Source organism: Protopterus annectens, chromosome 2.part0 (genome assembly GCF_019279795.1).
Source record: "Protopterus annectens isolate FY-2018-M chromosome 2.part0, PAN1.0, whole genome shotgun sequence".
Lineage (NCBI taxonomy): Eukaryota > Metazoa > Chordata > Ceratodontiformes > Protopteridae > Protopterus > Protopterus annectens.
In genome coordinates, this window is record NC_056728.1 from 1,493,813,271 (window position 1) to 1,493,885,359 (window position 72,089).

Below are 72,089 nucleotides of genomic sequence, written 5' to 3' on the forward strand. Positions count from 1 at the left end.
ATACTATTCCCTATTCAGTCTTAAAGACAATGGAACTGTCAGTGTCAAAAAATTTAGAAGTGTTAAATTTTATTTTCCTTATGAATTCACTTCACTTTGTATAATACTGCCTTTTGCTACTTACATTCTGTTATTTTTTTTCTGCTTCTTCATTATAAAGCATTTATATCAACTGCCGACATTGGTTGCATTTTATGTGACACAAGCCATGGTATATGAGACAATTGTTTCTGTTTCTATTTCCTTTCCTTTTTTTTTTTTTGTTGTTTTACTTTTATTTATTTTCTAAGGTTTTCTTTTCTACATTAATTTGATTAAAGAAACTGAATTGCCGGCAAGGAGTATTCATTTCCCCACTGGTGTTCTACCTCAGGAGTTTAATAAATGTGCAGAGCTCTGCATCAAGTAAGTATCAATTCATTTACAATGTGTCAACATCAGAGATACGTTTCACCCACCTCCATATGCATGTGAATTAAACATTAGTATATTTCCTACATCAGCCCCTTTCATTCACCTCTTTGCTTGTAACTGAAAATTTGAGTTTCACTGCAGTCATAAGTTTTTCTTACAGAATTCAATTATTAACTCTGTATCTCTTGCTGCTAAAACACCATTCTTTGGCTGGATTCATCTAATTTCTGTGCTGCTAACATGTGCACACAGCAGCACGATAAACAGACTATAGTGAGCCACTTTGTAATCATCAAATGGCTCTACAGATCATGTACAGCTGCCAAACAAAGGTAAACAGCAGACTATGCTAATGAAAGAATAATCTTCTGAATTACATGTTAATGAACCAATCCAATATGTGTAGAGATGGTGTTGTAACCCTTTGCCATAAACATCTAAACCAATTAGAATACAGCCACCATCACACTTAGGAAAAAGAAAAAAAAGAAATGTTAGTGGCTGCTGATCTCTTGCATGTGTATGTGCGTGCAACAGGCTCAAATCTATTCTGGTGTTACTGCTACTAGACCTCATCCAAGGAGATGAAGGGTGTTCAGAACCCATGTAAATAATAGTGAGATACAGGGTTGATAGGGAAACATTACAAAAACACTACAGGCACTCTGCAACCTCTGCCACCCCACTTCAGACCAAGGGGAAATCGAGGAGAACCTATACCAGTGGAAACTAAGAATATTAGCTACTGGTACGTTCTAGAGACCCACAGGGGATATACTAGAGGTGTCACAGACCTCAGCCTCCAGAATATATCACCAGTGTCTCAATCTTGTACGAGAACACCCAAGGGAGTATATTTATTTTCCATACACTCCTGAGGAGAGAGGAAGAACAATGCAGGAATCTTATACTGTACCACACTTTCCTGATGTCTTAGGGGGTGCAGTGTGCACTCACATAGAAATAAAAGCACCACCTTATGAACAGGAAAGGACATACATCAACAGGAAGGGGTTCCATTCAGTCAACTGCCAGATTGCCTGTAATGCCTGAAGGATCATCCTTAATGTCTGTCCAGGCAACCCAGGCAGTTACCATGGCTCACACAAGTGGCACACCTCACAGCTTTACACAAGGTTTGCAAGGAGTGATGTTCGATAAGGCCATCTATTGGGTGATGCAACCTTATGCACTGGAATCTTGGTTCATGACAGCCATCAGAAATGTGCGCACACACACACACACACACACACACACACACACACACACACACACACACACACACACACACACACACACACATACACACACACACATTTTGTTGTCTAGACACATCAGGGAGTGCCCTGCAGTACAGCTCAGGCACTTGCACAAACATTCTCACAGTCTGCCAAGTTGCACAATAGCTTCTTGAGGAAGCAGGTACAACAGGGATAGCGAGGGACAGGCCCACACATTCTTTAACCACAGGCAGGACCAGCACCTCCAGCACATACAGACAAGGATTCTGAGGGAGAATCTCCAGCTACAGAGGTAGCCAGCAGATCTAGGCATGCACAATATGCCCTGGCCCTGACTAAGTGGTAAAGGATAGCAAACACACTCAGCAAATAAGAGGCAAATGATAGTACACATTCCCACCAGCAAAGAAATACACAACAACCTAAGCAGACAAATATTAAAAGTGATGGCATCTGATGTCCACAAACTTTATTTACCCATGTAATGACAATGTTTGGATAGCATCAGACAGATACAGCCCCAAAGCACATGACTCGTAACCTTAGGAATGTCAAGCTAAGTGTGGAACTTGTATTATAAGAACAAATGTGTAAGAAGATAAACTATCTGAATACTGTCAGTCATAAATGTACTCAGTCAGAACTTATGTGAGGTGTTCACCAATGGCATTCTAGGCTTATAGGACAGATATCTGCATTGCACACATATGCATTATACACAATAACTGGCATCAGGGTGATCATTTACATAGTATATACAAAACAGTCAGTTGGACAATTATATCAACAATTTCATAATTAGAACATTAAGGAGGGATAGCATATCACTTGTTTAAATGCATGAATTGCAATACAAATGACAAAAAAAATCCTTCCAAAATAAGTATTTACAGAAGCATCCACAATCCTGTTATGTACTTGATATGCATATAATCAGCATACTGAGAAAAACTCTCTTAGCTACCCACTCTGTGCATCAGACATATATGCAACCAAAATAAGCAAAGGGCATGGGACAGTGATCATCACTTACACATGGTGGGTGTTGAGGACAGTTGGCCAAGGCTGACACCAAAGTAGGAGTGTATGTGAATAAGAAACACAGAACATTCAGTAAAGTAGAAAATATATCAGGGCCATTAAAAGGAGATGTATCCCAATCAACATTAAGGTTTTCTTAGCTTGCAAGTGTCTGGTCAGTATGGGTAGTTTTGTGAAATGTGTATGTGTCTGCATGAATACAATCAAGCTCTGTACTAGCACTATGTCCTTCCATGTCAGACAGCTCTGAGCCATGTATGATAGATTTGTCATTTCAGTGTCATTGCTTCTGACCACATGAACTACCTCTGCCAGGAGTTGCAGTGCCACTTCCTCATCCCTCGTTCAAAGTGGGAACGCTACCTGAATGTGAGGGATGTCTGCTGTATGAGTTCTATTCATGATTACATCTATGGCCACAACACTGTGTCCTACCAACTCTGGGTGTGGACACCACAATCACTTATGGTTCAGTGGAAGTAGTGCCACTGCAAGAGCAGGATCTATCAAGGCCATGTCAGATAACACCAGAAGACGATGCAGCTCTATGGACATGTGGAAGCCAACCTCCCAATCAGACATTACATCACAGTGACTGCCTGATACAGTATTTCAGTCAATCCTATCCAATGAGTCACCCTCATGGTTGAGGCAGTTATACACTTCAGAAAGCACCACATTTAGGACTCATGCAATCACTTCTAAGGCCCTTGTGGAATGTGTATGTGCCTCCATGATGGCCCTATGCATATGTCTGGTGGTTCATGGTAACACAACAGCATCAGGACAAGGGTGGATAGTAAACCTCCTCAGAGTACCTCTAGTAACCCTCCTGTGTGGTGCAACACCCTCATGTTGACTACGGGCAGACTCAACCAGCTCTGCAGCTGGAGTAATCACAATATCCCGATCAACTGTGTCATCTTCAACCGGTCCAATATATGAGGCCTGAGTGGATTGGATATGCATTGGCATATTAACAACAGACTAATGCTTTGCCTATCTTCCCCTTAAGAAATATCTCCAAATCAGTCAGGTTCACCAGCCCCCCAACATAATTTCTGTTGGACTCCTCCATATATGGGTCCCCTTCAGTTGATCGAACTTATTTTCGAAGAGCATATGGCCGAGACCATATGATCGAATTTTTAAAAGTTTGAACATTCTGAATGGAGATCCCCGTACAGTGCTGAATGGGAAGATTTGCCTTTTCCGCAATGTAGTGCAATCTCAGAGTTGGAATATTTAAGTAGCAGGGGGTGGGAGGGTGCAGGGTGGCTTGCCCCCTGCAACAAATGTTTAGGTTTTTTTACTTTTAAACGTTTGATGTTATGGTCTTGGTCATATGCTCTTTGAACATTTAAAAGTTCGATCAACTGAAGTAGATCCATAGAGAGAGAGAGCATACCTGGGATTTCTTCTTGGGGCCTGCTTGGCCTGTTGTCTACAACAGCACCAATATTAATGTGTCTATGTGAATCTTCTGTTGAGCTGTCTGGATCTCTTACAGTGGATAGGAAATGTTCATTTTTGTAAGTGGTGGATCTGTAGCAGAAACCCACCCCCATCATAGCCATCTGTATTCATGCTACCACAGCTGCCCTCCTGTGTGTGGCTGTAATCATATTAGTGGCACAGTAATGCACCTGATTAAATTTTCTGACATGTCCACCCAATGAATTTGTTAGCGAGCATCTGCTGCCATTAGTTGTTTCTGGCTGGAATAACAGTAAGGCTTCAATGATGACCTCATTCTCTGCACCACTGAATGGTACCTTTGTGGAAGAGATGGTATCTGTGCCATGTATAACATGGAAAAAAAAACGTGTAGCACCTACAAACAGCATTCTTCTCAAATCAAATCAGAGCACCCCTCCTCAACACAAGGCAATTAAACACACAATGCTAATTTCAGTCTACACACAAGCTAAGGGAGCCCCCCATAAATAAGAAACATTACTTCATTAGCATTGCATCCATTCTGTTAGCATATCTGTAATGATTTCAGCAGTTGTGTTGCCTGCTTGATGGCAGTATTATCAATAACTAGGCAAAAATTCAAAATCCCATTGTCCAGAAAATTTCCATTGGTCTCTCCACTGTTGTGGAGGTCACCAGGGTCTGTCTGAAAAGCCTAACACCTCCATTAGCTACACATGCACATCCCCTTGAAGTTGATGATAAACACAATGCAGTTGTCTGTAGTATTTGGTGAAATTCCAATAGCTCAGACTTCTGTGATGGCACTTTCATGTTGATAGGTATGGTATTCTAATCTCACAGCAGTCATCTTGTGTGTATCCGTGTGTGTGTGTATGGAGTTGTGTAAATATTACCTTAACTACTAGTGGCATCAATAAATTTGTACCCTAGAATTACTTTTACCTGCAGGAAGAGTCTTCATCAATGGCAGAACCTTCTGCCAAAATTATCTTCTCTTCAGCACCACACTGATGTCATCATCTATAAAGTGCACTGTCACACTATAAAAGTCAGACTTCTGAAGTAGTGCTTGCATTAAATACTCTGTCTTCTAGATTCTATAGGTAGGGGGATATATTCTCACAGAATGTAATGTATGTGTGTGTATGTGTGTATAGAGGTGTGTAAATATAACCTCAACTACTGGCGTCTTACATAATGTAGCAGCCTGGAAGTGCGTTTGCAATTTAGGGTGAGACCACAACAGTATCAGACCCTTCTGCATCATCTTTTCCATGAAAAAAAAAACACTGATGTCATTATCTATATAGTGCACTGTCATACTTGTAAAACTCTGACTTCTGCAGTGGTGCTTGCATTAAGTACACTGTTTTCTAGATCACATAACTAAATAAGTGGGGGTTATGACCTCACAGCAGTCAACGCGCGCGCGCGTGTGTGTGTGTGTGTGTGTGTGTGTGTGTGTGTGTGTGTGTGTGTGTGTGTGTGTGTGTGTGGAGTTATATAAATACCTTAACTACTTGTGGACTCAGTAAAGAAGTAGCCTATACATGTTTTTACATTGTGGGGTGAGTCCACATCAGTGTGAGACCCTTCTGCTAAAATCATCTTCTCTGTGACACCACACTGATATCATCCTCTATAAAGTGCACTGTACCAGTATTTTTTATAGTGGAAGGTGAGTCCACATCAGTATCAGACCTTTCTCCCAACATCATCTTCTCAGCAACATAACACTGATGTCATCCTCTATAAAATGATTTATTACACTATTAAACTTCAGACTCCTGCAGTGTGTCCTCTAGATCCCATAAGTATGGGGTTCTAATGTTATGGCAGCCAACTTGGGTGTGTATGGAGTTGTATAAATATGACATTAACTACTGATCACCTTAATAAAGCACTAGCCAGGAGTAAATTTTATGCTGCATAGTGAGTCACACATCAATTTCAGACTCTTCTGATGACATTGTCTTCTCAGTAACAGAATGCTTATGTCATTCTCTATAAAGTGCACTCCCACACTGTTGAAGTTAGACTTCTGTGATGGCACTTGTGCTAAATTCTGTGTACTTCCTATAGCATAGCTAGATAGGGGTTCTAAGCTCACAATAAATGACTTTTTTGTGATAATGGGGCCATTGCATCACTCGAGGATTATTTCAACTGGTGTGCTCATTTGACTTTCACTCATAAGAAATGTTTACATGGTCCGATCAATCCCATATCCCCTTTTCACTCTGTCCACAAATGCATACTGTCTTCAACACACTCATGAAATCATTTCAATAATGCACTCTCACAGCCCTAAAGTCAGACCTCTCATCTGATGTGTGCATATAACACACTTGTGTGCAGATTGTTTTAATCAATAAGAAGGAAGTTTGAATGCAGCAGTGAGACTCTCCTGATTATGTGTTTATGTGAATGTAAATCGATGCAGGAGTGTATTGCACCTCTTACTATTTACAACATTTAGAAGTCCATTTAGCTGTGCAAGTCATTTCTGGCCATGCATCTCCTTTGTGTGACACAGCTCATGTCATTCTTTTAAAGATGCTGTGTGTCTCACATGCACTCAGATTTCTCCTGTGTCAAGTGCATATAATACACTGGTGTGTAGATTCTGACAGTTGATAGGTTGGCAGTTTAAATACAGGAAGGCCATGAGTTTGACACCAGGTATCCGTCTCAGTGAAACCCATCTGGAGGGTGTCTGTATCAGTCGGACAATCAATTATGGCCCTTAGTTTGCAGTTATCTGTGAACTTGGTCAGCCATAGTCTTCCTATGCTTGCCTGTACCTCGGAGAAGTATATACCAAACAGGATGGGTCCTAGGACTAAGCCCTGGGAGATGCCACTTGTAACTGGTTTAGTGTTGGACATAGAGACTACAACTCTCACCATGTGGGTTCTGTCCATGAGCCAGATGGCAACCCATCTCGCGACGTAGGGGTTTATGTTCAAGCTGGTGAGCCTGTCTATTATACTAGAATGGGGAATGGTGTTGAAAGCCTTTGTGAGGTCTAGGTAGGGTGTGTGGACCTCCTTTCCCTTGTCTAATGCCTTGGTAACCATCTCAAAGAATTTCACCAGGTTTAGGAGGCATGATCTGCCCTTAACAAAGCCAAACTGGGTAGGGTCCAAGGTTTGGAGGTTCCCAATGTCTCTGTTAATGAATTCCATGATGATGCATTCCATAGCCTTGCAGACCAGGCTAGTCAGGCTTATAGGGCGATAGTTCCCGGGGTCCATTGTGGCTCCACCTTTGTGGAGTGGGATAACTGTTGCTGTGCGCCACTCTGTGGGTAGGTAGCCTGTAGAGAGGCTGAGTTTGAACAGTGTGTTTAGATGAAGGGTTAGTTCATTTTGGAGCTCTTGTAAGACACAGCCTGGGACACCATCCGGTCCCATTGAAGCTGTGTTTTTGGCTTTGGATAGGGCTGTTTTAACCTGTGTGTCAGTGATTGATGGGGCCCTACATTCTCCTGGTATGGTTATGGGCCCTTTAGCGGGTGAGAGGGGGGTGAAGTTTGCACTAAACCTGTCTGCCAGAATGTTGGCAATATCAGTCGGTTCAGTGTATTTTGTGCCATTCTGCACTAACTCAAAGCAGATCTGAGAGTTTCCACTTAGGTTCTTGGCATAGCTAAAGAATGCTTTCTGGTTATCTTTGGAGTCATTGGCAATTTTTCTTTCGAAACTAGCCTTGGATGATTTAATGAGGGATCGTAATTTCTTGCTGATACTGATCAGCGATGTCTTTCCTTCTTGGGATTTTACTCTTTTCTGTACTAGTTTCCTCCTTCTGTTGTATAGCTTGTTTATGGCAGGGGTCCACCAGACTGGTTTCCTTTTCTTGGAGGAGTGAGTCTTGGTTTTACTTGGGATAGCACGATCCATGCATTCCTGCAGATGCTCATAAGGTGCCTTTGTAAAGGTTTCAGCAGCTTGGACAGCATTGTCCTTTAGCATGGGGGCTGTGAACCTTTCCACCTTGGTCTTAAGTAATGTGAAGTTTGCTTTTGAAAAGTTTTTCATGGTGGTTTCCTTGATTTGGGGTGGGGGCGGAATGTGGATATCCAGAGTGATTAGTCTATGGTCTGATCTAACCAGTGAGGGCTTGACCTCCGGTGTGGAACACCGGTCGCCCATGTTGGTGATGACCAGGTCCAATATGTTGCTCCCTCTGGTTGGGGTTCTGACCAGTTGATCCAGGGCGTTCAAGTTTATAAATTCTAGGAAGCGTTGGACAAGGGAGTTAGTACTTGAGTAGTTCTCCGAGTTTATGTTTGGGTAATTGAAATCACCCAGTATTAGGGTGTTTGGTAGGACCTTCATATTTCCCAGTGTCTCCAGAAATGCAGAATGGGGGTCCTGGGCCATGGTGGGTGATCTGTAGCAAGCTACAATTTTGATTGCAGTTTTGCCCATTGTTAGTTGCACATGGATGATCTCTGATGCATTGTGCTACGCCACTAACCTAGAGGTGTGGGTATCCTTGATGAATATGGATAGACCCCTGCCTTTTGTGTTTCGGTCCTGGTTCTGTGGCCGAAAGGTATGGTATGAGTTATAGCCTAGTAGTACTGGGTTGCTCGCAGGAGCCTTAAACCAGGTTTCTGTTACTGCACAGATGTCAATGTTTTCCATACTGAGGAGTGCCTTGAGTGCATGCATTTTGAGGTTTAGACTTCTGACATTGAGTAGCATTACCTTCAGTTTTTGGTTATTTGTGCTATTTATGGTGGTGGGTTTGTCTTTTGAGCCTTGCCTAAAAAAGGCACTATGGGGGCGGCAAGAGCCTTGGCCAGTATTCAAAAGTCTAAGGGTAACAGGTGCAAGCCATCTCTTGTGAAGCAACATGGCTTTGTTGAGCATGTCATCCCAGGTGGACAGATACTGGATCCCCTTTGAATGACTCCATAAACTTAGCCAATTGTTGAAATTGATCATTTTTTTCTTTATACTGTGGCATCATTCTTGGTGAGGGCAGGATGCTACTCAGTGTCAGGGTCATACCGGCCTGGGCTACATGATCAGAGAGCTCTTTCATGTCTCTTTTCATGTAGTCCAGTGAGGTACGTCTCAGGTCATTCACACCAACATGGACAATGACAGAGTTGTATTTGTACTTGTTCTGGAGTGACCTCAGTGCTTGTGTTATGTGGCGGATCCTGGCATCTGACAGGCAGCTAACTGTAACCTTCTCCTTGTCCAGCCTAGTTAGTGGGACATCAGTGTGCCTGACTATAGAGTCACCTATTACTATTGTGTTGGGTATGTTATTTTGCGTTAAGGGCTGTGATTGCCTTGCACACTGATTATGTGAAGTATGTGTTTCATGGTTGATGATGGGGTGTGAAGGTTACTTGGATGTCTGCTTTGGAGGTCTATGTTGCTTTTGCAGATTTTTATTTAGAGCCTCCGAGTATGTTTTCATGTATTCATGTGTGTTATTTGCCGGTGTTGGTTTATTAGGTCTATGTGAGACTGGTGGTGTGTTGCAAGTATTACCCTTCTCCTCTTGACTGTCAGTTCCAGTCTTGGGGTGAGAGAGCTTTGCCTCCAGTTTGGCTGTATAATTGCATCTCTCACATATATTAGTGCTTGGTGGTAGGATGAGAGGGTTGTCTGTGTACATGAGGCAGTCTTAACATTGCCTCAAAATGCCCAGATTCACCAGATGGACTGGAGAGTACACCGGAATTTGCCCTTTGGACATGCCTGAATAGGTAGAGTAAGCTGTTTTTCTGAATGGCTGGTGGGGACGAATAGAGAGTCTTGTTCTTCTGGACAGTATAGGGGGGTTTAGTGCTAGGGTTAATTAGTGCTTGCTATGAGTTTTAAGTAAGTGCTTGACTGTGAAATGAATGGTTTGAGTGCTAAAGTTGAACGTTTGTCTACTTCCAAGGGAAAAATTAAAGAGTAGACTTTGTGGAGCCGAGAATAGTTTAACAGTAGCTAAACTGCGCTGCCAGGTGCACAAAACCACACAAATGCGATTTTTATAGCAGGAAAGTGAAAGAGATAGAAATTAGCCCAAAATGGCCGATAAACTACTAACTTCTGGGCTGAAACCATTCCTCCAGGGACAGATAGGCTGCTCAAAGCTCCCCTCTCTCACAGGTGAACAGAGAAACTTCCTTCATTCCAAGTAAGGTATGGGCAACAAAGAAACTTGTAACACAGCCCTGGATTCAGCAATAACCTGAAAACTGGACTATACTAGTTCAGAAAGGCGTGAAAAAGTATATTTTTTTGTTTTTTTTGTTTTTGTTTTTTGTTTTTCAGAAAATAGAGCAGATACAATCAAAATTAGCCCAAAATGGCCAACAAACTACTAACTTCTGGGCTGAAACCACTCCTCCAGGGACAGATAGGCTGCTCAAAGCTCCCCTCTCTCACAGATGAACAGAGAAACTTCATTCTATCCAAGTAAGGTATGGGCAACACAGAAACTTGTAACTCAGCCCTGGATTCAGCAATAACCTGAAAACTGGACTATACTAGTTCAGAAAGGTGGGTAACAAGTATATATATATATATTTTCAGAAAATAGAGTAGATACAATCAAAACAGCACTTTAAATGCACAGAAAAGGCTAGCACACTTTAGTTTGTAGCCTACAACAGTTAAACAGATTATTTAAACACAAAAATTACTTAACTCAAGTGCAGGCAGCAAATGAGTACAATATGTAGCAATAACACACTTTTTAAATCACAGATTCACTAAAAAAACTTGCATTTTGGGCGGAATTAGTTTAGACAGTAAGAAAAGCAGAAAAATGATACTTAATCACTCCAAAGTCACTCCTTTGTCTCTCTGCTGCTGTAGACTCTGCAGAACACCTGGAAGGCACTTGCTGAGCGGAATACAAGCGCAAAAATTGCGCAAATGCGTTTTTTATAGCAGGGAAGTGAAAAAGATAGAAATTAGCCCAAAATGGCCAATAAACTACTAACGTCTGGGCTGAAACCACTCCTCCAGGGATAGATAGGCTACTCAAAGCTCCCCTCTCTCACAGGTGAACAGAGAAACTTCCTAAAAGCCTAAAGTCCTAAAGTCTTATCCCTTGATATGCTGGATAGACACATGTGAATATATCTATTTTAATTATCCATACTACAATAGCTCAATGCATATAAAAGTCTGTTGACAACTAACGTTCCCGTATGCCTTTATTAATAAGGAGCATTATGTGAAGTTTGAGGATATTTGTGAGGTCTTAGGATAGTTTTTGATTTAACCTGATCCTAAAAAGACATGTAGTAGAGATGTCAGAGATTTGATAGATGTACTCATATAGTTAGTCATTATAATCCACCCGAGGGGTTATTGATTATCACCCCCTTTTTATAGATTTCTTACAGCTCATTTATGGAGTTTAGTCATGTATTTGGTTTTTGTCTTTAGAGGATGAGCTATATTTTAAATATATTCTAAATATAATATATTGTAAATATGTGTATAGGTTTCAGATAGGCTGACACATTACATTATAGTTTTCAGCCATTATTCTATAACTTATTTATTAGGCTGGTTTTGAGACATTCCCTAGGTTGTTCTTTAGATTGCCTTCTAATTTTAAATAATATACACCCCGAGCTATATTTTACACAGTGGGTGATGATTTTTCTCCAGATGGTGGCTGTGGCCTTCCGTATATTAGAGTTTTTTGCACACCAATGCTTCGCTCTTTGATGGTTGATAATGTGGACAAATTCGGGTTGACATATGGATGCTAGATGTTCAGACCCTTTGCAATAGGGGTTTGGAAGATGAATGTTTACTTGATTTTTTATTTTTTGTTTCACTGTGGTAATGACGTCTATGTAGTTGCGACATATGTTAGCGACTTTTTATGACATAGTTTGGTAGAGATGCTTAGTGTCTATAGATGGAAACATAATAACGAAGTGGTTTTCGCTTGGATGGCTGCATATTATACAATGTATGTACACTTTTAGACGCTTTATTTGATATTAGGTAGTGTAACACAACAGCATTTTATCAGTCAGAGGCGCCAGCAGTTGCATGAGTTGGTGATCCCGTGGAGTTGGAATAATGGTTAAGTTATGGCCGGAGGACATAGATGGCAATTATGGGAAACGATTGTATATGGTACACCGTTGTTAATAAACTTTAGAAGCTCTTGTGTATTGTCGGTGGAGTTCAGGATGCCACACATAAAGTTATGAGAGGTAGTTTAGTGAGGACCGAACATGATTTCAGCATGAACAGACTGGTTACTGTTGATATACCTAGTGATTCATACTTCAGGGTGTTAGATCTCTGGTATTATAGGATGTAGACTCTAATCATTCTGAGGGCATTATTGTGTACGCCGATGAGTAATTCATGGTTTTTTCTGTATATATGTATCGCTATTGCTTATATGCATTATGGTTGAGATGGTTATGCATTTGCCATTTTCGTTTTCATTTTCATTTTCATCCTTTTTTTTTGTTCTCTGTCTTTTTGCTGGCAGCATACACATGCTTATGATAATGCATGGGTCATATTGAAGCATTTGGTTTTTTATATGTGATGTGTTTTATACTGCATTTCATGAGATGTCTGTTTTTGTCAATGCATATTTTATGCTTGAGACAGCATCTCAAGCTGCATTTTAGGTAGATGTTGTTTTATACGTTTTATATATCTTTATTTGTTTTTTATATTTTGTTTTTTATATTTTGATAAGTATGTGTTAGTTAGAATATAAATGTTTAGACTGTGGAACAAAGTGCTAGAAGATTTGAGTACAGCAGAACAGATCGGTTAATTGACTGATTGTTTAATCAACTATTTATTTGTTAATTAGCTGCACACTATACTGAAGAGGTGTGTCTGTGTTAGAAAGTATATGTACTGCTTTTTGGAACTTAGTTTTGTTTAAGGATCTGAAGAAGCGTGTTGCACACGCAAAAGCGCTTGTCCGATTTTAGTTCAATTAAAGACTTGTGTTTCATCCATTTATTGTGGTGGTCTGTTCCAGTTTGTATTTAGTACGTTTGGGCTTGGCGTTTGAAGCAGACCTTTAGGCAACAGCGTCTTCTTGTTTGATATATACAGCTTTATAATTTGAGTCGCTGTAGCCACACGATGGAGAGTCAACCGGTGGAATTAGATTATGTACCGAAGAGGGTCGATTTGAATATGAGATGGGAGACATTAATGGACAAGAAAGGGAATCCATTCTTGTCTATGGATTTGGCCAACGCAGATGTGGAGAATAATCATACTAATGTGGAGAATATTCATGACTTCAATGTGAGTCTTAAAGAACTTGAAAACACGCTTTATAAGCTACAGAGACTTACATGGCAAAGAAGGCACTTTGAAGCGTGTTTACACTTCAAATTAGTGCCGAGAGGTATGAGGGTTCTCTGCATGCCTACCTATGGCAATAGCCATCCAGACTTATTGAAAAGGTGGCAGCAGATGAACCTTGAGTTAAGTTTTGGGTATTTGAAGTTACTCATAGAATATTTTACTCCTCAGGAAGAGGAGTTAAAGAATAAAGCCGAGACGCTTTATAAAGATGTCTCAGAAAATTTTAAAGGGGCTATGTTCGAGCAACGGATAGATTCCATACTTAATCAAACCTCTGCATATGGAGAGAGATTGCAACAGATCAAAATGCGCAAGCTACAGCGTGATCATTTTGATTTCACCAATAGCCAAGTTTTTGTTTGGCCCAGGAACAGGAGAGACAATGGCCAAACATCATACGCTAATCGTGATGTGAGTGTTACCAACAGTAATCAGATTGGGGTTCTCCCTTTAACTGAGGCAGCAGTGGGAACGGATGTTCCGGTTTCCTCCATGGAAGCTCCGTCTCCTTTTATGACAGAGACAGATAATACGCCACCGCCTAACCAGCTAGCACTTCAGCGTTCAAGTTCACATAATTCAGGGGCTAAACCGAAAATAGCCCAGACCAACATAGAACGTTTTTTACCGCTCCCAGTACAACAGCAGCATTTTGCGAGAGGCAGGTCCAACAGCAGGGGCAGAATGAAGAGGAAATACTCGGGAGAACAGCAGTTCCAGAGAGGGAGAGCAAGGAACTGAAGAACTTAACGGTTAATCTGTCTAAATATAGATTAACCGCTGTTGATGAAACTTTACTGAATCGTGGCTTGAATTATATTCCAGCTCAGGTGAGTAATCTGCCTGAATTGTTAACTGATCTGAGACTCTTCATACGGAGTTTGTCTCTGAAGCTGTTCTTTAATCAGCAGAGCAGTCCATCAGACTCAATAGATAATGGAAGTACTGACAAACCTAAATTTAAGAAAAAGAGCGTGTTTACACCTGCGCCTTCACCAGTAGCAGAATGCTTCTTGAAAAGCTGTGAGAATGACTTTTACAAGTACTTTTATAATCATAAGCACAGTGCTCCATTCTTTAATACTTGTACCAAAGAATGGGACAGTATATATGGGTTGAAACGTGAGAGGGAGTTGGTTGTGAAACCAGCGGATAAAGGAGGGGCTATTGTTTTGCTAGATACAGAAGTCTATATTAAGAGCATGCTAGAGCTTCTCAATGAAGCAGCCACTTACAAACCTATTTCTAATATGGAGTTTGAAAAGGTGGTATATGATATACATCAAGAATTGTATGAATATGTTATGTCCAGACAGATTGACTATGAGCTGTACCAATACTTTTTTGTTGAGAAGCCCAAGATACCTTATATCAAAGGGCTTCCCAAGATCCATAAGGGTATTTTTCCACCACCCATGAGACCCATAGTGGTTGGGCAGGGCTGGGCTACAGAGACTCTATCTGCATATTTAGAAAAAAGGTTGAGACCTTTAGTATCTGAAACTAGCTCTATTCTTAAGGATACTTATGATCTGTTAGACAGCTTTGATTCATATCCCATGGATGTAGATGGTATTCAGTTGTTTGTGACCCTGGATGTGAAAAACCTTTTTACCTCAATACCCAATGATTTTGGTCTGGAAGCATTGAGGGACATTATTCATACGAGCAAGAGGTTTAGTAGTAGTGATGAGATCTTGCTATGCGCCATTATGGAATTGGTTTTGACACATAATGTTTTTAAGTTTAGAGACCAGCTCTATTTACAGCAGTGGGGGGTTGCCATGGGCACCCCCTGCGCTAATACGTACGCGAATCTGGTTATGCTCCACTGGGAGCGCACCTTCCTGTTTAATAATGTTTGGTTTAAGAAGGTCAGTTTATATAAAAGGTTCGTGGATGACATACTGATGTTTTGGCATGGGAGTAATGCTGAACTCCTGACCTTTGTGGAATATATGGAATCCACGACAGGATTCCTGAGGTTCACAGTTAATTCATCCACTAACAGGGTTGATTATTTAGACCTTACTATATACAGAGGGATACAGGGGAACTTGGAAACTACTCTGTACAGGAAGGATTGTTGGAGGAATAGTTTGCTGCAATATGATAGTCTACATCCAAGATTCGTGTTCGATAGCATAGTGAAAAGTCAGTTTACCAGGGTCAGAAGGTTATGTAAGACAGAGTCTGAGCTACATAAACAAAGTCATTTCCTTTTAGAATGTTTTGAAGAGAGGGGCTATGATAAACGCAAAACAGAACTCATCAGAGATTCTGTATTGCTGGGCCAGAGCATGCAACAAAGCAATGCAAGAATATATGATGGTTCGAGAAGGAATAGGAGGAATTTTGACAATACTAAGGTGAGGTTAAATCTCAGATATACTAGCGACATCAAACACATCAGAGACATAATAAGTAAGAACTGGCATATTTTATTGACAGATCAACGTATTATGAAGTTAGTAGGCCCAGTACCCTCCTACACTTACTATAACAGCAAAAACCTTAAAAGATTACTATGTGTGGAACCCAGCCAGACAATTAGACCGAAGACATCCAGGGGAGATGCTCCTGGTACTTCCCCTTGTCAGAGATGCAACATCTGCAAATATATTACTTTGGAGCAGATATTCATACATCCGACTCTGCCCTATAGATTTGAACCACGATTTAAAGCTACATGTGAGGATAGAAATCTGATATATTTGGCTGATTGCATGATGTGCAGTGCTTTCTATGTAGGGATGACAACGAGATCGTTGAAAGAGAGGGTGCAAGAACATATTAATGATATCTTGAAGAGTGATATAAAGAATGCCCTTGCAAAACATATTACGACAAATAGGGGACACTCATTCAGATTTAGGGTTCTACAGAAGGTGACACCTAGTAAGAGGGAGGGGGACATATTTAATGACCTGGAACAAGTGGAATTGAGTTGGATTTTTAAACTTAAGGCTCAACATGAGCCAGGGTTGAATCAATATGTGAGCATTAGGGCCCCCTTAAAAGCACGCTCACTTAAATAAATGGTGGTTGAGGCACAGCCTTTCTTTTGTAAGTACATTCAGATACACACTTTTTGTTGTGGAACAAGAGTTTATAGGCTTCTATTTTAATTATCCATACTACAATAGCTCAATGCATATAAAAGTCTGTTGACAACTAACGTTCCCGTATGCCTTTATTAATAAGGAGCATTATGTGAAGTTTGAGGATATTTGTGAGGTCTTAGGATAGTTTTTGATTTAACCTGATCCTAAAAAGACATGTAGTAGAGATGTCAGAGATTTGATAGATGTACTCATATAGTTAGTCATTATAATCCACCCGAGGGGTTATTGATTATCACCCCCTTTTTATAGATTTCTTACAGCTCATTTATGGAGTTTAGTCATGTATTTGGTTTTTGTCTTTAGAGGATGAGCTATATTTTAAATATATTCTAAATATAATATATTGTAAATATGTGTATAGGTTTCAGATAGGCTGACACATTACATTATAGTTTTCAGCCATTATTCTATAACTTATTTATTAGGCTGGTTTTGAGACATTCCCTAGGTTGTTTTTTAGATTGCCTTCTAATTTTAAATAATATACACCCCGAGCTATATTTTACACAGTGGGTGATGATTTTTCTCCAGATGGTGGCTGTGGCCTTCCATATATTAGTGTTTTTTGCACACCAATGCTTCGCTCTTTGACGGTTGATAATGTGGACAAATTCGGGTTGACATATGGATGCTAGATGTTCAGACCCTTTGCAATAGGGGTTTGGAAGATGAATGTTTACTTGATTTTTATTTTTTGTTTTACTGTGGTAATGACGTCTATGTAGTTGCGACATATGTTAGCGACTTTTTATGACATAGTTTGGTAGAGATGCTTAGTGTCTATAGATGGAAACATAATAACGAAGTGGTTTTCGCTTGGATGGCTGCATATTATACAATGTATGTACACTTTTAGACGCTTTATTTGATATTAGGTAGTGTAACACAACAGCATTTTATCAGTCAGAGGCGCCAGCAGTTGCATGAGTTGGTGATCCCGTGGAGTTGGAATAATGGTTAAGTTATGGCCGGAGGACATAGATGGCAATTATGGGAAACGATTGTATATGGTACACCGTTGTTAATAAACTTTAGAAGCTCTTGTGTATTGTCGGTGGAGTTCAGGATGCCACACATAAAGTTATGAGAGGTAGTTTAGTGAGGACCGAACATGATTTCAGCATGAACAGACTGGTTACTGTTGATACACCTAGTGATTCATACTTCAGGGTGTTAGATCTCTGGTATTATAGGATGTAGACTCTAATCATTCTGAGGGCATTATTGTGTACGCCGATGAGTAATTCATGGTTTTTTCTGTATATATGTATCGCTATTGCTTATATGCATTATGGTTGAGATGGTTATGCATTTGCCATTTTCGTTTTCATTTTCATTTTCATCCTTTTTTGTTCTCTGTCTTTTTGCTGGCAGCATACACATGCTTATGATAATGCATGGGTCATATTGAAGCATTTGGTTTTTTATATGTGATGTGTTTTATACTGCATTTCATGAGATGTCTGTTTTTGTCAATGCATATTTTATGCTTGAGACAGCATCTCAAGCTGCATTTTAGGTAGATGTTGTTTTATACGTTTTATATATCTTTATTTGTTTTTTTATATTTTGATAAGTATGTGTTAGTTAGAATATAAATGTTTAGACTGTGGAACAAAGTGCTAGAAGATTTGAGTACAGCAGAACAGATCGGTTAATTGACTGATTGTTTAATCAACTATTTATTTGTTAATTAGCTGCACACTATACTGAAGAGGTGTGTCTGTGTTAGAAAGTATATGTACTGCTTTTTGGAACTTAGTTTTGTTTAAGGATCTGAAGAAGCGTGTTGCACACGCGAAAGCGCTTGTCCGATTTTAGTTCAATTAAAGACTTGTGTTTCATCCATTTATTGTGGTGGTCTGTTCCAGTTTGTATTTAGTACATGTGAATATAACTTTGGATTTCTTCGCAGTAGACTTTTTTTTTGCCAATGTCATGATGAGAGTTCTATTTTGGCACATGCATTGAGTCCTGTGGTATACACGGGTTCTTAGGTGATACGCGAACAGACATATAGAGAAACCTTCCTTGACCACAGAACATCGATATTGGACTGATCAGAATTGTGTGCACCTGAGCATACTTATTTAATTGCCAACAGTCTGACATGCTGTTATGACATACATACTCATGGATCCTTTCTTAATACACACATATTAATTTAATTTGTTTGTCACAATACCCATTGCTACCTTTTGCAGTAGATGCCTACAGTATACAGTTACAGAGAATACATTGCATGATAGTGTGTTTCCATTTCTTATCTTTTGGCACAATAAATGTGTGATGTAGGAGTGCCTACGCAAAAGTATTACATATGTCACACTCTGCTCCCACATTTAGAATGCATAACCATTACAATATTGAGGTGTATCCTTCTCGCACATGTGCTAGGCCTGTTTCTGCAGCATACACAGTTAATGCACAGGTCAGTGTTGACACTGATGGAATGGGTTCTATTCTTGCAAAATTAGATTATGGCTTCTGAGCCATTCCTATTTTCAAACACATTATATTGACGAATGCAGTCTGTACAAGTATCCCATAATGTATGTACAGTCTTTCTAAACTGTCATCTCAGCTTAGCATGTGAATGACATTTCATCTGTGATATAATTTCCGTCTGTCACAATGTGAAGTTGTGTAATTGTCACATCCTATAGTATTGTCTACATTTATGAACATTTGCTCAGAAAGTGTGCCCACCATTAATTATTCTGACATACGTATTGTGAAATTTTATTATTACAAATTTATCTTTGTGACATAAGCACCTTCATATCAATGATGTTAGTAGAATTAGAACATTACCATCCCCTCTTTTATATTTCTGTATATATCCCTTTGATTTCTGTACACATTGTCCTCAGTACACATTTCCTGTGTGGTACCCATGTGTTGTAGTTGTCATTGTTGTTTATTACTGTGTTCATGTGTTTCATTTATATGCACACTACACTCAGTACACTTTCCCTGCCTGTGTACAGCATGCATTATTTGCCTTATGTAGCTCATGCTGTCCTCGTGAGCATGCTTAACAGATTTGCTGATAGGTAAGCCTGTTATTCACTGTGTATGCTTGTGCAGTTCAACAAGACTTGCTGGCCACAAAAACTTGTTTGTATCTGTGTAAGCATGATGAGCAGAATGCATATGTGAGTAGTGCTGCTGCTCATCACGCTAATACGTAAATATCGGGTTGGCTTCGAGGAGGGCCTACATGATTGCTCATGAATCCCACAGTTTGTGTGCATGTGTTTTTAAGCTTGTTGCTGATTTTCTTCTTTAATAATCTTGTGTTGGCTAATTTTATTTTAACACACAATAAAAGAGAACGTCTCTTTCTGCTTTGGGTAGTTTTATTCCAAAAACAAGCTGATTCCACTATAATAGTAACTATTTTTTCTGGATAACTTGGAAGCTTATTTTCTATAGTCATTAAACCACAGTTTAGGTAATTACTATTTGCCTACATTGCTTATCATGGGGAGGAATAACTTTATCCAGTTTCTGCTCGTCACATTAAACTGAATAAGCTGATATAGATAATTATTACCTTAAAGTGGTACTAAAGCTTAATGTCACTTAAGTGATAATACCTGATGCTGTTATGTTGCAATATGCAGGGCATTAACTGCAAACAAATGAATAAACAACTAGTTCTTCTGCTTCTTTTCCATAGTCTTTTTCCTGAAATGTTCTTTTATTTACTATATGTTTTAAATGTGGAATATTATGCATGTGGAATTTTATTTTTTTAACTGTGTTCTTTCCTTTATTATTGGCCAGGTCTTGTTTTTATGTAAAATTCCTTGATGATAAACCAATTTTCTTCTTTTTTGACTGACTGACTAATTTAATTGTGACCTCCAATGTAAATTAAAAGTTTAGAGAGCTATATAAGAAGTGATCAATGAGACCCAAGTTTTTTTCTTTGAATGGTAATTGAAATTTCACACACATACACACACACACACACACACACACACACACACACACACACACACACACACACACACACACACACACACACACACACACACATATTTACACACACACAGCTATGAAATACGTATCCATGTGCCTCTTTTAGGCTGGTGATATTTTCTATTTTCACATGCATTTGTGAAAATATTAAAGAATTATTTAGGAGTTAAGAATGATTTATGAAAATATACCAAGGCAAGCAACATCCCCTAGGGAAAGAAAACTTTTAAAAAAAAATGTAATCAGAATATGAACATAGTGTAGGATCAATAAATATACTCAGAAGAATAACCAGTTAGAAATGATAGACTTTTGGTTTTGCACCTTTGAAAGCAGATGCTTTCAGACACATAGTCCAAATTAATCTGTAAAATATCTATCCATATGCTGTCCACATTTCCCAACATTTATCACACATATCTGTGAACATGTTAACGAGTTATTTTGAGTTGAGAAAGATTTATGTAAACATAACAAGACACACAGGCGCACAGCTTCCACTAGGGGAAAAAGTTTCGAAAAATGCAATTAAAAAATGAGCACAGCATTGAACTGATAATGAATGAGAGGGAGACCAGGTAGAAATGATAAACCTTTGGTTTAACACATACTGCAGATTAATCTGGAAAATTTGATAGACAATTTTTTTCATTGCCACAGAATAAAATTTATTGAAACTTGTTACAAGTTTAGCTTGCCTGGGAGGCTGGACAATATTCTGGATATAGCTGTCTGTGACTGTATTAGTAAAATGACTTTTTTCTCAGACTACATGGTTTGTATTCATGCAGCAAGAATTCCTTCTTGAGTCTGTGCAGTCAAATGTAAACAATCTTTCACCAGTTCAAATAACGCATATAATAATGCCACCTGACAAAAATCTAAGGGCAACTTTCATAGTCCTGCCCCTTTTTGGTGCATAGTGGCATTCCATGAATAATGGCACTGCAGGGATATGTAAATAGAGACAAAGTATGTCAGCCATACTAAATACAGAAACATGCAGGCATGTTGGTAAACATGCCTTTCTATGACAAAAACATAGCATGGTTAAGGGCTAAGCATTGAGGAGAACAGGTAGTATCAGGATAAAGGTCTTACACCTTGGCATATTACTTTAATTCATAAAGATAAATGTAAAATCACCTTATTTGCATACAAACCATGCAAAGGACCCTAAACTTACTTACTGCCACACAGCCTATCTAGATCTCGCCAAGGCTTTCGACACCATTCCCCCTATTTCACAAGATGGGTTGCCAACTGGCTCACTGACAGAACCCACACTGTGAAAGTAGCAGACTCTAAATCCAACTTCAGACCAGTGACAAGTGGAGTACCACAGGATTCAGTCCTACGTCCTCTCCTGTTTGGTATCTACTTCTCTGAAGTACAGGCTAACACAGAAGGTCTTTGGCTAACAAAGTTCACAGATGACTGCAAACTAGGAGCCATAATCAAAACTCCTAACAATGTGGACATCCTACAAAAGGGCCTCACTGAGACAGATGCCTGGTGTCATGGCCTCAAGCTCAATGCCAAAAAGTGCATTGTCATCCCTTTTGGTAAAAAATCTGTATCCATGAACTACCACATAGGTGGTAGTCTACTTAACACCGAAAGTGTGATAAGAGACCTTGGGACACAGGTGGACAATAATCTCTCCTTTGATAATCACATCGCCACAGTAGTCAGGAAATCCTTCTACATGTCACACCTCATCACAAAACGTTTCTCATCCAGGAAAAAAGAGGTCATTGTTCCCCTCTACTCATCACTCATTAGACCCATTATAGAGTACAACACCCCTTTTGGTATGTACCTCACAAGACATCTACAACAACTGGAAAGGCCACAGAAATACCTCACAAAGAGGATTATCAGCCTCAAACAGATGCCCTATGCAGACTGTCTAAAAAAACTCCAGCTTTACTGTGTCACATATCGCCTACTCAGAGGCGATCTCTGCCTAACATACAAAGCTATGTCAAACCCAGAGTTGTTGGACATGCTCCATGTAAAGAAATCCCATTCCCTCCAAGCTACATGCTCTAGGGACCTAAACCTTGTCACCACAATAAACAGAACATGCTGGAGGGATAGATTCCTGTCCCAGAGACTTCCCATACTATAGAGCAAACTACCTATCTATATCAAACAAAGCTCCTCATTAGCACTCTTCAAGAAAAATCTTGATGATTGGATGGGAGATAGGAAATTCACCCCGGGGATCACTTCTGTGGCTCTGCTTGACAGGGGCACAGGAAAATAATTTTCTTGGATAGCAAAAGCCAAGGTACCATTTGGCTAGGTTTATATATGCCCTAGGGCCAATAGCCTAGTACCTACCTATGAACCTAGGAATCTATGAGCAATATGTGACAGAATCATGGATAATTGGATTTGCAATTAGATGAAATGAGGTGAAGACACTACATTTTATTGATATTTTAGTGTTTTTGCATACATGTTCAATCTATTGAAGGAGACACTTTGGGAACTGTTTGATTTCATATTATTGAAGAGCTTATGCATATTTGGTCAAGCTACTAAAGAGGAGCTGGGGACATGGCACTGAGGCGATTGTGTATACTTGGAAATATTACTGAACGGATTCGTAGGGGAATTTTCAGTTTGGTATCATTGAAGTACTTGTGCAGAAATGGTTAAACTACTGAAGGGATCCCTGCGGTAATGTTATTGAAGTGCTTATGCATACTTGGTCAAATTACTGAAGGGATCCATGGGGAAATGTTTCATCTTGGTGTCAGTGAAGTGCTTGTGCATACATGGTCAAACTACTGAAGGGATCGCTGCGGGAAATTCTTCATTTCGTCATCACTGAAATGCTTGTGCATGCTTTGACAAGCTACTAAAGGGAGCGTTGAGGGAAATGATTCACTATAGTGTCATTTGAGTGCTCCTGCATGCATGGACAAATTACTGAAGTTATTGTTGAGGGAAAAGATTCATGTTGATGTAATTTTTACATACAGAAAGGGTCACTTAGGAAAATTATTAATTTTGCTGTCAGAGAAGTCCTTGTGCATACATGGGGAAACTAATGAAGGAATCAATGAAAGAAATTATCAATTTTGGTGTCTGCAAAGTGATGTTGCATTCATGGGTAAACTGTTGAAGGGGACTTTGCAGAAAAGTATTCATTTTGGTGTCATCTGAGGGCTTGTGCATACATGGTCAAACTAATGAAATGATCCCTGATGATAATTATTAATTTTGGTGTCAGTGAAGTGTTTATGCACACATGGACAAACTATTGAATATATCATTGATGGAAATTATTAATTTGAGTTTCAGTTAAGTGCTTGTGCATACTTGGAAAAACTACTAAAGGTATTGCTGTGGGAAATTATTAATTTGAGTTTCAGTGAAGTACTTGCACATACATGGACAAGCTACTGGAGGAATCGCTAGGTAAATTATTCACTTTGGTGATAGTCAAGTCCTTGTCCACACAAGATTAAACTACTGAAGGGATTGCTAGAGGAAATTATTAATTTGAGTTTAGTGATGTATTTGTGCATACTTAGAAAGGATCATGGGGGAAATTATTTACTTAGTTGTCATTTGGGTGCTTGTGCATACTTGTTTCATCTACTGAGTGGATCATTGGAGGAAATGATTCATATGAGTGTCAGTGTATTACTTGTGAAAACTTTGAGAAATTACTGAAGGGATCGCTGAAGGAATTATTCAATTTTGCTTAAGAAGTTTTCTCTAGAAGTATCAGAATCATTTGAACTACATATAGGATCTATGTATCTATATACGATGGAAATGTAAAATTTTGGTGTATGTGAAATGCTTGTGTATACTTGGGCAAAGGACTGAAGAGATTGCTGGGGGAAAGTATTTATTTGAGTATCAGTGAATTGCTTGTGCATACATGGGCAAAATACAGAAGGGATTGCTAGGGGGAAATTATTTATTTGGGTATCAATGAAGTGCTCGTGCATACTTGGACAAAGTGCTGAAGGAGTGTCATTCTAGTTCTTTTGCATGCATGGATAAACTAGTGAAGAGATTGCTGGGGGGAATTATTCATTTTTACGTCATTTAAATGGTTGTGCATACATGGTTAAACTACTGGAGGGATCATTGAGAAAATGGTGTCATTTTTAGTCCTTATGAATACATGGTTGAATTACTGAAGTGATTAGTGAGGAACTGATGTCATTTGATTGCATGCTCATTCATGGTGTCAATGGAAAAACTGCTGTTATATAATGCTTGTGCATGCATGGTTAAACTACTGAAGTAATTGATGAAAAATGGCGTCATTTAAGTGCTTGTGCATACATGATTAAACTACTGATGGGATCACTGGGAAAATTGTTGTCATACCGTTTTTATGCCTACACATTGTTATATTACTGAAGGGATTGTTGAGAATTTGTCATTTATGTGCTTGTTCTTACATGGTTAAACTACTGAAGGGATTGGTTGGGCAATGATGTCATTTTATTGCTTGCATGTACATGGTAAAACTATTGACGTGTTTGCTAGAGGAAAATTATTCATTCTGGTGTCATTCTAGCATTTGTACATGCCTGGAAAAACTAATGAAGAGATCACCGGAGGAAATTATTAATTTTAGTGCCAGTGAATTGCTTATGCATACATATGCAATCTACTCAAGGGACTGTTGGGTAAAATATTAATTTTGTTACTGTTTGAGTGCCTGTGCATGCATGGTTATAATACTGAAGGGATTGGTGGAGAAATTGCTATCATATATTTCTTGTGCCTACATGGTTAAACCACTGAAGGGATTGGTGGGGAAGTGGCAACACTTAGCTGGTTGTGTATATGCAGCTACACTATTGAAGGCATCAATGGAGAAATCATAACATTTTAGTGTTTGTGCATACACGGTTAAACTACTGAAGGGATCAGTAGGGAAATGGTGTCATTTAAATGCTTGTGCCTACATGCTTAAACTACTGAAGGAATTGGTGGGGAAATTGCTGCCATATAGTGGTTGTGCATACATGGACAGACTACTGAAAGGACTGATGGTGGAAATTATTCATTTGAGTGTCAGTGAGGGCTTGTCCATATATGGACAAATGACTGAAGGGATCACTGTGGGTGATTATTTATTTGAGTGTCTGTGAAGCACTTGTGCATAATTGGACAAACCTCTGAATGGACCGGTAGGGGAACTCTGTCAGGAGCTTGATATGAGTTCCCATACAAGGTGAAAGCACCAAAACCTCAGAGCTTTTGTGTCACTGACGTGTGCTCCTTCTGCAAGCTTTGTGGAAATGCTAGTCAAATATAGATTCAACAAAGCTAGGCAGATAGGACCAATGTTAGGGAAAAACTTTCCACAAATGTAATTTTCTGAGTAAGAGTTGTGATTTTTTTTTTCTGCCTGATATTGTTCCTTTTTGTTAGGAAGTTTTGAACTATCACTTCCTGTCAGCAATGCTTTTTTTCTGTATGCTTCTGTTAAAAAAAATTCTAAACTATTTTTTTTTTAATTTTCTTCCCACAGGTTTTTGTAGGATTTATTTGTTAGGGCAGGATTTTGTACCTGGGAGTCTGTCATTAATTGTCTTGCTGCAGAATCACCTTTTGTCTCTTTACTGACCATTTCAGGCTCTGTTACCCATCTTCCATCCTTTAATCTCATATGAACCTGTGCAGCAGTTACTGGTCTTCTTTATTCTTCATTCACCTGTACAAAAGAAAAAGCAAATAGCCAGGGAGTCTTTGGGTGTCAAACTGTCTCTGGTTGATCCTCATCCACTGATGGGTGACTCTGCTGATCCGCTGATGGGTGACTCTGCTGCTAGTTGTCAGACCACTAACCCTTTTCCCCAGTTTCTTTGGTGTAGCACCCTAGGGATATAGACAGGTCCTCTGCAGCTTTGGGTATGCCATCCATGGCTAAGGGAGAACCACTCATATCAATCATAACAGGCTAGTGAAACACCATATAGCCAGGAAAGGAAACCTGAGACTTGGGGTTGTTTTCAGAAGAAAAGTATAGTAAAAATGTGGTTTCTTCTATTTTTGTTTCTGTAGAAAGAAAGGAATTGCTGGAATTTGCTAGGGGATTCATTTCTGCCTTTACTGCTCCTAATTCCTCTTAAGGAAAAAAAAAGTTTCCCTCAGTTTCAGACTCTGAAATTCAGTATGAAGAGCAGGAATTGGAAAGTGAATGTTGTGTTTCAGGATATTTTACCAAACGTGAATATTCTAATTCTGGGGAAAATGTTGCTTCAGAATTTCTTCCAAAAGATCTTTCTTTTTTTGAAACACTAGCTAAAATGAAAATGTTTTTTTTTTCAGTAGGATAATAACAAAATTCCTTTTGCTTAGCAAATGTATTAAGATTTGTTACAGTTGGATATTCCTCAATCTGTAACTGTTCATCCTGTTTTGTCTATCTTAGAGAATGTTTTTCTCACAGGTTGCAGTTCACCTGACAGTTAACCACCTGACAAATGGTGTCAAGGAGCTTCCAAAAGGAAAGGGAAAGTCCCACTAAAACAAGTGCAATTAATTAAGTCAGAGTGACAATTAGTCTATACAGACGTCCTCCCCCATCCTCCCTGTGAACCTCTTCTTCTCCCTCTCTCTTTCTCTTTCCATGAGTCTTCCTCTTCTCTTGTGGCTTCATGTTGTTGCATGTAGTTAGATTCTGACAGTCATTCAACAGGGTAAACATGACAATGTAACTCCGACCCTCCATTCCAGGGAATTCCTCCCTACCCACTAATTGAAATATCACTGTTTTTTCTTCTTCTGGATCACAAGTTATCTCAGGGATTTATAGAACCAGTACCTGCAGATAAGAGGAAAAGAGGTTTTATTCAATGTTTTTCAGGCACCAAGGAAAGAAAGGGAATGTGTGAGATGGGGTGGTAAGCAGGTGAGGACTATGGTAAATGGTTAGTGCTGAGAACAGAACTAGAAAATGGAGGGAGAGAAATAGAGTTTTGAAAGAGATAGCCATGATTTAGTTTCAGGTCAGAAAGAATTAAAGGATAAAAAAGTTAGTAGAAGAAATCAGGATTAATTGAAGGAGTTTTATTAAGTGAGTAACTGAAAGAGTCAATAGCAGATAAGGCTCAGGATGGGAGGGGAGTGGGAGTTACAGTTAATAGTGAATGTGGGGTGGGGTATGTGTAGAGGAGTGGAGATGTTTACTGGCTAGTGAAAAGGCGGGACAAAGCAGGTTTAACTATAAAAGAAATTATGTAGGATAGGGTGGGAATGGTGGTAGGGTAGAGGACTGGAGTGAGCCCAAGTGCAGCAAGGGAAAATTAAGTGAGCTGTCTTTCAAAAAAACAATAAGGAAAACCAAGCTCAGTCAATGCCAGGTCATTATATCATGGTATCTTCCTAATAGCTAGAAATTTTGTGCTAGTAATCTAGTACAGTGTGGTGACGAGGATCACCACTTCTGTAGGGAAAACATTACATGTTTGGGCTGCAGGTACATAGGTAAACCTTCTCCAAGAGAAAGAAAGTAGTTTAAAGTAACTGGCCTAGAAGTACAATAGGAAGAAAAATGGGGGGGGGGGGGGCAGCAGTGTGCACATTTATAGTAAAAGGCTATAGCAAAAATGTCTTCAGTTTAGAGGACAGATTGAATACAACTCTAACATACACCAGTTTAGCTGAAAGATCTTTAGCATTCCACTGATGCAGGGTCGCATAGTACAGGGCAACCAGACAGCCTTTTGTGTATTGGAGGTAGGCCAGGACACAGATAAAACGTTTGCTGAGAGGAATGGAAAAAAAAGGAAAATTAGGTAAATATTATGTCTGAATTTTTAAAACACTCAGATTACCAAGTAACTAAGAAGATAGAGGATACTGGGGAGGGGCAGCATACACTGTAAAAACAGTACAATTCTTTGAGCAACACAAATGCAAGGAAAGCAGAGAAAAAAAAAAGATAACTGCAGTTGATACCAAGCTATCATAACATACACTACACTGTTATGTATTGTTATAAAGGGTATGAAAAGAAACATAACTACTAAGATGCTAAGCACAATTATGCATTCTCCACTAAATGTCAGAATGACAACAATGATATTATACAAAAACACAGAGTCACTTGTATCCCTCAGAGGTTACAGTAACTTATATTCTAATCGCCAAACAGGTTACTGATCTAAAAGTACAGACAGCAGGTGGCATTCACTTTAGTGAATAAAGTAGCGTTGTACCTGTTATTTAAAGTCACAATATAATATGATTATAATTCCATTCCAGCATAATAAAACGCTCATATGCAGGGCAAATAGAGTAATGCAAAAACAAAAATTCTTTGAAATATAGGTCCAGAATATAAGTGACCATATAGAGCTGTTACCAACAAAAATATGCATGAAAAAACAGATCGTGTGTGAAACTTCACAAAATAGCTAAAAGGATCGCAAACAAAAACAATGCCAGGTAGTATTTACATGAGCACACTACTGGGGATTCCTATGAAGCAAGGGCAGGAAAGCTAAGTCAAAGATTGTGCCTTTCTACACCAGGTTTTTGTTACCTCTGTAATGGAGCAGGAGTGGGAGGGAGGAGTGCAGTTTCAAGGTGGGGGAAGGGGATAGACACAAAGTAATACAAGCCAGAAAACTGGACCAGTCCGGTTTCCAAGAAAACAATCAGGAAAACCAAGTTCAGTCAATTCCAGGTCAGTGTATCCTGGTATCTTCCTAATAACTAGAAATTTTGCGCTACTAATCTAGTACAGTGTGGTGACAAGGATCACCACTTCTATAGGGAAAGCATTACAAGTATGGGCTGCAGGTACATAGGTAAACCTTCTCCAAGAGAAAGAAAGTAGTTTTAAGTAACTGACCTATGAGTACAATAGGAAGAGGAATGGGGGAGGGGGATCAGTTTTGTGCACACTAACAGTAAAAGCCTATAGCAAAAAGGTCTTCGGTTTAGAGGACAGATTAAATACAACTCTAACATACACTAGTTTAACTGAAAGCACTTTAGCATTCCACCAGCTCAGGGCTTCACAGTACAGGACAACCAGACTTCCTTTGGTGTATTGGAGGTAGGCCAGGACACAGATAAAACTTTTGCTGAGGGGAACTAGTTTAGCTGAAAGCAGTTTAGCATTCCACTGACACAAGCTCTCACAGTGCAGGACAACTGTACAGCCTTTGGAGAACTGGAAGTTGGCCAGAACACAGATAAAACATTTGCTGATGGGAACTAGGTTAGCTGAAAGCACTTTAACATTTCACAGATGAAGGGTCTCACAGTGCAGGGCAACAGGACAGTCTTTGGTGTATTGGAAGTTGGCCAGAACACAGATAAAACTTTTTGCAGAGGGAAAGTAGCTTACCTGAAAGCACTTTACAATTCCACCGACACAAGGTCTCACAGTGCCGGGATAACTGTACAGCCTTTGGAGAATTGGAGTTTGGCCAGAACACAGATAAATCCTTTGCTGATGGGAACTAGTTTAGCTGAAAGCACTTTAGCATTCCACCGAAGCAGAGTCTCACAGTGCAGGGCAACTGGACAGCATTTGGTGTATTGGAGGTTGACCAGGACACAAATAAAACTTTTGCTGAGAGGAATGCAAGTACACTACGATGGATTCCTATGAAGCAAGGGCAGGAAAACTAAGTCTGGCTACTACTTCAGCTGGAATAGCTCTGGGGGAGTGGCTGAAGTGCACATAACTTTCTAGGATATAACAATAATTGCCTAAAATGGACAAGATCAATATGACCTCTATTGACCAGTACTTTACTTTCTGTATGTAGATCTATTTAGGTCACCATAGGTCACATTGTACTAGCCTGACAATTCTAATTGGACTGCAGTCGACAGGACACCTAGACTTTTTTGCATGTTAAAAATTTCTGGTCTCCAAGCCTGAGTATTCTTGGGACATCAATGACATTATAGACTAAATGCTTAATCAAATGGGATGTCTATAAAGACCTTCTTTTGTGGGAATTTAAGTGGTGGATAAAAGGTTTATGTAATAGGTGCATAGCAGGATAAACACCTCTATGTCTATTATTTGTTGCAAAGAAATTACTGTATAAAAACAAAAGAGCAATTTCTTGGAAATGTTCAAGGCACAACTGAGGAGATACATGATGTAAGGGCTTTTGCAATAGTTGAAAACCTAAAACTTAATATCTATAATGCCACACCACAAATGATTAAGTGTCGGATGAGAGCAATGATTCATGAAATGACAAGTACATAAACAGCTAGTACATGTCTGTTATAGGAGAAAGTAGTTTCTGCTCCCTTGGAAACTCTATTGTTGGAAATGCATTTGTGAGGCAGATTGCATGCAGATGCAGGGCCAGGGATGTCATACTCTGAATCCAGAGCAGGCAGGATGGCTTAAAAATCATTTGTCAATGAGAAATTAGATAAGGCCCTAAGGTCTCTTAAAATTATAAAGACCTTGGCATTGATGTCTACTGTGGAACTTTGTAGGTATATGAAGAATAAAGTGAATATTAAACTGTTGGAGGCATTCAGTTTTTTTATGTCAGGGACTCAACTTCTTCTTCCCTTCCTCCTGGAAGTATTCACTGACTACCTTAATTCTTTCACCAGGTTAGAATCTGATGTCCTGTTTAAAGTATAGACTCCTGCTACTGCTGAGCATTGACTACAATTTGAAATGACTAGATGGGCAGCATCTATAACTTAGGCGATGACTTGCTTAGTCAGTTGACACCAGGTGATTTTACTCCTAGAAAGAAGGTGAAGGATACTGCATAATGGGCCTAACTTAAATTTGACACAGCAGCATTGACATTATCCCATCCTGATATTGAGGTTACCTCCAGCACGATGTTGCCTCTGGTTCTGGGAAGTTTCTATTCAAGGATCTAATCAGGCTTTATTTTCCAAGTAAACAAATTGATGTCAAAAACCTGAGTGAAGTTGAAAGTGTACTTGTCCTCAGATGTCCACTGTACATGATGGCATAAGATAGGGGTGCCCACTGATTCATGCACTACTTGCATTTATTACTGAGCCATTTATATCTATGGTGAGGTAGCCTTAAGGGCCATGAAACACAAAAATGATGTTCAGCCTCAATAAATTTAAATGTACCCGATAGGTTTTTGACTATGACTAGTCCATAAGGGCATCTGAAGTTCTTGGGAACATTTGGATATTTTAAAAATCCTAAAACAAATATTAGTAAATCGCCTGTGCTGTGCGTGATTCTTGTATCCTCTGTGGGGTTCTGGGTATGTCACAGCCAGCTGAGATGCTTAGAGATGTAGACGTTGTAAAATATATGGGTGCTGCTACCTTAAGAAATGATACTGAACTTTACGGAATATGGGGATTTGCCATTTCAAAGTTTAGGGTTTTGCTCATTAGAATGGCAGTAGTGGTGGTATTCTCATGTCGAAATGGACAGATTTCAACTAATAAATATAAAAAAATATATTTTATACATTCTTGGCATCTAATGAGAGCAGAAACTGCCAAGGTCCTTCTGGCCATCCTTTAGCCCTCACTGGATGTATAAAATGATAGATAACAGTAAGTGAGGGGAATCCATTTCACAGAACTTAGTGCTGAGTTTTTCAACTCACAAATTATTTTCCATGGCAAAATTAATAGACCTGGATTTTAATGTCACCAGAATATTTTGGAGGGGGCAAGATTGGAAATTGGGGCAGAAAACTGAGGTTAGACTACCCTTTTCTTTTTCCATAATTGGTAATCTTCCTCAGGATCAAAGTCTGGTTGAAAAACAGCATGTTGAAAGGCTTAGACTGACAAGCTTAGAAAATAGCTGACATAAGATGTGGAATTAGACTGTAAAGTTTTTCTGAAACTGATAGAAAAAGGGCACACTGTTGATTTAGGATGGAGACCTTTCAACCTTTTTTTGGCTAATTTACACTATAGTGTAGAGCAGGAGGTCAGGCATAGCTTTGTAGTGCTACAAAGTAAGCTGAAACATTGGTTGATAGATGTGAAGATGGAAGTCCTGAGAGGAGGTTGTATGGCCTCCTCAGTTATTAAAATGTTGTTTTCTTGACTCACAAGCTTTGTCTTTTTGAAAGCATTGTTGTCATTATTATATAGATGTATTCATGATTGGATATATCCCATCTCATCTTCTTTCTTTGATGAAGTAGAAAGTGCAGAGAACATCTTTTAACCGATGCTAACATTAAAGTTGACTGTAATCCGGTGACACTCAGGTTCAAGATAATAGTCAAACTGCTGCCAACCTAGCTTTCTGCTTACCAGAAAGGAACTCCACTTTTCTTCCTTTTGCATATGACTTTCAAAACAAAGCTATTCTGATAACTCCAAATGCATAGAGTCTGGCTGCTGGCAACTTTAATTTATTCAAATGATATATTGTCAGTGTTAGCCAGCCACACAACTTATAGCTGCATGCTGCTTGGCTGGGGAGTTCAAGGCTGTAGTATTTAATATAATGCAAGAAAATATGTAGATACAAATGGAATAAAAATGAAAAGAATGAAGGAAAGAGTGTATTCATAGGTTCATAGTGTCATAGGTGTTTACTAAGCTGATGACCACAAGAGCCTTTTTAAGCCTAGCCAAGCATCCCAAATCTCTGACAAGTTCTGATACCCTTGATTAGTGTAAGCAGGGGTCTTGGATATGAAACATTTACAAGCAGGGGCCTGGGAGATAAAACATTTACAGGCTGCCTGTGTCTATTAGAGACACAGGTGCCAAACCAGGGATGAATTTCCTGTTCCCCATCCAATTGTCCAAGTTGCACTTGAATTGGGTTAGGGAAGAGCTCTACTTCACATGAATGGACAGCCTGCTCCACAGATGGGGTAGTCTATGGAACAGGTTCCCTAATCAAATTTAACTCAAATGTTATTAGTCATACAAAGAAAACAAAGCAATTATACACGACTATAGAAAAAAAAGCTGAGAACTGGACAAATTCAAGGAACTTGGCAAAAGCATATTATATAATTTGGATTGTGATATCCATTTAGATTAGATTAGTATCAGTGCAGTCACAGTCTGACTATTGGGAGTTAATATGCTGTAGTCCACACATAGCCAACATGAGCAAACTTTTACACTAACCTGCTCAACAAGTATCATTCAGTGGGATATTGATTCCTTATGCTGAAGCTGAACAGTGCTATCTCTCATATTCAGTAATGTGAAAGGAATGTTTCTTGCACTGGCCCTTGTTGTTAGTTTTACCCAGAGTAGACAGTTCAGTCAGATGAGGATTTTTTTTAGTTTTCATCAATTTTCTATTCACAGATGTCTTCCAGAAAGTCAATTGTATTCTCAGCAATAATTTCGAATAATTTGTCTTACTGTTTGTGGATTCATGTATATCTGCACAAAGGGTACACTAAGCGTTCACCAAATGTAAATGATCTTTATTCAAGAACATCCCTGTCAGATTTCTGTGCTGTCTATTATTGTGGTAAACTTTCTGAATCTCCCGCAAAATGTAAGGTTGCAAGAAAATCAGTAGGAAAACTAAAATTAGAAGGCAGAGGGTGGGAGTTATGCTTGTGCTGTGTATTCACTCAGGATGTTGTAGACTTAGTGTAGGTGTTAATGAATCTGGCCCTAATTGTTTCTTGCTACTGCAAGTAGGAATCTGCAGAGTTGGGAAAGGAAGTCTTCAGAGAAACAGAGGAAGGAGATACTTGCATAGATCAGTAATTTTTCTGGCCACTCAGAGGACACAGTGAAATTTAACAGTTTATCAAAACTGTCCTGCTAAGAGCTAGAATAACCAGCCATACAGTTGTCTATAGTCACATTCAGCAAATTATTCTGCAAGAAGGGCAAGATACTATCTAGCACATTAAAATGGTGTGGCGTAAACTTCCATTTAAGTGTAAGCATAGTAGAACATTCACAATTTGTACGGAGTCATGTCCTTGCAACAAAGATGATGCATGGAGGCAAAAGCTTTACCATTGTTTATAAGTTCAGCTGAAAATTTCAGGCTGAGATTGAATTGACATATGGCCATGTCAGATTATTTCTTTTTCTTTACTGTATCCAAAAGTTAATGTTTGTCAGCACAGCTGAGCAGAGAGAAAATCCTTGTGGTGCAGAATGGCCTGTGTAGGATATAGAGCCCAATGGGCATCTTTGACGATGATTGCTGAAGATGAAAATGTAACTATAGTAGTGAAGGGAGTTTCTATGAAGGAAGAAAAAGACCAATTAGCAAATGTAAAATAGATAAATGGAGCCATCTAGACCTTCTCTGATGCCATTTAGGTCAATGATGTTATGTCTTTGCAAACTCTCTAGATTGTCAGCTTTTTTGCTTCAGAATGGTAATGTTTATGTTGGTGGTCACAATATACACAAAGACATTTTAAATGTCTGCATAAACTGAGTGCTTTAACATTGTAATTTACACTTTGAAGAAGGGTAAACCTAAAATATCTTTGTGTATTTTGAATTCATGTATATTAAATTCTGTATTTGTATTTTGTATTTTTAAGCACCATGTATACATATTCAGTACAGTTTGATAAACGCTAAACATGGATTTTTTTGTTAGTTTTTTTTTTTTTTTTTGTTAATATTGCTGCTCTTGCCAGGGTATCTGGATGGACTGGGCAGCCTGTAATAGTGAGGGATGGATCAATGCAATTGGATCCAAAAATGTGTTTCTTGCTATTCAGTAGTGAATCTCTGCTTTGATTGAGAGTGCCAAGCTCTATATTTCTAGTAAATCTTCTAAAATATTTATAAACAATTGATTGAGTTACTCGTGTTTTTAGTGCAGCCATGTGCCACGAGGTCCCTTCTAGTTCTTGTCTGGTGGCTGGGAAGCAATCATTTTAGTATGTAAATTATCCATCATTTTACCAGTTATAGCAGAAATTATGGCTGAAGAAACTAGCACCAGTAGGAGACTTGACACATATCTATATCAGTCACAACTAGATATTACAGGGAAATAACAAAAGAAAAATACTGCTTTATTTAGCAAAGGCAAACAGAGAATTAGATTTCAGTTTTAGCTTGGTGGCTAGTTATACCTTCCATTGGTGATTTTTATATATTGCATACGATATTAAATTTGTTTACAAGTTGGTTCCTACTAACTCATCAGTTCAAGAAACTCATTTTCTTTACCCTTTCAACATTACTACTCCATATCAGCTTAATTAATTATTTTTTTAGGACTGCAAATTGCAGCAGACAATTTCACTCCTGACTTCAAATAACTTATTTAGCAATAGTAAAAGGTCAAGACTTTATACATACTGTGTGTGTGTGTGTGTGTGTGTGTGTGTGTGTGTGTGTGTGTGTGTGTGTGTGTGTGTGTGTGTGTTACACCTATACAGATAGTAGTACACATTTCTGGTAATTAATTTATTTGTTGCTCTTTGTCTGTTGCCATCTTACTGCCATTATGTATAAGCTGGCTTTGAGATGCTCATAATAATCTTACCATGTAACCTTCCAAACCAAATGAAGGAAAATGGCAATAACAAATATTTTGCACTATACATATGAATATGAGCTGGCTCCTGCCAATATTCTGAGTCAAAAGAGAATATAATTATTCTGAAACTTAAACTGCAGTAACAGAGTATTATATCTGCTTCTATTACATGGTTTAGCACAGAAAAGACAGATCATAACTACATACCAGGTTGTACATATTTCACCTTTACAAACATAATAACAACTATATAACTGCGATGCTAATGATGGTATGGACTTAACAGGTCATTGTGGCTGTGGGTGGTTCACAGATCCTATAAAACAGAGGTATATCATATATTTTACATATCAAATGTGACAAATAATATCGCTAAGATTAATAAAACCTACCTGACATGTCTGCCTCTGATTCTTCTGGAAGTGTTGAGTGTTGAATTGTCACTGTCTTGTGAAAAGATAAATGTGCACAACTCAGTAGTAATTACATACAATGCATCATGTAACATTCCGCCTGATGTATAACACCCAGTAAATAAGATGGACACATACCGGATGGGTGATGATAACCACATTACTCATGAAGGGCACAGATGTAATTGTCAGTAATGAAATGTATCAAACATTTAGACTGCCTTTCCAGGTATGTCCTTCCTGGTTGGGGACCATATCATCCAATGTAAAGTGGATCTTGTATTATAAATAGCGCACAAACAACAACATATGTGTACAATCCTCAGTCATAACAGGAGGCAGGAGCACAGAGCAGCTATGAATCACACTAACAGAATATGGAGACACTTACATGAAAAACGGTGCCGACATCATGTGGCTGCACCTGTGTAAGGAATAAGCCAACATTAATGTTAAAAATCACATGTGTGCTAAACAGTTCTGCACAACAGCAACAACATGGATAACCTTACCAGGTCTGTCTGTGTGTAATGCTTCAGGGTCCATGTCTTGCAATGATGTATCTGTGGGTTAAAATGGCATACAAATAAGAATAACAACATTTGAGTATACTCCACAGTCATAACAGGAGGCACAGGCACACAACAGCTATGAATCTATCAGAATATGGAGAAATTTACGTGACAAATGGTGCAGATGTTGTGGAGATGTACCTGCATAAAGAACAAGCCAACATTAACATCATAGATCACAAGTGTGCTAAACAGTGCTACACAACAGTAACAATATGAACAATCTTACCAGGCCTGTCTGTACCTAATGCTTCATGGCTCATGTCTGACGATGTCTGTGTAGGGAGCAAGCCAGCATTAAGATCGTAGATCACAGGTGTACTGAACACTGCTGCACAATACCAACTGTATGAACAACCCTACCAGGTCAGTTTGTCTGTGCCTGATGACTCAAGACCCATATCTTAAGGTGATGTATCTGTAGGTTAAAATGGCATATAAACAAGAATATGTGAGTATATGCCACAGTCATAACAGGAGGTAGAGGCACACACACCTATGGATCATACTAACAGGATATGGAGTTAATTACATGGCATGTGTTGCTTCTGTTCTGATTTAGATGGGGATATGCAACTGAAAAATACAACATCACACATGTTGTTGACTATGCTATGTGAGTGTGTATGCATGTACCATGTAGGTAAGATAACATGTGATAACACTTAACATTGAGCATTTGCTTTGGGTGTGCTGTCACACACGTGGCATAGTTCTGTACTGAAGCACAAATATAACATTTTTGTAAGAATTCTGAATTAATGTCCTTCAATGAGAAATGGTATATGCTGCAGAGTTTGTGAATGTTGGTCATACCTGTATGTCCTAGAACACTTGCCTCAATACCTCAATGGGTATCAAAAGATCCTGGCAGGTGTTATGGTGGGAGGCCAGGAACATCATTATCTCATCTGGAGGAGGCAGTGGTGGCCCACCTAAAGTAGTATTCCTCACCCCTGTCATATTGGTGGAGTCTGCTAGCTGCACAGAGGATCATATCAGAGCAATGTCATTGGCAGACCACCCTAGAACAATTGTCTGTCCACCCAAGGCATTTCCACATGTGCCAGAGCCATCCACACTTGATTTCTCCACACAGTATTGTCCATCCGTCCAAGCAGGTTGCAGGCATGCTGGAACAGAGTCATTATTATTACTTCATTTTCTCAATGTGTAAAATTGAATTTCCTACTGCATTTTCACATCTAGAAAATAGGTGATATGCATATCTTAGAGCTTATATAGGGACTCACATACTCACATACCAATGGCAAAAGCATATGTCAAATGAATGGCCCATCTCTCTGTTTCATGTATAACACTGTCATGTACAGATAAATGAAATGAACATAAGAAAGCATGTCTCAGTAGCTGATCCATATGCCCTAACATCATCAGCATAGATGTGCACAGCTACCAATCCATCCAACATGATTGTGCATGTTATATATGCAGAGGTGGGATTTGAATCCATGCAGTGGATATTATGACAAGCAAATGCTAAATACATACACAATGTGTCAATACTACAGTACTGCAACAAAGATGAGTCCATAGTTATATGCACATCTGAACACACCTCACAATTATACCTCAAGAATCTAGAATGCATCTCAGATATTACCGTAGTGAGTGACAGACAGTGGCACAGATTTTACAATCATGATATGGTACACAACACAACTACTGAAATTTATACTGAAACAAGGCAGCATAACATTGATTTATGAAAATGACTTGTTATACTGTCATGACTGCATATAACTATAGTAAGCATTGCACATGCACAGCCATCTTAATGTTGCCTATATCTTACTGAATGAAATTACTACTATATATGATTAGGCATCATAGTGTATCTCTAAATCAGTCTATGAACATACAACTTGTGGGCAGACCCATAAATTGCCAGTCTCTGCAAACATACATCAGACATTAAGCAGGTGACAGCTTACCTTTGGAAGTAGCTCTGATTCAGCTGTACCCCAGAGTGAAGTTAGCTAACAGCACACAGCTTTTAAGTACCATTTGCACCATATACAATTAATGAGGTTCTTTAGCATTCAGTATTTTGGAATCACATTAGCAAACATCTGTGTAAGTTGTGGATTCTTTGCTCATTAACCAATAGCTCAGCAAAAGTGCACAGTGTTCACTGCAACTGCCCAATAGGCATCAGTAAACAGGAATATCTGCAACACGTGCCCTATATCCTCCAATAGTCTACTACCATCCTGTATGCACCAACATTAATATGTAATATTGATACATATTCTTATACTAGTGATACATATTCTTATACTATTGCTACCTGTGAACTAAGTGGGACCTTAGTTAGCATTTTGTAGAAAGTGTTTTAACAAGGACTTCAAGAACCATACTGAGGATGTTGACTGAATTATGAGGTTGCAGTGAGTCCAAGTGCTAAACAAATGAGGAGATAAAACAGGTGCTCATTGCATATAATAAATGTGAGCAGAGGGCACAAGCACACCCCAAGAACTTTGCAATGATTGACATCTGGACTGTAGGGGAGCACTGCAGATGAACTGAGATCTTCCACACTGGCATGCAAGTCCATCGCCACTATGATGACCTACACTGGAATGACACAAATTGTATTTCTCAGAGGTTTACAGAGGTCAGACGACAGGCACCAGATGCCTAAGTTACATACTCCACAGCTTAACACCTGCATTATCATTATAAACATATATGTTGTAAGCATATGTGCTTATGTGATGCATTGCATTTCAAGTGTATTCCATGGGTATTTGTATTATTAATAGTAATTTACATGGAGGAACATTTGTTCTACTCATTAAAGTTAGCATTCAAGTGTTGACACATTCTAAGGTTATCTGTGACTATAGTGGCCCAGTGTAAACATTATGCAGGACTGTCAATTATACATGTATATTAATATGGACTTCAGGTATACTTAATATTACTGATATTCCATAATATGTGCTTTTAAAACATCTGATGAACTGTGATATCTCTTTACTCATCTAGTTAAGCAATGTGACTGTTGTTTGCCTATATGTGGATTCAAATCCCAGTGTATATTGCACATCACATACAGAAGATCTATATTTGTTTGGTAACATACACAGTACTGATTTTTGCACATCTAACATGGCCATGGTACACTGATGTCTACAGCACTTAGGACATGCATTACTTCAGATTTCTCCATTTTCTGCAAAGCTTCAAGAAACATCATATAGAACACTTCTGCATGTGTAAATGTTTAGTAATACATACATTAGTAAACCCTAAAGTTTAAAATTCACAGCACTCTTTTATAGTCCATGTATGCTTTCATCAGTTTAATGAATGTAAGACCAATGCAGGCCATCATGGCTAAAATGCAAGTACAAGTGTGGCTTTGTAATCCTTATACTGTCGCATTGCTGTTGAGTTAGCACTGTATGTGGAGACAATGACTGCCCCATACCTAATTAATATGTGTAGATTTGTATCCCGCTGTTGTGCACTAATTCCTTTAGTGGCTGTTTATCTGTTTAAAGTACATAAGAATGTTTTTTTGCAAACTATGAAAGTTAAACTCAGTGTGCTTAGACACAATAGTTTTCTATTTTTATACTGCGGATGTTCATTTCATTGTTGTTCCATAGACTATTACAACATTAAAAAACGTGATGTCCATTAGCTCAAATAGTTAAGCAATAGGGCAGTATAAATATCATTCCCTGTGCATGGATTTAAATTTTAAACTAGTCTGTTTTGGATGAAATCTTAGCAGTTATGAATTTACTGTTGCACAATGCATGGGAAATCTATCATTGTTTGATAAATTATACATTAGAGATTTTACTCCTCTAGCATGGCCGTAGTGCATTGATGCCTATAGCTCTTAGGCTTCAGATGACTATTCATATCTCCATTATATGCAAAGTTTCTAGAAACTTCATACATTATACTTCAGTTAATAATGCTGCATGTCAAAATGCTAGGTAATACATATGTTAACTTTACTGTTTAAATTTCACAATAATCTGTTGTAATCCATTACTTCTTTTTATTGACTTCCTTCCTACCTACTTTACTTGTGAGGTTTGAATCCCAAAGTTGAATAGCAATTCTTTTAATGGCTATTTATGTCTTTCAAATGTAGATAAATGTTTTCTTGCAAATTATGACAATTGGAATCATGCACTGTTGTGGCTGAGAGGTATCACTGTAAGCAATGTGATGACATGCAGTCACAATTGCATAGCTTTCTTGTTTAAATCCCCCCAGAGATGTTGGATTGATTGAATATTATTATATAGGCTTGCCCAATTTGCAGGAAATGTGTTGTAAACACTAATGCTTTTGTTCCACTCTGTCAAATGTTATGTTATATTACATGTGTATAGCAGCTAATGTGGTGTGCATGGCAGCACTTGTATTCTTCTTTTACTTGTCATGTAATATACATACACAACTTCACATTTGGCTAAAATATGTACGTATGTATATGCCCATATGAAATGACAAACATGTACGCCTACACATTTAGGTCTATCTATCAATCTATATATATATATATATATATATATATATATATGCCTATATACAAATGCATATATATTAAATTGTATTTGCACATATATACATACCAGAAGATTGTAACATTGAGGTATTGTACCTAATTTTATTGATTATGATGTAATGCCACACTAAGTTCATTATACACTAATTATGTACATTTGTAGATCTTTCTCCAGATGGTTAGGCATATCTGTACACTTACAAAATGTCATCTTAGACCGGCACACCTCTTAGTGTGTATAATGCTTTCCTGCATATTCATACATGTAAGTTGTTTGACTTCCATCACTTCATGTAATCACAACAGTCAGGTTCTGGTTTGTAGTTTGAATATAAGTGACAGCTGTAGGTTTGAATCAAGCTTCCTCCTGTTTGCTTGCAGTTATTTTCATGTGTGCCCAGTACTGAAAGTGAAATATCAATGACTGGATATGCAAAATGCGATACTGTATTGTATGACAATGCTTATTAACATGTGACAGATATTTCTCACTGTTCTTTCATTGTACATAGCAGTTAGTATGTACTGAATTAAAGCAGTCCTCCTGTTGTTGCAATGCATCATCTTTTTTTCTGTTTGCAGCTGCTGAAGACAATTCCAGGAATAGAGCCTTGTGCATTTGGCATATGTACACACCTTAGCAGCACAGGCAGAGAGGTATGTGTTATGAATTTCCACCATTATGTTTCCAGAAATAGTATTAACATATTTAAATCTTCAGATTTAGATGTATAGTCTTATGACATTCGAAAAATTATCTGCAATGTACAGCATATATAATTCACACTGATTTACTGTGAATAACAATGCTTTCCTCCATAGACCAGTTTAAAACCAAACTTAAACAACATCTGGCACTAAACTGGCTATGCCACTGTAATAAGCCTGGCTTGCACTAATTAAGAAATGTTGAATAAACTAGTAACCTATTTACTGTCTATTTGTTCCCCATGTTGTAAATAGGGGTAACCTTTAACCTGTGAACTTGTCTATTCACGATTGTCTATGTATACTTTGTAAATATCTCTATATTGTTTCTACACTATTCTATTTACCTGGAGACTTTATTTTGTAATGAGTTTGTAATTTTTTTTTACTGTATCTGTTTATGCTGGAGCTTTTCTCCCCAGGCCCTCGCTGAAAATGGACATGTATCCAGTCGGACTATCCCGGTCAACAAATGTAAAATAAAATAAAATAAATAAAAATAACAGTAATGTTTACATAATTACAGAATTTCAAGTGGAATGTTGTCTTATGTGTTAGCAATGTGTTAGCAACTGGCTTTTTTTGGTATTACACAAAGGTTATATGCTGTTTGTTAACACAACCTAAATGAAAGACATCTCTGTTCAACTGGCCTATTGCTTCTGATCTGATTAGTTTCCATATAAGTTGCTTGTATTGTTACTGCTGTTTGTACAGCAGGCAGCTATTTACTTGTATGTATGGCAATGGTTCACTGTGAGTTGCATGTTATGCATAGCTTGTATATTCTATTATTGAATGGGTGGCTGATGTCTTGACATTCTTAACGCTACTGCAGACATTTACTGGCATGCACTTTTTGAGTTCCACTGCTCTTGTAATGCAGTATAACTGCTCTGTTATGGTTTGATAAACACAACATTACATACCATTTCCTGTTGCTGGTGTGCCACAAGCCATTCCTAGATCTATTGTATGTCTGAAGTTTGCATATTATATTTGTTATTATCATTATATTTTTTAATTGTGCAAGTACATGTGTAAGCGTAATACAAACATAGGCAGTGACAGTGATACATTTGTTGAGGGGCAGTTATGTATGTGTGATATTCATAATTTCTAGTTATTACATGCTGTATCTGTGCTTGTGACTATGTTCAGTTGTTCAAAAGCTTTCAAATTCCATTCTAATTATGTCATGCTGTGATGTCACCATGTTGCAAAACTCATCTCATTTGAATATACAGGCTAAATGTACCATTGATTGTTAATCTTATGATATATGTTTAATACATAAAATGTAACCATGGTGTGTAAACATGACACATTGGTTGGTCATAATGATACATTATAGTGGAAATGTAAATGTTATATTAATAACTCAACATAAATATGTGAGGCACACACTGAGTAAAGAATAGGGGCCATATTCCTAAGGATTTGCTTTCAGATACTGGGTTTGAGTTTGGTGTAAGGCCTATGTGGTAACATGCTTATACTAAGGATCATTTTCCTAAGGAATTGCAACTACTTGCACTGGGCCAGATATTTTAGAATGGAGCCTTGTATCAGTGTTGCATGTTAGAGTGGCATAGCTTACTTGTCTTTTTTTTTAAAACACCTTTATTGAATCATTACTTGTGACAAAGGCAAATGTACATTTTTACAAAAGTCATCAAACTGTATTAATTAATTAACATTAACAATCATTATACTTCACTACTTGTCTTGATACTTGCTTATCTATGTCTGTGTGGTCTGTCCATGTACCTTTTGCATGCATACCGAAGACATATATGTCATTAAATGTACAAATAACAACAGAAGCAGGGTTGATAAACTGAGGACCGCATGCCATGCAAGGTACCAGAGTAACTTAATATATTTAACGGGTACACTAATCGACGCATGGCCTTCTGTTTATATCATCAACATATGACTATATGACATTTAGATTGCTGCTTAATTTTGGTATTACACTTAATTCTTATTACTACAAATTTGTATCCTTTTATACAACATATAAATAAACCTTGATCTTTATGGTGTCCCTCAAATGTACTGTATTGTGATGTAAGTCGAGTAAACATTACACATGTCTTGTTTCATATGCTTTAATGTTACTAGTTATATATTATATAATCTCTTTAGATCTATGTTGGTGCACATTTGACATTACAGTAATACATAGTTGTTTCAGATGTCTGCCCTTATAGCTGATTGTGTTATGTGACAAATGTCAATGTATACAGTGAAGCAGTAGATAGATCTGGCAATATAGAATGACCTGCCATGTGTATTACATCTACATACATATCACTACTGTGAGAGTAACCTACTTTCCAGGACCTTAATAATGCTTCAGTAACATTTATTGTGCATCGTGTAATCTCTAGTTTGTTCTACAATACAAATGCATTTGACTACTGTCATATTTTGTAACAATGCTATCACAGAAATGCATTTTACAGTGTCACAAAATATATATGATTTCTGCCTATATACATGTGTAATGAAAATGTATTTTAACTGGCATATACTTTTATGTGCATGCCTTATCAATGATTGTGTTATATTTCAGACATGTTTGGCATATGACTGTGATGTACATTACACACCATTTTGTAATATAATATGGACTGAATGCATGTCTGACATAACATAAGGAGTTATAGTTGGATAAGGTCAGACAACAGTGCAATATTGTATATATAATAGTTACAATGGGAAATTGTGTAAGTTTTGTATGAATTTTCATTTATTCATCAATTTTAGATTAATACTTATTATGCATGTATAATATTTTGATCCCGCATTGAAATCTGAACAGAGTATGGGACCTGTCCTGGCTCACCAATCAGACAGTGATGCAATTAACCAGCTGCGGCAGACTCCAAAGACTGGGATGATGGCCAGGATGGGGACAATGACGACATTGACAGACTGAGACCTGTTCATGCCATTGTTCCTGCATTTCAGCATAAAAGACATCCTCCACCATGCCAGGTAGACAATTTTGTTATGTCTGATACACTCTTGCCCTGTATGTGACAGATGTGACTGTTGCAGTTAGCATAATGTTAATGAGACATAATTATTCTGCTTGTGTTGTTCCTGTATATACTTGGGAGGGATGACAGCAGCTCATATGCTACCTAATTCCCATTTTTTTTTCATATAACATAGTGAGGTCAGTCAGGTATGTTTAGTTTCCCATGTTATCTATATGTATGTATGAATTGACCCATTTGAGTATTGATTTTGCTGAATTAATATCGTTCAGGAACATGACATGTTTTTCATTTTGTAACTTATGTAACATTGTTGAGTCATGCTGTCCCACTGGCACAATGTCCTTGTGTGTGACATCTTCTGGCAATTATCATGCCCCATTGTTTTAGAATACTGTGCAGGTACATATGAACATATATCCTTCACACATTGCATTGACTTTCACTGGTCCCTTAGTGAATATACATAGGTGATGTTTTGTTTAACATTATTCTCGACTCCCTTTTTAGTCTGTGTCTTGTTGATGGTACTAGCCAGTCTTTTTTTGAACATAGCTTATGTTACATGCATACACAGGTTAGCATACATATTTGTGGGTATGCATTTCTGGTACATATGCACTGATTTACATGGATGTGCATATGTATGGCCATAATATGATTAACATGCAACTGCCTTTGAAATATGTTACTCGTTACATGCACTTATTCCATTTTGCTGAGCTGTACTTGTGTACACAGGATTGTCCTTTGTTCAGTCCCACATATGTATACTGGTATTTATATCAATAATGGTGATTACACATCCTGTTGTATATTTGCATGGCAGCATATATAGTATGTGACATTCAAGGCTACTTTTGTAGGGTACCCATGTCATTTGCTTTTAAACTGTTCCACATTACACTGTTGTTTGTGTCATCTGTGCACAGACATATTTATAACCAGCCTCAATGCACTTTGCACACATATCGTATGTTGGCCATTTGCTTCAATGTACCTTGCTTGGACTTGCAGCCAATCCACATGTGCACTGTGTCTCCTTAGCTATGGCTATCCTGCTTTATTCTGTGCCTGCTTTTTCTTGCTGGCTTTTCCTTACTGATGTGGGCCTATATTGCCCATCCCTCTTCCCATTTATAGCTTTGACCTACATGTTTCACATATACATGACTTATGTTTACATTCCTGTAGTATATAATCATTGTAATCTAGCTAGACTGACCCCATATTACCTTGTGCCACCATGAGAGGTATCTACACATACAGGGCATATGCACACAAGGTGCTGGCAATTGAGTATATTCTATCTGTGTTTATGTTGTACTTGTGTGTTGTACATTACCCAGACATTTATATGTTTCTTATCTATATACAGACTTGCATTCTTTAGCTTTCATTAATCATAAATGTGTCACCATTTACTTCATATTCCATGTCACTGCTGTGGGAATGTGTGATGTGTCTTCTTTCTGTTTGACTCTCATAATGCCATTACATGTCACACATTTACATTGTATACCTGAACACGCATATGTGTTGCCTCTACCATGGAATGAGTCTTTGACATATGGATCCCATGTCTCCTGTGTTTGCGGTGTATATGCTTATTTGTTTATTACATAGCCACATTAATATTTTGTTCTGGTACTGCTGTTTGGCACTGATTGAGGCATATTTCCATATTACTGGATTAGTAACAAATCTTCTGTGGAACAGAGTAGTTTGTGCCAAGTTCTGTAAAGTCTGTGGGACACAGCCCTTGGTCTTTCTCCATCCATACATCCATCCATCTGCACCCCCTTTTAAAGTTTTGCACATGGGGTCGGGGTGTTTAATATATCAATAAAAACAGCTCCAACACCAGAAAAACAGATAAATAATATGAATAATCTGTGTATGATTTTCCTGTCTTTTAAATAAGACAGTAACAATTCTCTAAGGTGACATGCCTTTTAATTGAAAAAAATAAGAAGGCTACCTTTATTGTGTGCACAAGGAAGAATTGTACTGAAAAATAAGTAAAAAAAGATTGATTTGCATGCTTTTTCTTTCTACATTTATAACTGTGTTTACCTGCTATGTAGTTAGTTGTAAGTAAACATGTGGACTTTCACAACATTGTAGACTGATGGGTTCATAGGGTTATACTGGGCTAGCTGCCTCGAATGGCCATTTTAAGACTAGCCAATAACCTGAGATCAAAATCAAACCCTTTATCTTGTGTCTATGAGATGAAGACCTTAACAATTGCTAAACCAACAACCTAAAACTTCAGCATAATGGCTTTGTGATTCATTATGCTATACAGAAATTCATGTTTTATAGATACTGACTTTATGTTTTTGATAGGCATTGCTAAACAGCATAAATATTTTAGCTGAAGTATCCTATATGTTGACACTGTTCAGCATCAAGAACACAAGTTTTGAACTTTTTTGAACAAGTACATTATGATGTTTAATTTCTATATGACCCAAAGTCAATCCAGGCTGATGGAATGTTTGCTGTAATAGTTGTATTATACATGCATGTATCAACACAGGTGCACCCCCACTTTTTGATGTATCAGTAGTACCATATGAGCCTAACTGACAGGTAAAGAGAACCCAGAGCCTTCTGATCCAAAAGCATCAAAGATGTGCATCCAACCTGATGACCTTTACAAACACAGAAAAGTAAGCCCCACCTTCCATATGCATTTGTTTTATGTCATTTTGGTTCACTACCTTACTAATTTCTCAATCCCATGTCTATGACAGCAGCTTTTTTCTACTTGTCCCATATAACATCTTCTCTTATATTCTGATGATATGAGCAGCTCAGTCTTGAAATAAGCTAAGTCACATTCAAAATACTATGGTGGTTACTTATCTTTAACTTTATATTAGAAGTACATAACTTGATGCCACACAAAGAAGCAAACACACGCACACACATTTCTAAATATATACAATGTGAATGTTGTAAGGCACAATTTTAGAAAAAAAAATAGATTAATGTGAGGAAAACTGAATATTTACATCTCTAAGAAGCATAAACATTTAGGGCCATATTCCAAAAGAAAGTTGTGGATAGCACAGTACACCAACACATCAGCAGCAGGTGTGATTTTTTAATGGACATTAAAACAGGACCAAGTAATTACCTATTCAGCTTTGATATTTGCAGAATCCACACATACACAACAGATTCCAAAACAAAATGGGTGCACCCAATGCAAATAAAATGTGACAGAGTACTTTGCCAATGATTTTCTGAAAGACTTAGCAGAGGCCAATTGTGCTTTCTCTAACCTTATTATTTACTGCAAATTCTACAATGGTATAAGTGTGGCATGCTTGAGATGTGCACATCAGAACATTGGTTGTCCAGATAGGATATTATCATACAGAAAAGTAGCATGTGAAGTTAGCTGTACAACAACCAGTACCATAACAAATCTAGATCCATGCAGTGCATAGGAAAGTATCAGCACAACCATAACCAAATCCCAGGGGTTGTACAGTAACACTGATGCACCACATAGAACACAGTGCTGTGTAATAATCTGGGATAACATACTGAGCAGCAAACAGCAACATAACCATTGACAACATGTGAAGGACTGGCCAAAATGAAATATACCTAAGTTACAAACAAGGTTTATGTTACATGCCTGATATAGACTGTCACACATGACTACAATGCACAGCTTATTGCTGCAACATGACTTGTGTAGATCATTTAGGAATATGTTCAATCATGCAGAGCATCAGTGACAAGCAGTACACATCAACCATGGAACATGCATCACTGTTTGGGATACAGCAACATTTACCTAACAAATCACGCATGCACTCAAGTCACTCAACAAGTATCGTTGTGACTATGTCATAGTCCATGTTGGAGTGAATGATTTGAGGTGTACCTCTCTAGACTATATGAAGAGAGACATGACAAAACTCTCCGATTATGTGTCCCCAGAAAGGTATGTCCCTAGCCCTAAGCTGTATCCTAACCTCACCCAGGATGATGTAACAATATAAACAACTTCAGCAATTGGCTTAGCTTCTGGTGTCAGTCCAGCAGGATCCAGTATCTGTCAGCCTGGGAGGATATGGTAGACAGACTTCACTGCTTTCATAGAGATGGTATGCACCTGTCCCCCCAGGCTTTTGGATACTGGCAAATACCCTTGCCTCCCTCATAGTGCCTTTTTAGGTAATATCAAAACAACAAGTTTTCCAACATAACAAAATCTAACAGAGACAAACTCAGAGCCATGCTGCTTGATGCTAGGAGTTTAAACATGAAATTGCATTCCCTGAAAGCAATCCTCACCTTGGAGGATGCTGACGTCTGTGCAGTTACCGAGGCATGGTTCAAGGCCACTAACAAGCACCCCAGTTGTGCAAGGCCACAATGCCTTCCATATGTTCAGACCTCAAAATGAGCACGAGGAAACCAAAATGGAGGTGCATCCATCTTCATTAAAACCAAATACACTTTGAGAATGGTCAGACAGCATGAATTTCTTGAACTACTCCACATTCAATTAAGTATCAGGAATGTACCATACCACATCATTGCTAGCTATACATCCCCCACCATGAGCCAGGATAAGCACACAGTATACCTCAATTTACTGGAATCCCTCACCATACAGCCCAACAACTTAGCAATGGAAAATTTCAACTATTCCATAGACTAAGGAACATACACAAGCAAAAACATGCTCACCAGAGGTTCCTGGACTTTGTTAACACAAATACTCTGGAAAAGATAGTCTGCGCCCTCACTAGGGGCTCTAATAGTCTGGACATAATAGTCACCAACATGTGGGGGTCACTGTACTTCCCCATGTGTGATGCCCTCCCTGGTTAGGTCAGGCAACAAATTAGTCTCATTTGAAGTAAATGCTGGAACTGACACCCTCACAGGAACAAAAATTATAAAAAAAATTAACCTAAGATAATTACAGCCTAGTAAGCAGTGGTATAAAAAGCTTCATACCACCTGTAATCATAGACATCAGTGATCACTATAAAGAAGTGTACACAAATGCCCTGTACAAACACTTAAGCAACTGCATAAACTCTGCTGTACCTGACAGGATCAAAACAAGGTCTTCCTGTAAAAACAAACCACCATGTTGAACTTGAAGTATAAGCAGATTATATAGCAAGATGAAGAAACTGCTGTCCAACAGCAAGAGGGATATCAGTCTGCAGAGGAAGAGTTCCCTCCTAAGCCTAAGCAAGAAAATCAGAAATCTTGTTAAGTCTTCTAAAGCAAATGTATGAAACTAAAATCACATCTTTAGCCAAGGATAATCATAAGGCATTCTTTAACTATGTCTAAAGTGTAAAAGGGGATGCCTATCTATGTGCCGAACTGGTTGTAGATGGGATTGCTCATACTACACCAGAAGATATCGCCAACCTGCTAGCTGACAGATTCTGCACAAACTTCACCACCCTATGCTCACCTATCATATCCCAAAGCATACCTAACACCAGTTCTCTGCCTAGTATTTCTAGAAAACAGGTCATCTCTACACTTACCAAAGCCAAAAATATGGCCTCAGTGGGACCAGATAATATCCCAGGTTGTTTGCTAAACAAATCTAAAACAAGACCTATAGGACCCACTTGGCATTCTCTTTAATCATAGCTTGAGAACTAGCTATGTTTCTGCAGAATGGAGAGCAACAACAGTAATCCCCCTGCACAAAGGTAGGCCATCAACTGACCCTAGGAACTACAGACCTATAAGTTTAACCAGCCTCATTTGCAAGGCTATGGAAAAAATTACCAAGGACCTTATCAACAAGGATATAGACAACCTCCGAACGTTGGACCCACCCCAAATCTGGCTTTATTAAGGGTAGATCATGCTTATTAAACCTGGTAGAGTTCTTTAAGAATGTCAGTAAATCCATGGATAAAGGAAAGAAAGTGCACACAGCCTGTCTTGATCTTGCCAAGGCTTTTGACAAAATCCCCCACTCTGACATCATTGAGAAACTCTCCCTGCTGGGGAATAACCCTTTTGTTACTAGATAGGTAACCAATTGTGTCACCAACAAAACACACTCTGTCAAAATGTCAAAATTGCTAACTCCACCTCAACCAGTTGACCCATCACCAATGGAGTGCCACAGGGATATGTGCTGAGCCCCTTACTGTTTGGCATCTATTTTTCAGACATCCAGGCCAAAGTAGATGGCCTCTGGCTCACCAAGTTCACTGATGATTCCAAACTGGGAGCAATCATTGAGTCCCCTAACAATGTCAACATATTGCAAGAAGGGCTAACACAAACAAATGATTGGGGACAAAGCCATGGTCTAAAACCAAATGCAAAAAAATGCATTATTATTCCCTTTGGCAAAATGGAATTCTTAACAAACTACAATATTGACAGCATCCCCTGAGTTCCAATCCAGTGGTGTGAGACTTGGGAACACAGGTTGATAGCAATCTGATCTTTCACCACCACGTTTCCATGGTGGTAAGGAAAGCCTTCTACATAACACACCTCTTAAGCAAGGGCCTAGCATCCAGGCCATGGGATGTTATAACTCCACTGTACCTGACCCTCATTAGACCACTAATAGAGTATAATGCACCCTTTTGCATGTACCTCACCAGACACTTGTGGGTATGGGATATTTTGACCCCGGGCAGTTCGAGCCCAGATGGTTTGACCCCATATTTTTGTGACCCCATTGAAATAGCAAAGAAAGAAAAAAATAAACCACAGACATTTTCACATAAAGAAAAAAAAAACATTATGTACAACTTGTGCATCCACACAGTTACTGTGAAATTGTCAAAGATTACCTCAAAAAAAAAAAAAAAACAAGAAAACAGAAGTCATGAGGACATATAACCGTTTAAAACATTTTCATTTGAAATAGATATAATAATATTAATAATGTTAATTTAAAATAATATTAATGTTTGCAAAATTAAATAATATTGATTTTAAAATTGTTAAAAAAGTATTAATTAAATTAATTATATTTACAGATTAAATAAAATGTTAAATAAATTAACATTTACATTTAAAAAGTGAAATAATATATTAAATTCCAATGGAAAAAAGTCATGATTGAAATATTAAGCAATAAAATACATTTATAAAACTTTAAAAACTTTTTCTATATAATTGGGGGTCAAACTGTCCTCTCGCTACTCCCACAGACAATAAATGTAAATTTAAACATGAAAGTGTATACAACTGCATTGGGGTGAATTATCCAAGGTCGAATCATGCAGGGTCGAATCATCTTGCTTCCACACCCGCAGCAGCTGGAGACACCTCAGAGGTTTCTCACTAAGAAAATACAGGGACTCCAAGCCATGACTTACATGGACAGGCTGAAAGCCCTGTCACTTCAGTCTGTATCATATATGTTGCTGAGAGGTGACTTGTGCCTGGCCTATAGGGCAATCGCCAGCCCTGCTCTAATGGAAATGCTACTCATCTGCAAGTCAAATGGGACAAGAGTCACTTAATCTAGGGATCTTAACTTAGCCTGTGATATTAACAGAACATGCTAGAGAGACACATATGTCTCCCAGAGACTGACGTTTCTCTGGAATAGAGTTCCTGTTCACATAAAACAGAGGTCCTCACTGACCCTATTTGAATGCAGCCAAGATAATAGGATGGGAGACCACAAATTTGCCCCGGTGAGGCAGCCATATCCGTCATGGACAGGGGTAGCTGGTGTTGATCACAGTCCAGATCTGTTCATAAATTCATTCCTCAAACTATCCAAAAAGAACAAGTGGGGATACTTAGGATTAACGTGGCAAGGCTCTAGGGCCACTAGCCTAGTAACCTCTTATGAACTTATGAACCTATTTATTGACATTTGATTACTGGTTTAAGTCCGACTGGGTAGGATCCCATTTTCAGTGGAGGCCTGGGGAGAAAAAGTCCAAAGTATTACAAAACATTTTAAGAACAATAATTTTCCAGTCTTTAAAAATACAAAAAAACAACTACTGTTTAAATAATCATACCAAATTAGACATAATATGAAAACATTGGTTACAAATAGTTACAAGTTATATGACAATGATCTAATAGTTAGAGAAATTTTAGCCAGTTTATAGAGACATTAAATGTAAGTTACTGGAATGCAAACAGGAATTGCAATACTTGGGCAGGCTTATGGTATATTTAGAGAGAAAGCCAGGAGAGAGAAAGTGATAGAAGTAAGGAAGTGAATGAAAAAGGGAGAATAATGGTATGTAAGATAAGAACAGATATTGTGTATGTGTGTGTGTGTGTGTGTGTGTGTGTGTGTGTGTGTGTGTGTGTGTGTGTGTGTGTGTGTGTGTATGTGTGTGTGTGTATGTGTGTGTGTGTGTGTGTGTGTGTGTGTGTGTGTGTGTGTGTGTGTGTGTGTGTGTGTGTGTGTGTGTGTGTGTGTGTGTGTGTGTGTGTGTGTGTGTGTGTGTGTGTGTGTGTGTAAGTATGTGTGTGTGTGTGTGTGTGTGTGTGTGTGTAAGCAGGTAGATATGGGAAGGCACACATGGGTAAGACATTTCGGCATGAGGATAATAAAGGGAGACATGTCAACAAATGTCCATGGAATGCAGTGGGGGAGGCATGTGCAGTAGCTAATCTAAATGCCATATGTAACACTGGTATGCATATAGACACATGCCAGTGCATGCATTATTGCAGACAAGAAGGAAATGTGTAATGTAGCAATCAGTGCTGGAAAAATAAGATAGCATACTGATGAGCATGAAAAAAGCTTGCCTTTATGTTAAGCATCATGTGATGCAAACATGGAAGCAGTGAGATTGTCACACACAGCATTGCAACCATCAATATCCAAGCTAACATATAATAATTATAAATATGTACAATATAACACAACTCTATGGAAGTCACTTAAATCAGATAAATTATCAGAAAAAGACTATGATATCAGATATTTGAGAAACCACTAATAGATTATTCAGTTGTCAGCATAGTAGTCATCATTGCCAAAGGGTCAGAATGACACAGCAGAAGACACATTGGATTGACTGTCAGTGTTTCACTAATACAGTCAAGGGTGCCAATGCTGATGGATAACACTGCAGTTATCGCTGTCCCTGCCACTTCAATTGGCCCACAGGGCTGAAAAGAGGAGCTAGAAGTGGCAACAAAAGCATATGGGACACCGTGTGGGTAGGAGCAATTTTACAATATATCTGGAAGTGACTACAAAGCTCAGAATTGATTGACCAACAATATGTGTATGTGCACATTGTAAAATAGACAATGATATACAAGGGCTATGTGTGTCTTTTGTGAGAGAAGGTCTGCCTCTCCCCATTGAAGGTAATCTGCTCAGTATAGTCAGCGCTCATAACACCCAGTTCATATTATGGCACTATTGTAGGACTGCCATAAAAGGCTTTCAAGAGAGCATGCAACAGATACCACATTGTCATGCTGTGCAGCCAGTGCTGCCTAGTCCTCTCCATGTCTGCACTCCTGACCTTCATGTAACACACACAGCTGGTGTGCCACATGATGGGAGGCATGGGCAAGTGCATGCAGGTCAGAATCATGATGTCACTGAGTACATTTATTCACCAATAACAGTAAATGGACACCATCTGATACATGTCCATGCACATCAGCTACACTCCCACAAGCAGTCTGATGAACAGCATCAGTCAATCATGGAGAAGAGTCACCATCAGTACCAGAGTCAGAATCAGACATAGGGTCACAGTCAAAATCATTATGTCCCCACATCATCAGAATTGCCAGCAACACTATCCTACAGATCAGAAACTACTGAATAACACATGTGACTATCTCCTTCTGGGCCAGACAGTGAAACCAATGTAGTAGCCCTTGTGTCATTGGCCATCATATGATATCAAGAAACATCACATCCCACCTCAAGATCAGAGGATTGGCTACTGGAGGAGGCAGGTAATAGACAAGTTTCAAATAGATACACATGATACATGTCATATAAATTCACATAAGCCATATGAGGCAGGACATAACTGACATAATTGCACAACTATGTAACTACAATGAAAACTCATGCTGATATGGACTTACTGGTTGGCATGACTGTGGTTGGTACAGAGATCCTATACAGCAGATACATGCCATATCAGTCAGATATCATGCACATATGCTGGACAATTAAAAAAAAAAACACTGAAGACATACCTGTTCTCTTCTGACTCCACCACCTTTGGTGTGGGTTGATGTGCCACTGTTATGTAAAAAGATACACATCAGTTGTAACCACATGGCATCATGTAACATTTAAAATGATATATTACACAGAGTAAATTAGATATACACATACCAGATGGGTGATAATGTTGAACAGATGGCAAGTGTTCTATGCAGGTGAGCAAGACCACATTAGTCGTGAAGTCCACAGCAATCATATAGACTGCCTTATTAAGCCTGTCTGTGCTGGTTGGTGAATGCACCATCTGGCACAAGAATGTCCATGTAAGTTTAAATGGAACACAAACAAGATGTGAGTATACACCTCAGACATAACAGGAGGCAAAGGTACACAAAGGCTAATAATCACACAAATACAGCATGTAGACACTTACGTGACAAGCTGTGCTGGTGCTGAGATGAGGTGCCTGTGAAAGGGAACAAGTTGACATTAATTTCAAGGGTCATACTTGTGTTAAACAGTGTTGCACTATAGCAACCACATGAATAACCTTACCAGGTTTGTCTGTGCTGGTTGGTGAATGCACCATCTGGCACAAGAATGTGCCTGTAAGTTTAAATGGAACACAAACAAGATATGAGTATAGACCTCAGACATAACAGGAGACAAAGGCACATAAAGGTTAATGATCATACTAACACAGTATGAAGATATTAATATAACAAATGGTACTATTATATTGTGATGTTAAGGGGCCTATGCAATTGAAACACACAACAGTAGATGTTACTGTTAGTGTTATCCACACATTGCTTAGGTAATATTATATGTTTTAACACTTACTGTATGTGTCTACATGAGGGGTGTTTTAACATACAAAATACATTTCAGAGCAAAGGGCACTGCACAAAACTCAAAAAATAAAAAAGCCCTTAAACCAATCTGTACTGGTACCAAAACACTAAAGCTAAAATAAAATAAAATACATGAATTTAATTGAGCACTTTTGTTCATTTAATTCAAGAACTTCATCAGAATGAAATCACAAAAGCAGGAAGTTAATTTATATCTTCACTTGCAACTTCAGTAGGTTGATAGTTGGGGTCTATATCAAAAAAAGAATGTAAATAACAGCGAACGGCAAAACAAGGAAAAGACCGGACCTCAAAGTGTTGTTTGTGAGATCACAGCACAGTGAAGATTGGAATATTTGCCCTTTCCTCACTGTAGTGCGATCTTGGAGTTGGAATATATATTTAGGCCCCCCACAACAGCAAGTTCGAGGACTGGTCTTTTCGATGTTTTGCCGTTTGCTGTTATTTCCATTCGGTCTTCTGATATAAACCCAATATTTGCTTTTGGCTTACCTTATCCCCTTATTGTAGGAATACTTAGATTTTTGTTGATGCCCATACTTTGTATGGTATTGTGTATGTTTATGTGTGAGATACACCATCCAATTGAAAATCTGACAAGATATGCTAATATGTAAATATTCTGCCTATACGGTTGCATGGTTAATTTTATGAGCATTCATACTGTTGTCTATTTATACAGCATTTGTGCTTTATGTAATGTATGCTATATGACATCATTAATGGGGATATATACTAAAAGTATAAAGCTAATCCCCCTGGCATTACTGTGTATATAGCACTAGCCTTGCTTAATATCAATTTTTAATGTGCCTAGTGCAGATCACATTATTCTTCAGATGTTACACTGGGACTTTTATCACATATTATCCAAACATCACCTCACATATCATTGTTAATGTGTAGACAGGGACACATGGCATGACATGATTCAGTTGAGCAGTCATAGATCACTGCTATTAGACTTCCATGAATTCCTTTTCACATAGAAAAAAAGAAGTAGCTAGGCAGGTTGGGTGCTGGACCTGAGTGTAATGATGGGTGAATGCATAGACTTGAATCCAGCTTCTGGACAGTACTCATACTGTGTGTAATCCAGCTGCATTGCTATATAATTTTTTCTCTATCCAAACTGTGACCTAGAATTATATAACACTGCTGGATAATAGGATTACGTTATGAAAGATATATTCTGAACTGATTTATCTTCACATTAAATGCTGTTTAACCCCATAATGCAGAGTAAAATCTGGAACATAATCTTTCTTTGTTTTTTTATTCTTTCTGGTGAGGCTGAACTCACAAGGAACAGAGCATTGTGCATAGGATGCATGCACATGCTGGAAGACAGAGATGGGAGATAGGTTATGTGTTACTTTCATATGCCTTATTTCTGTGTTCATCTCCTGGAAGTGAATGATATAGCATCTGTGCATACAAATTAAATGACAGGATTCCCATCAAGCATCCACAAGGTATATAATGTAATTGTTAGCAATTTGTGCAAAACTTTTGCTAAGCAATTTCTTTTTAAATGCATGTGTACAAGTCCTTTCAATGTTAATGGCTTATTTTGAGGTCATGGAATGTTCGTGGGCACAATCAAAATAATACTTGGCTTTGTTATATTTGCACAGTGTGCTCAATGCAAGTATATTATAAATCAGTTATGTGAGTTTGAGGTTACTGCTGATAGTGTACAACACAATGTATACTGCGTTTACAGCATATAGCAATTAACTTATATGTATGGTAATGGTTCATAACGTATTATATGTCGTGGATAACTTGCCTATCTATGTCTATGCTTGAGTTACACTCTGTTGGCATCAATGTGTAGGTGCACAAATCTGTCAAAACACATCTTACACAAATAATTTCACTTGACTAGTTCACGCATCAGTCAACATTGTGATTTCGTATGACAGCAATTTTACCTCTTACTCTGTGCTTAATTATATATTTACATTTTTAAATGGAGTAATGCAGTGGTGTAACTGGGCAAATTGCAGGCACAGTCATGCTCAACTTATGACAAATCTGAGTATCTCCTTTTCATTATTGCTTATACTTGCATCAGTGTGATATTCCTTGCTTCACTGAAACTTGTGTGCATTGTCAAGAAACTTTTATGTCTGCTATGTACATAAAGCATGGTCTAGGCAAGAACATGATGACATTTGACATGACAATTGACCTGTACATTTAATTATATTTTTAATGCAAGCATGTTGTGATATATGTTACCCAAAATGTGCTGCAGAATTCATGTATTTAATTTTCAACTACAGATTTGTATATGTAGAATTGGTGATTATAAAAGTATGAAACAAAAAATGGTGTATGAGAGTGGAAAAAGATACAATAAAACTGTCAGAACACCACTCACAGTAGCCAAACCTGGAACAAAGTTGAAACTCAAAGTTTAATCTTCCACAACCAGTGTCAACAGATATACACATACTCCATATACAGGCAAAAAGTCAAGCGCTTTCATCATGAAACTTCATCAGAACTAAATGAAAGTTAATTGCCCATCCCTTTTATATAAAAGACAAATCAGTTATCCCCAATTAAGTCGATCAATTAGTTTAAAGTTCCAGTGCTCAATGGTAAAAAAAACAGTAGTCTAAACACATAAGCTTGTTAATCTAAAAAGTTCATATTTAAAAAGTTCATATTTAAAAATACATTAGTACATGCCCTATCTACTAATAAAATAAAAATGTTCTTTCCATCAAATACAAAAGTTAGAAGTTGTTTGTAAATACTTATAAAAGATATTACAACATATAGGGTTAAAGAGACACTAGATTAATATAGTACCTGTTAAAGTTTAGTTGCCCTATACTTTAACTCAGGTCTAATACAGATGTGGTCATTAATTCCAGGAGCAACAGTGGCGTTCAATTTAAGTTGCCATCTCATCTCAGCCCTTAATAATTTGTTTGTCCAGTCACCCCGTCTAATGTCTTTGCTAACCACCTCTAAAATGCCAAATAGAAAAAAGTGATCTGAGTTCCCTTTAATGTGTCTAAATAGTGCATTGTTCTCATCACCCTTTGGGATATTATATAGGTGTTCATAAATTCTCCTCCGCAACCTCCTTTCAGTCTTGCCTATATAAAAATACCACAAACCTGACAAACAGTGACGTAATCTATTCCGTTGGTGGTACAGGATTTTGTCGCTAGCCTCACTTCTGTATAATTATAACCTAAACTGACTGTTGGTGTAGCAATAATATATTTACAGTAGTCGCACACCCCACATTTTACAGTTCCCTTGCTTGTCATATTTTTGCCCACAGCAGGATGTTCCAATAAGGTTTTTACATTTATGTTAGTTCTATAGGAGAAAGTTGGTTCTTCACCCACAACTGCCATCAGGTAAAGTTTGATCCCATCAAAGAGGGCCCTCCGGACCATAAGTATTGTCTATGTGATCCTTTCATGTAATACTTCCACCATGGCATGTTCCTGTTTGGCTATGTTGCATTATTAGGTGCGCATTTATGCAAAAATCCCACACTGCAGTCATGCTTGAATGCTGTACCATGTGATGCGCACTTCACAATTGTGTTTGCATGCAATATATTATTACAGAATTCTGACAATTGTTAAAATATGGCACTGTCAATTTTATCATGGTGTGACATGCTCACTGGATGCTGATATACCCGTAATCAGTTTTATGGATGACAGGACAGGTACTCTTGCAGTCTGTATGTGGCCTGTCTCTCCTGCATGCAGTGCAGCATGATGTTACTTCTGCCATTTTATGTGCCACATATATCTGACACATGAGCCATTCTAGCAGTGTGACACACCTGTCTTGCAGGCACTGTTCATCTGCATGCAGGAGCGGTTTTCTATATAAGCAAATGTGATATATTACACGTTATATTTGCTAACATTCCACTCATACCACTATAGTGCTATTCTCCAGACACTGCCTTCAAATGGGAGAAAAATGTGTGCTTATCTTGCACACACTTGCTCTCTTTCTCCTATTGATAGGACAGTTTACATACATGGCCTCTTAATGTCCTAGCTCCAGTAGAGACCTTGATGTGTCAGGAGGTATCACTGGCACTATACAGTTGTGTGTTATGCTTAATTATTGTGTATGTGCTGTGTAATATATTGTTTTATTCTACTGATGAAATGTATGCCACTGGAAGAAATGTTTCCATAGCCTGCTGTTTTGTCAAATAGTGTTACTGTCATAGATTGAGATTTCCCCACTGTCTTTGGACATTTTTTATTGGATTTTTTTGCAGATTATAATGTATTCTGGAAATGGTAATGGGTATGTTTATATATGTCTGTGATTTACAATGGTATCTTTAACATTTTGCCAATATAATATTTTTCACTTTTCTGGACTATTGTCAATGCACATTAGTCTGCAGCCAGTCTTTTCCATATTTTGCTGACTACACACATGCACTGTTAATGTGTGTATATCACTTTATGTACAACCTTTTCTTATAATATGATTTTGCTATACAAGATTGTAGTTGTGCTGATATCACATGTCATTTGATATTTCTATATTGCGCTGAACTATGCTCATTAATTGGGGGTACATTTGCATAGTTTGCATGAAACATGGTGCCATCTGATGAATTCCACAAAGTTTATGGAATCCAGACCTTAGTGCACTTAATAAAAGGAAAAGACACACTTTCACTAGAAATGAAAGGCTATTGGAAGCATTAATTACAGTGCTGGCACATTAAGCGATATTTCCTGTCCTCAGATATAATGTACAATCCGTGTATATCAGGAATGGAGTGTGTATGAAAGTTTTAGGAAACACACTTCTCTGATGTGCAATTATTTAAGTGTGATTTCTGCACTTATGCGAATGCCTTCAGATGCAAGTTCAGTCTTTAATGCCTGTGTGTGTGTGTGTGTGTGTGTGTGTGTGTGTGTGTGTGTGTGTGTGTGTGTGTGTGTGTGTGTGTGCACGATTGCATGCTTGCATTTGCACATGTGCATGTGCACATGTCCGTCTGAGTGACCATGCATGTGTGCATTTATTAACAGCTAGCAGGCATCAAGACATCCACCACACTACTAGTGCCTTAGCAGTGAAACTCAAATAAAATATTTCGGTACTTATGTATATTGCAACCAGATTTTGAGTGAGGCATAATTGGCAGTGGTGTCAGGAAAGGAATGTAAATAATACTGAAAAGGTGTTTTCAAAGTGCTAAGTACTTTTGTATCACATTGGGCAGGCAGCAGGAGCAGGAACAACAGAAAAATTCCTCTTCCTGCTTAGTGCACATTACCAACATGAGCTAATGTGAAATAAAATGGAGATGCCTGCTAGTATGACAGCATCCTTACTGCCAGGAGTGGCCTTAGGTCAACTGGTGCCCTAGGCAAAAGGCTCCATGGTGCCCCCCACCATACCACCTGGTGCACCCATCCTGGTCTACCTACACCAAATAAGTACTGGAAGAAAAACAAGCCCTCCTTCATCAAAATGACACATAGCAAGACAGCAGTACTCTTGGTTGTTGGACTGTGACTTTCAGGTCTGTTTGTATTGGTAGTAATTGGTTATGTCACTTTTGCCTTGATAGTTTGTACACCTCAGCATAACTTTGAGTGGGGATGTTGCATTTAGGCACTTATTCTTCTGCTGTGGCTTCCTTCTAGCACTGTAAAATGCTGTCACTGAAAGGTGAGTTCCCGATAGCCCCCATTTTTTAACTCACCTGTCACTCCAAAAAAAAAAAAGCTTTGTACTATAAAGTACTATGCATTGCAGTCACTTATATAAATCACTGAGCATTGCAGTCACTAATTGAAATCAAAGAGCATTGCAGTCAGTCAGCAATGCCATGCGTCCGCGTTTCATGCAATTGTAAAACTGGTTGGGAAAAGGGAAGTTCCCCATGCTCCATGGTTTTTAACTGTCCTGTCCCTTATAACATGTTTTTCCCTAAATCCGTGACCATTGCAGGCAGTCATTTAAATCACTGACCATTGCAGTCAGTCATCAATGCCATGCGTCACCATTTCATACGATTCCAAATCTGGTTGCTATAATACGTAAGCACCAATATTTCTTAATGAAAGCTTTTACATCTTCCTCATCTTCTTCAGAACAGAGAATAAAACGATTACTAAAGAGTATTTAGCAGCTGCCATTAACAACACTGAATACAATGAAACATTAAAGACTGATAAATTGCACAGCCATTTAAAAAAAAAAGTATGTGATTCAGCATGTTAAAATAATATGTTGAAATAATATTCTAATATTCTAGTGTTTTGGCAACATTCTGTTCCATTAATATAAAGTTAAAAAATCAACTGCTCAAAATAAATTATGTAGAAATATGTACAAAATCATGCTATCTTCCCCCTGCCTTTTGCCACCCATGCCATCCATTATTCCATAGTCACTGGTACTTGTTTGTTTCCAGATTTTTCTCACAATCTGTATCATTCACAGTGACAATACATCATTCAAATAAAACTGCACACTTTTTTATTTATTGGTAGTCAATCTACCTTAATTTATGATAGTATGCAAGCATTTATGCATACGACCATGATCTTACTTTAAGGAAATATAATGTATGCATGGCAGTCATTATCATGTTTGTATTCTATTCGTCCATAAATAAATGTACTTTTATATGGAAACAAAATGGAAAGGCATGCACTCCATTGTTTGCAACTGTTAGAAAAGATACATTATTTCTTTTTAAGTTCATGTGAGTCGCATTACTTGCTATGAAAAGGCTAAACAAGTTATGATTCTGAAAGATTTGTGATATACAGTTTTATTGGTCATATCCACATTATGTCACTATAACCTATGTTTATGAATAAAATAGGGATTTAGTTGTCATATTTGTCAATAAAATATGGATATGGCTTTGCTGAGAATTGTCCCTCTAGCAGTATTGTTGATGGAAGTAGCAGATGGTGCTTAGGAAATGAAGCGAGACACAATCAAATGAAATGAGGGACTTTTCTCAGAAGTACCACTTAATTATTGATCATGTTCAACATGGTCACATGCTTGACAGGTAAACACTGCAGTTCTCTACCATGAAGCTTTTTTAAAAAGTATCTTTTCTTTATTCTTGCAAATCTGTTTACTCGTTGCATAATTATGTATAGAGCACAGATAAAGAACATTTTAAATATATATATATATATATATATATATATATATATTGCAATTAATAAATTATTTTTCTACTAAAACCTGGCAGCATGTATCTTTATAACACAATAAGTGAGTTGTTTTTTTAAGACCTCTTCTGAATCTTCTTGAGCCATAAACCACCACACAAAGTCACATCTTACTTACTTTCTATATGTAAATATAGATGTGGCACCAGGCTTTTTGACTGGAAGCACAAAACATAAGGCTTCTATCAATGGCCAGATGAAACATGTAACAAATGAACCTCTGATCTGCATTTAAATTTGGTATAACGTGATAATTGAATACAGGTACAGGTTGTGATTAAAGCCTACTTTCTGATGACATCTCAGCATGTAACTTTACTGGAAGAGCTCATCCAGACTCTGCTACAGCTTGCTGTCAGGGAAAAGTTAGTTTGCCTTTGCTTTCTTGTATTTTGTATTACTTTATTGCCTTCTTCTGTTTTGTATGTTGCGATTTATTTTCTTTACACTGTGTTTTATGTGTATTCTGCTTTTATTTGCATATTAAAACTAGAGAAGAGATCACAGCTGTGTCTATTGTGAGTCACACAGAAATTAGAACAGGTCAATTAAGGAGTCACACAGAAGACAGAACAGGTGAATTAAGGTTAATTATCTGTGAACAGAGGATTGAGCTAGGAACTAAGCCTTTTATTTAAGGGACAAAATAAAACATTTCAGAACTTTACTGGAAAAAGCTTGTTTTGACTCTGCTACAACTTGCTGTGAGGGAAAGATAAGTTTTCTTTTGCTTTTTTGTATTTTGTATTACTTTATTGCCTTCTATTTTGTATGTTGTAATTTTTTTTCTTTACACTGTGTTTTACTTGTATTATGCTTTTAATTGGATATTAAACTAGGAAAGATACCACAAATGTGTCTCTTGTGAGTCACACACAAAATTTTCCCAACATCCCACCTTGATGGTGTTGTGTTCTTAAACTCACCTGTCTTTCTAGTTGCCTGCCCTTACATTAATATGACCACATATCTCATTAAACTTTCTGCTTTCATTGGCTGTTGTGAGTAAGTGCATAATTTTCTGAAATCACTCCCCTTCAGCTTTTAAATTTATTGGCCACCTACTATATTCCATAGAACCACAATACAAAGTGCTTACCCCTTTCAATCGATCTTTCTCTTTTAACATTAGTGGCTCTCCACTAAGACAGCTAAAGCTTAAATTACCCCATATTTCATATCTAACTGCTTAGGATATTAACAATCTTTTTACATCTTATCTTTAAAATGTGTAACATCTGCTGCAAGATGACCAATTACTGGAGAGCCCACATTCTGCTTCTCAGTAGTCATCTTGGGATTAGTGATTCTGTTTTATCCTAGTGAGAGAAGGAGCACAGGGACATTATTTCCTGGAGGCTGCTGATCACCACAAAGCCTACTAAGTGCTTCATAGGTAAAAGCTTGAATCTGTGATTATATTCTGCTGCTAATGAGAGAAGGAGCAGAGTGTGCTGATTCTTGACTGTTTCTGGTTGGGCAGTGAGTATCTGTGCTCGATGTAACTGATTGGTCTGGCTGCTATTCAAGCCATCTATCAGGAAAAGCCTATGACAAGCTTACAGACCCTTGCATCATCTGGGACAAGACTGTGGATCACCAAACAGGTTGTTCCCTGCTTTTCATCTTGGGATTGATGCTAATGTTTTGCTTCTTCATGAGAGAAGAAGCAAAGGAGCATTGTATCCAAGCTGAGTGAAGCTGGGGTGAGACCAGCCCTAGTAGTAGCCAGGCAGTAGCCATTCAAGTGACTCCCCCTTTTCTTCATTTTTGACAAGCTAAGTGATTGTTTTCAGTAAGTATTGCTTGATTTGTTTCTAACGTCAGAATATCTGTCTAAATACTTCATCCTTAAATTTTCAGAGTCTGCTTATTAGTTTCCTCTCAAGTGTTTGGCAATAACATTTATAGACACAGACACTTTAAGTGGCATTTTTCCTGTAAAAGAACAATTGACGTTTCACCAATATATAGTTGCACAGAGGACAACTATTTGGCAGTGAAAAGCACGGTCCCCAAATTTGCAAATTGGGTACTCCTGACATTGCTTTATATTCTCACTGCAGCTATCTAAACAATAAAAAGGTTCTGTTGCCATGGATATGAACTTTACCTCTATCTCAGTTACCAACTTTTTGGATATGGGCATCTTGAGCCAATATAAGAATTGTCTCATGTTTACTGACAACCAATTCATTCCCACACAAACTGATATGGTATGTGAGAGATGTATTTATAGTGTCACTGGAGGTAAAGCTCTCACATAAAGGTACTCCTGATGCTAATAAAGTTGTCAGTAGTACGCACTCTGCATCTATCACATACAGTTCAAAGCACACATACACCCACATATGCTGAGGCACTTACATATAACCTTCCTAAACCCCAAAGACCACCTAGATGAAGTACACATAACAAATACCCTCAGCAACCCTGAATGCACTCTTTCAAAACAACACTCACATCAAAACATACAGTTAGATGTCATGGAGCCTCTACTTCTAAGCTCATAAGGCAAGCCACCATACAATCCAGCATTTTGGTAATTGGAGACTCCATCATGAGGCACACTGATAACCCTCTCACTAGGCTGTGTAAGGAGAAAGTCACAGTCAGTTGCTTATTAGGGGCTAGGATCAGCCGCATTATGCATGCACTCAGGTCATTGGACCATAGGTACCAGTATGACTCAGTCATAGTCTATGCGAGTGTAAATGACTTGAGACATACCTCCCTACACTATATGAAGAGAGGCATCATGGAGCTCTTGGAATATGTGCCCTAGGCTTGCATGAGCCTAGCACTGAGCAACATTATACCTTTTTCAAGCATGATGCCACAATACGAACAAAAGATGAATGACTTTAATAATTGGCTTAGTTTCTGGTGTCATTCTAAGGGGGTGCAATATTTGTCAGCATTGAAGGAGATGGTCAACAGATCATACTGCTTTGGCAGGGATGGTCTGCACTTCTCCCCCCTAGGATTTTGAATATTAGCTAAAACATTGTCTTCCCCCATAGTGTTTTTTTTTACATAATTCCAAACTGAAAGTACTTCTGACATAGTAAATGAAAACCAAGAAAATCTAAAAGTATTACTGCTCAATGCTAGGAGTCTAAACAAAAAACTCCACTCCCTAGAAGCTCACATTTCCTGGAGAATGCTGAAATCTGTGTGGTGATTCAGACATGGATTAAATCTTCAGAGAGCACTCTGACAGTGCAACATTATAATACCTTCCACACATTTACACATGTTAATAAACAGGACAATGCACTTGAGCTTCACCATCTTCAAATTACCATTGGCAAACTCTAGTACCACTTCGTCGCGAGTTATAGTTCCCCCTCTATGACCTAGGAAACCCATACCATGTACTTAAACTTTTTGAAAACACTCACAATCCAGCCCAATGCAATATTCATGGGTGAATTTAATTACCCCACTATTAACTGAGAATCCTATATGACACAAAATGTACAGGCACAGAGATTCCTAGATTTTGTAAACACAAACTACATGGACCAGATTGTCAATACACCAAACGGGACTGCAACCATACTGGATCTGGTCCACACTAATATGGGAGAGTGCTGCACATCCCCTAGTGTACTGTCTTCTCTGATAAGGTCAGACTACAAAATGGTCTCCTTTGAAGTAATAATAAAACCTGGACCCCTAGGTAAACTGGAATATTCAAGAACTACTCAAGATTAACTTCCTGCTATTAGGTGATAGCCTGGCAAAATTTGAATCCCCCATAAACCCTGAGAACACTGCTGCCTATGCAAAGTTATTCAAAGAAACCCTATAAAAGCATGTTAATCGCTGCAAAGAGGCAGTTGCACTCACCAGGAAGAAGTATAGAACTTACTCAAAAAAGCCACTCTGGTGGAATCTCAAAATCAATAGGCTGTATAACAGAAGGACAAAAATCATGGCATAAATTAGAAGATGCAGCACCCAGCATGATAAAAGCACTGTCATCAAACTAAATAAATAACTCAGAGGACAAATAAAGTCTACCAATGCCAGATTTTATATAATTTGGCCTCCCAGGCCCCGGACAACCACAAGGCATTCTTTAGCAATGTTCACGACCACAAAGGCAATACACAATTGTGTGCAGAGGTCATTTTAAATGGAGCCACCTATACTGAGCCACAATATATAGTAAACCTGCTGGCCGACAAATTCAGCGCCATCTTTACCACTCTCTCCTCCTCAACCTTCTCTCAGGAAATGCCTTCAGATATAACTCCCCCTGCTATCACTAGGGAACCAGTCCTTACCACTCTGTCTAAGGCCAAGAACATTGCATCAATGGTCCCAGGCAATACCCTAGGATGCCTTCTAAATAGCATGAAACATGACCTATCTGTCCCTTTGACATTGCTATTTAACTGTAGCCACCAAACAGGCTTCATGCCTCATGAATGAAGAACAGCAACAGTCCTCCCGCTGCACAAAGGTGGGCCATCTACAAACCCTGGAAGCTACATACCCTTATATCCAAAGCCATGGAAACAATGATCATGGAAATGATCAGTACTGACATAGTAAACCTCCAGACACTAGACTGAACCAAGTTTGGTTTCATCAAGGGCAGGCCATGCCTACTGAACCTGGTGGACTTCTTTGAGAAGGTCACCAAGGCAATGGATGAGGGCAAAATGGTTTACATTGCCTACCCTGACCTGGCCAAGGCATTTGACACAATACCTCACTTGGGGACTGTTGACAAACTCAAGAGGTTAGGCACAAACCGTATTTCACCCAGTGGATAGTGAACTGCCTCACAGGCAAGACACAGGAAGTTAAAATTTGGGAGTCCACATCTACAAAGGGATCAGTCACAAATGGAGTCCCTCAGGGATCAGTCCTTGGACCACTCCAGTTTGACATTTACTTCTCTGAAGTTAAGGACAAAATCAATGGTCTCTGGCTGACTAAATTTTCAGATGATTGCAAATTAAGAGCTGTCATTGAATCCCACACTGAATCAAATATTATCCAGGAAGGCCTGATACAAACAACTGGTGTCAGAGCCATGGACGAAAACCAAATGTCAAGAAATGTATAATAGTATCCTTCAGGAAGTCATCCACCCCTGGTAACTATCATACTGACAACACACCTCTTAGAGCTGACCCAGAAGTCAGAGACTTGGGGACAAACATAGACAGCAATCTAGCCTTTGACCATCACCAAACCTGGTTTAAGGCTCTAGAGAGCACCCCAGCACTACCAGTCTAAAACTCATACCATACTTTTCAGCCAAAGAACTCAGACCAAAACACAAAAGGCGGGGGTGTATCCATATTCATCAAGGATACACAAACCTCCAGGTTAGTGGCACAGCACAATGCCTGAGAGATCATCCTTGTGCAACTAACAATGGGCAAAACTGCAATTCAAATTGTAGCTTGCTACAGATCACCCACCATGACCCAGGAACCCCATTCCACATTTCTGGGGACACTGGAAAATATGAAGGGCTTACCAAATGCCCTAATATTGGGTGATTTTCAATTACCCGAACATTAACTGGGAGAACTATTCAAGTACTAACTCCCTTGCCCAACGCTTCCTAGAATTTATAAACTCGGACACCTTGGATCAACTGGTCAACACCCCCACCAGAGGTGACAACATATTGGACCTGGTCATCACCAACATGGGCGACCAGTGTTCTACACCGGAGGTCAACCTCTCACTGGTTAGATCAGACCATAGACTAATCACTCTTGATATCCATATTCCGCCCCCACCCCCAATCAAGTAAACCACCGTGAAAAACTTTTCAAAAGCAAACTTCACTTTACTTAAGACTGAGGTGGAAAGGTTTACAGCCCCCATGCTAAAGGACAATGCTATCCAAGCTGCTGAATCCCTCACAAAGGCACTCTATGAGCACCTGCAAGAATGCATGGATCATGCTATCCCAAGCAAAAGCAAGACTCACTCCTCCAAGAAAAGGAAGCCAGTCAGGTGGACCCCTGCCATAAACAAGCTATACAATAGAAGCAGGAAACTAGTACAGAAAAGAGTATAATCCCAAGAAGGAAAGACATCCCTGATCAATATCAGCAAGAAACTATGATCCCTCATAAAATCATCCAAGGTAGCTTTGAAAGAAAACTTGCCAAGGACTCCAAAGATAACCACAAAGCATTCTTTAGCTATGTCAAGAACCTAAGTGGAAACCCTCAGATCTGCTCTGAGTTAGTGTAGAATGGCACAAAATACACTGAACCAACTGATATTGCCAACATTCTGGCAGACAGGTTTACTGCAAACTTCACCCCCCTCTCACCACCCCTAAAGGGCCCACAACCATACAGGAGAATGTGGAGCCCCGACAATCACTGACACACAGGTTAAAACAGCCCTATCCTAAGCCAAAAACACAGCTTCTGACAGAGGCATAGGGAACTAATGGCTCTGCTGGACCAAGGCACAGGGAACAAATCTAAGGGGGCACTGAAAGCCAACACATTCTGCCTAGGCTTATATATGCCCTCAGCAGATAGCCTAGTACTTACCTATGAACCTATGAACCTACGTATCTGCAGTAGTGAGGAAATTGTTCTATGGTGCGCAGCTTATTAACAAAGTTATGGCATCTTGATCCAAGGAAATCATTGTTCCACTAAACTTGCCATTCATCAGACCTATAATTGAGTATAATGCCTCCTTTGGTATGTACCTAACCATGCATATCCAACAAATGGAATGTCCACAGAGGTTCTCCACTAAAGTATACAGTGTAAGTAAAATGTCTTATGCAGACTGCTCTATCCTCTAATCTGTATCCTACAGGCTGTAGATGAGAGAACTATGCCTGGTACACAGGGCGTTGTCAGACCTCACTCTGATGGACCTCCTGCATATGAGCAAAACAAACAGCACCATAATTACCTGCTCTGAAGACTTAAACCTTGCTTGTGATATAGATAGGACCTGCTGGAGAAACAGGTATATATGCCAGAGACTACTCTGTCTCTGGAACAGGCTCCCCATCCATGTGAAACAGAGTTCCTTCCTAATTCAGGTCAAGTGTAACTTGGACAATTAGATGGGTAACAGGAAATTCATCCCTGACTTGGCACCTGTGGCTATAATAGACAAAGACAACCTATAAATGTTTAATTTCACAAGCCACTGATTACACTTATCAAGGGTATCAGAACTTGTCAGAGACTTGAGATGCATGACTAGATTTAAAAAGGCCCTTGTGGTCATTAGCCTAGGAAACACCTATGAACTTGTCAGAGACTTGAGATGCATGACTAGATTTAAAAAGGCCCTTGTGGTCATTAGCCAAGGAAACACCTATGAACTTATGAACCCATGAAAGTTCTTATCCAAGTTTCAAAGAATAAAATTCTATTTAAACTTTCCAACAGGTCTGTGGAAAATTAATTACTTACTGGGAAGTATTCTGGAACTGCCTTTGGAAACCCCACTGGATCTACCTTCAGATCAACAGGTAATCTACAGCAACTTGAACTGTCTGATGTGAACTCTCCAGTTCATTTTTGTTATTCCTGTGTTCAAGGCCTCACTGGAGCAGGCTGGTTTACAAGGCAATTTCATTAGTAGTGGAGACCTATTGATCCTTTTTAACATTGTTCTGATCTTAACATCAGAGCCAGTGGTAGCTGTTCAGTCATGCAATTTGTCTAAATTTATATACGCATGGCTACTTTACACTGCATTATACTGACACTGAGATGCAGATCTTGCTCAAGAGCATAGTACAGGCTTTTTACTGTAATCACATTATCACAGTAGAGGGCTAACACTGTTTGCATGACATCCCCACCCTGCTTCTCAACCTCTTAGCACAAAGACTAAGGACAAATCCAAAAATGCGAGACAGATTTTAAATATTGCTCTTATATGGACAGTGGCATCTCCTAAATGCTTTATCCCATGTATTGGTTCCCTCAAAATATCTATGATATGGTCTCAGGTATTCTCATTAGGGGTAATATATAATTAACAACCATGGGATGGTTGACGCCAATCACTAACCAAATAGGAAAGATTAATTTGAGCTCAAAGAAGGAAACTGGCTAGGTTTAAAATGGCCAGCAAGGGTAGCTAGACTAGTACTTACCTATGGACCTATAAACCTATAATCTTGGAAAGTTACTAGAACAACAGAATTTGCAGTAACATTCTTTGACTAAGGAATATGAAGTCTGAAACTCAAGTATCTGTCATTATTAAGTGATTTCAATCCTCACTGGCTTACTAGTAAACCACACATGTCATAAGCAACAGACTAAAATATGAGACAATGATCTGAACATGCTGTGAAATTTTGGACATTTGAGAAGTAGTTTTCCCTCTTCCCTGTGGTACTAGATGACACTGACATCACACATTGCAGAAAAGGTCCATCTGACACACAGTTGCAATACTTAGTGAACAGGAATGACTAATGAATTGCCTGAAAGTGTGTGATATATGTAATGTCATATTTAGTGAGTTCACACAG